At 37.2% G+C, this 68,023-nt stretch overlaps 1 protein-coding gene across 2 annotated transcripts; it reads left to right on the forward strand.

Annotated features, from left to right (window-relative positions):
• The first annotated feature begins 604 nt into the window (after positions 1-604).
• Positions 605-55,445, forward strand: CHD1 (chromodomain helicase DNA binding protein 1). 2 transcript variants are annotated; one of them, XM_032213071.1, is made up of 37 exons: positions 605-1,022; positions 3,318-3,509; positions 9,301-9,496; positions 12,222-12,326; positions 12,770-12,837; positions 17,795-17,944; positions 19,052-19,320; positions 20,584-20,809; positions 23,657-23,757; positions 25,566-25,744; positions 29,210-29,337; positions 30,793-31,009; positions 31,494-31,583; positions 32,140-32,330; positions 33,287-33,475; positions 33,594-33,756; positions 35,779-35,931; positions 36,044-36,115; positions 37,600-37,749; positions 38,430-38,578; positions 40,628-40,724; positions 40,817-40,912; positions 42,033-42,209; positions 42,336-42,496; positions 43,027-43,068; positions 43,580-43,710; positions 45,262-45,400; positions 45,719-45,869; positions 47,385-47,507; positions 47,798-47,932; positions 49,195-49,449; positions 49,921-50,061; positions 50,627-50,805; positions 51,169-51,265; positions 51,488-51,545; positions 51,901-52,111; positions 54,093-55,445. In XM_032213071.1, exons 2-37 carry the CDS (start codon positions 3,457-3,459, stop codon positions 54,436-54,438), a joined length of 5,388 nt encoding a protein of 1,795 aa, XP_032068962.1. In that variant the 5' UTR covers positions 605-1,022; positions 3,318-3,456; the 3' UTR covers positions 54,439-55,445. The 2 variants fall into 2 exon arrangements, with proteins under 2 accessions (XP_032068962.1, XP_032068963.1); XM_032213072.1 differs by having other exon boundaries at positions 51,491-51,545; positions 54,093-54,438.
• The last annotated feature ends 12,578 nt before the right edge of the window (positions 55,446-68,023 follow it).

Here is a 68,023-nt window from a genome sequence, read left to right on the forward strand (position 1 = left end):
ACTGTGACAATTACTATATATAGATTTCCAGCTAGAAAAGTGAAAACGGGATTTTTTATTTATTGGTCAGCATCAACGCATAAATTTGATCCCTGCCCCCTCCCCTCACAATCCAATATACGCGTATGTGATGTGGATGTCACAAACGTACACCGGGGAAAAGAAGCATTTTAATTAATCTTAATTGTATAGGAAGGCAAAGTAGTCCGTTGTCCCCGCGGACACGGCTCGTACGTTTACCAAATCCTCTTATGCATCAAGCGATCCCATCAGATTCAATGGAATAATACTTCGACTAAAGATCTGCGTACCCGGAAGAAGGGAGATAATTTTTTTTACCAACACGGGATTCAGACCGGATCGAAACTTGAGCCCAGTTAGGAGCGGCCCGAATTGGGGAAGTAACCATCCCATCCGCAATCCCTCACGTGAGATCCCGACCCTTTTTTGGTGGAGACCGAAAGGGAAAACTCTCCAAGCGCGCGCGCTCATCCCTTCCCCCCGCCCTCCCGCATGCCTCTTCCCCCGCGCGCCCTCAGATTCCTAGCCCGTCGCGCGCGAGCCTCTCCGCCAGCTTCCTTTCCGCGGTGGCTCCTCCCTCCGCTTCCCGCTCTGTCCCACGGCTGACATCACGCCCGGGGTTTCCATCGGATGAGGGAGGGGGAGGAGGCTGCGCTGAACTGCTACGGCGGCAGCGTGATGGCGGCTGGGACCGGGAGGACTTAAAGCAACGGCGACGCACGCCTGCTTACCTCAGGCATTTTTTTTAACCCATTCCTTCCTCTCCTCCCCTCGCCTCTTTTGGAAGGAGTCGCGCTCCCTCCCCCTTCTTTTGGGGGCAAACCAAGCGAAAGGGCCGGGAAGAGGCAAGGAGAGGGTGAGGAGATCCAGGCCGGCCCGGGAGCGCCTCTTTCTCCGCCGCCTCAGCCCTTTTTTTTAAAGGGCCCGGCTGCAGCGCTCTCCGCCGCTTCTTCGCCACGCTGTTCTTCCAGACAGGCCCAGGCAGGCCTGGCGACGCTCAGGTAAGAGCGGCCCACTGAAGGAACACGCAGGAGACTGCGCAGCCTTGGGCTGACCGGTAGGAAGGGAAGATCGCAGGCCGACTTACTCGACTGGGCGCCTGGAGGTTGGGAAAGGGAAATGCGAGAGGAGGAAAAAGGACCAGGGAGGGCGGCAATAAGGCTCCGGCCTGAGTGAGTTGGGAGCCGATTTGCGGCCTTCGGCCTGGAATGGACGAGAGAGAGGAGGGACTGGGCCCAATGGTGCTTTCGGGAGAAGGCCGGCCTTCAGGTGAGCATTCGGGGAGGCGCCTGCAGGGGGCCAGCGCTGGACAGAAAATTGTCACTTTTATTAGCCCCCTGCTAGATGCGGCACCGCGGCTCTCGCTTTGTCCCTCTCTCCCACCCACCCACCCACCCACCCACAGCGTCTTGGACGAAGCGACCACGCTGCTTGCCCTGGCCTTGAGTCCGGCTTTTTTCATCTTCCCCCGCCATCTCCCTTTGTTTACTCCGCGGCTGTGAGAAAGTCAAAAGAGGCTTTCGCAAGCGGGCCAGGGAATGGCGGGCGGGCGGGCCGCGGACAGCTTTGAGAGAAGAAGGTGGGGGGGGGACCTGGTGATGGTCATAGTAAAAAGAGAAGATAGTAAAAAGAAGGCGCCGTGTGCGAAGTCGTGAGAGACACCCACGACGCTCCGGGGAAACCGGAGGGAGGGGGGAAAGCCCATTTGTTTTGGCACCCACTAAATCCACGAGGCCCGCTCCTCATTGGCTGACAGGCTGGCGGTGAGGGTGTCTATGCGCTGCCTTCCTACTGCTCTAAACGGTGGCCCCGCCTTTGCCTAGGTTTCCTAAAAAGAGGAGAGCGCGGGAGAAGGGGAGAGAGCACCGCACAAAACGCAGCTGGACAGATGCGTGCCGATAATGGGCTTTGGGCTCTGGTCTTAGTTTGCGTCGGTTCCAACGATATAGCCACTTTCTCTCGCTGTAGTTGCGCAGGAGCTTTGGAACTTTTAATTAAAACGGGCCTTACACACACACACACACACAAAACACGTTTTTTATTATCCTAAAACTGTCTTCATCTCATGTATGAGTGAGTTAAAAAGATGTGACACCCCCCTCTCTATTCTATATTCAAGTGTCAATTTATCAAATAAATGAATAAATACATGCATACATACATACATACATATATAACATACATATAACATATAATTGTATTGTGAACTCTCATACACACACCGTGTGTGTGTGTGTGTGTGTGTGTGTGTGTGTGTGTGTAAGAGAGAGAGGGGGGGGAGCATAATACAATTCTATGTATGTAATTTTTGTCATGTTGTGACATACCAGCATGTATATAGTGGTAAATTTATTTTGGACTACAGGTAGTCGTTAACTTAAGACCACAATAGAGCCAAAATTTCTTTTGCTAAGTAAAATGGTTGTTAAGTGAATTTGGCCTCATTTTATGACTTTTCTTGCCAGTTTTAAGCCAATCATTGCAATTGTTTAGTTGATAAAGTTAAGTGAATCTGGATTACCCTTTGGCTTTGTTTGTCAAAAGGTCGCAAAAGGTGATCACATACCTCCGGGACACTGCACTTCTCATAAATATGAACTAGTTGCTAAGTGTCTGAATTTTAATCACATGACCCTGGGCTGTATGGCTGTAAGTGTGAAAAATGGCCATGTCACTTTTTCAGTGCCATTGAAACTTTGAACAGTCACTAAATCTGCCTGTGTAGTATTTTAGATACATATGTATATAGCTTTTGTAGAAACTGGTGAAGGAAAAAATAATGTTCTTTTTCCTGTATCATAGTTACTTGAATCAAATCTAATTTTCAGGTAAACAGAAGTGCTATAGAATTAGATTATCAAAAGATACTTTATCTCTGCACAGTATTGATGATACTTTTGTGGGTTTTTAAAAAAATTATTGAGGTACTTATTTTTTTTAAATACAGCTTGTAATTGTAAGACACAGTGTATTTTGTATAAACTCAACCTATGTTCATAATATTGTGGGAACACAGCGAATTGTGATGAGCAAAATAGAATTCTGTTATATGAACGTGACTCTATTGTCAGATTGGGATTGGGTTATGTGAATTAACTAATTGATGGATTAAAATCCTATTTCTGAAAATTGTTGAAACCATCAAACCAGTTTGGTCTTTTTACATAATTAATGTCATAGGACTTACAGAATAGGAAGGAGTGTATGTTCAGTTTGTTAAATAAATAGATAATGCTACTACAATATCTACAAAATTAATTATATAAACATTTAAAATAGTTCTTTATTTTTTAAAGGTAACTTATGCAAGAATCATGAACTGCTGAACACAGTGAAATATCTGAAGCACAAAGAGAGACTTCTAAAAACAATTTATATCCTGGTTACAGCCTGGGATAACTTTTATTTATATTTTTATTTTGGTGAATATTTACAATGAATGGACACAGTGATGAAGAAAGCACAAGGAACACTAGCGGAGAATCAAGGTACGCACTGGGATTTAGTTTGATATAATCTTAATATTTTTGTATAACTAAGCTTTGAAAATCTACATAGTTGTTTTGAGATTTAAAGCTTTATGTATAGCTGGTAAAACTATTTGAAAGTACTAATAAGACTGTCTTTACATTCCCTATATACATACTCCAGATAGACTGTTTGTCCAAGCACAGTATATGCAAAATTATACATCTGGTTGTGCAAGACAAAGTAATAAATATGGGAGATATTTTGAGTCCTACTATATAAAACTGTATCTATGTCATGTGTTTCTGACAGTGTGTTCTGTTTCAGTAACATTTCAGTAGTGTATATGTTATAATCCTGATTAAGAATGGGAACAAATTGTATTTCACTCAAATATACAAGGAGCAAGAAATAGTTGAATGCTAAGAAAACTTTCAGTTATGATCATGATTCTGGACACTAGATAAAAAATCTGAACCATCCTATGTTTTAGACTTGTTAAACAGATAGTAAGTTCACAAATAAGAGTCTATTTTAGGTAGTTGGACTTTTTTTACTGTATCTTTTCAAAAATATATGCAAGAGAAAATGAGAATGAACATTAAGAGATATCTTTATTAATATAATACTTGCAATGTTTTTATAAGTACAATTATAAATATGAAATGTTATGTAATAAATTAGGAACAATTTATATAAGTAGATTATTGGGTCTTGAGCAAAAGTCAAATTTAAGCGATTGTTTTATGCCTTCTAGTCTACAGATAAATCCAGTTTTAACTCAAGTGTGTTTACATATTATCAGAAAACAAACATGTTTTGATTTTAACCTAACATATTAAACTATAGATTTCAAGTGTGATTAAAAGCTAGGTGAATCTCTGAACACAATCATTTGTAATTTATTCAACAACCAATGATTAAAGAATTCTAGACTTAGTACATTGTACTGTATGAACCCAGCTGTTAGATTTATTACTCAATAAAATGCATAAGATTTATTGTACTAGATGCCTCACATAATTTTACTGACCTTTGCACTAGCCAGTGATATGGATTACTTTGAGCAGGAATCTTAAAAACTAGACATAAGCAGTTCCATCTTTGTATTGGCTGTCCAGTTATTTGTATAGAATATAAAGTATAGTCGTACCTTGGTACTCATGGCTCGATGAGTACCAGTTTTCTCATAAGGAGTAATGTTGCCAAGACAGTCACAAGACAGCTGACACCAACAAGCTTGTGCATTGTGTACCAAACAATCTGAGTATGGGACAAAGTTTTCACAACAAAAATGCATTGAGTACCAAATTTGATAAGTTTCAAAGGAGTTGAGTACCAAGGTACTACTGTATTAGAATATCATACAATTGGAGATGATGTTGTTTGCATAGGTTACTTGTTGGTCATTTCAGTCATTCATACATTTTGCGGCTATTAGCTATGTATCTTGCAGTAAAAAATTAACTGAATCAAAATTTATGTTATGTGTTGTTTTTAAGAATTTGACAGTAAAAATACATGATTTTTATTTGAAACACTTCCAAGAGCAATTGTGATTTGATTCTTCGCTGTTCAGACATACATACCTATGTCATAATTGTGGTAGGGAGCGTGTGAATGTTGTCTAGGTTCCTTCCCCTTTCTTAGTCTTGCTCTTCTGAAGCTTTAAGGGCCATATATCATGAGATGTGACAGCAGATTGATCACCTATAACAATTAAGAACTTTCAGATGTGTTACTGGAAATCACTTAATTATCAATGTGAATTCTTAGGAGGTGGGGACAATAAATTTGCTTAAATAGAGTTGAGGCTATAAAGAATATAGATGGTCTTAAAATTTTGCGAGTACGCACGCAAGAGGTACACATGTGCCCGAAACCATCCCCTCTCTATCTCCAAGGCCACAATAGGTAGTCCACTGAGCCAGAAAGGTTGGGGGCTGACGAGTTAAAGGATATACCATATTTTTTTGAGTATAAGATGCACCGGAGTATAAGATGCAGCAAGATTTGAAGAGGCAAATTAAAAAAAAAAAGTTTTTGCACTCTGCAGACTCTGCACTCTGCCAGAAAATGGCATGTTTTTTGTGAAAATGGGCCCTTTATTTGTCAAAAAAGGGCATGCATAACCTTTAGGAGGCTTGTAGAGTGCTCCTGGGGGCTGCCAGGGGCACAAAATGGCCCGTTTTTCAATCATTTTTGCCCTTCCCAGCCCCCAGGAGCGCTCTAGAAGCCTCCTAAAGGCTATGCACAGCCATTTTTTCAAAGGGGGCAGGGTTTCAGCGGGGCAAAAATGTTGTATTCAGTGTATAAGACGCACCCAGATTTTCAATCTCTTTTTTGAGGGAAAAAGGTGTGTCTTACACTCCTAAAAATATGGTAATTTGCAGCTATGCATATGACAAGGTAATTCATAAACATGACTATATGTGCTATAGAATTCTGAATAGGTCCTGTTTGTTGAAAGTACAATAAATCTTTGATTTAGCAGGCCATGATACAATGCACTTTGTATAGAATAGATCAATTTTTAGGCTGATTGATTTCGTTTGTATAATAATGTTACACAAATGATAGACATTTTATATTATTAGTATAATATAACTATAATAATAGAAATTACTACTGGGGATCAGTTTTCTAAATTTGCAAGCATTTGTGAATAATTGAAACTTCTTCCTCCAATTATGTGTTCAAAATAGAATTTTATTGTATCAGAATTTTAACTCTAGATTATGACAAATTTCTGAAGTTAGTCAGTACATCTTAGTCTGTATATCTGTTAATATATTTGTATATCTATTAAGTCTGACTGTTTAATTGATTTATCTCAGTTGCTTTGCTGGTTTAAACAGAAAAGGCAGAAAGTTGGCAGGAAATTGAATGAAGGCATTGCTTATGGCATCTCTGATTTCCCATCTGTCTATTATGTCTTACCTGCTAGAGTAGGGGTGTCAAACTGGCGGTCTGCGGGCCAGATGGTCATGTGCAGACACATCCACCCCAGCTCCCATTCTCGAATGTAGAAAATGTTGTGAAATGTCATGTGACGGCAATGTGACACAGTGAGTTTGACACCCGTATGCTAGAGAGAGTACTTTTGAAAACATCCCATTTTCCAACATAATTAAGATGAAATCAGTATATAGAATGAAGAGGAAGAAAATATTTGGAGCACAATGAAATAATTATCTTATAAAGGAATTTACAGATTCCTTTGGTGTTATGTTAAATAAAAATAAAAAGGATGCTTGAGAAATGATGGAATGAAATAAATTGTGGATGAAGAAAAAAAATGATTGCTGGAAAAATGACAAAAGAAATTTGTGTGTGTATAGGTAAGTAGTCCTCAACTTAAGTGATGCTTCAGAGTTACAACCTACCTGGAAAAAGGGAATTATGATTCAGGTTGTCCGCTAGTCATGTGACTGCACTAAAAAGTTGGCTTTTCCAGCAAGCCAGCCTGGCCTGAATAGAATAAAATATAGGATTAATTTGGTTGTTAATTTTAATTTAATTTTTAAATTTTTATTGTAAATATCAATTGGAGGGGTTTTTTTTTGGATACTTTATTTAATGTCCCTTTTAATTTTTGTAATATGTGTTTTATGTTTTATGTTGTACGCCGCCCTGAGTCCTTGGGAGAAGGGCGGCATATAAATCCAATAAACCTAAACCTAACCTAAATTGCACTTCAGGTATTCATGTGATTTTGTATTACAATGATTTTGCTGAAAGGTGGACATTACTTCTAGTAAAAACATGCTATGGGGTCGCTTAACTACTGCTGCAGAAGTCCTAAAATGGATTGGTCACATGACCAAACTGATTCATGACTATAATGGACAGGCTGCATTACAGTCACATATTGAGGTTGATTTTTAGTCAAAGAGGGAATGATTAAATGAAAAGATATAAAATGGGATAGAAATAATTTTGGAGGTGGGAATCAGAGAAGAGAGCTAGAGAAATTTGCATTTGTGAGAATGGAATTAAATGGGATAAAATGATTTAGAATTAAATTTCAGCAAGAAATGCTGGAAGGAGTATTTGAAAGATTTGTATAGGAATTATAGTGATATATTGTACTCAACACTAGAATTGATACAAATGTGATTATTGGTGATATCCAGGAGAAATGGTTGAAAATAAAGTTATAAAATCAGTGAGAATATTGAAAAGAGGTAAACCAGGTTGACGTAGTGTAACTAAAGAAATATTGAAACATAATTTCTGACAGCATTTTGCAGCAGGTTCAAAGTGTGAAGGCTACATCTGCCTGATGTTGGGAAGAATTCCATTATTGTTCATTTTACACAAATAAAAAAAAATGGGTGAATGCATAATATAGCTTAAAGAGTGTTAAGGAAGGTCTTTAGCAAAATTCTGATCAAAAGAGCATCAGTTTGTAATCAGAACTCAGTTTCTGCCATTCGTCTGGCTAAAGAAGCCTCTAATATTTATATCTGTGAAATAACCTCATCAGAACCTTCTGCAGGTGGAAGTAAGAGGAAAGGATTTTTGTTAATTTAGGCATCTGTAAGTTTTGACTTTCCTATATTTCTGGTTTGAATGCAAGCTTAAAATCTAATATGTATCATCACAGAATGTAAGCTGTTCCAAGTAAAGCTGTCTTGATTGATGGTGCTTTTGTCAGTGCTGATGGTGTTCAAGTGATGCTCCAGTTTTTTGCACCCAAGGCAGTTTATTACTATTGGTATTATCTTTGCTTTCTTTTGTCATAATAATTCTATTTCTATTTGCAACTTTTTTGTACTTTGCTATTTTTTCCAGTTCTTTCTCTTCTATTATGACTCTTTGGGTTCTTCTCTATTATACCAGTATGAGGGTATGAGAGCCAAACACATTCATGCAAATGAATATTGAAATTAGATGCTAATACTTTATTTTATAACATTCTAACATCATGTTTAATGTTTATTTTTTGTAAGTTTAATAAGATAAGGAGAATGATTAGCATCAATAAAAGTGCTTAGGGACATAGTGTGCTGCCGTTGAGCATCATGTTGCTTATTTCTGCTTTACTATTTTTTTCATGGGGATGAATGGACAGAAAAATCTCCCTTATATATGAGCATACATTCTGTTGAACATTCTGAATATGTCTGCTTTATATTGGAAAGATGATAGTGCATTTTTGCAAAATAATGTTTTAGTTGCTATGTTGTGAAAATTTCTTGGGACAGATTTGATCAAACTTGGCACAAATCAGTACAGCCATTCAGTCAGTTGCTTTTATTTATGTTTGTGTTACAAAGCTGCATATAAGAAACTGAAAAATAAAGCAACCTATAAATAAGCTTCCCCAAATTACTGGCTTGCAAAAGTACTTTAACCTCCCAATTATTACCATAAAAACAAGCTTCAAATGAAGTCTGGCAGAGGATCACTGTGCTTCCATGCTAATTGTAGAGGAAGAGAATTATTTCATGAGTAGCATGGTAACCAGATTATGGGAGGAAAAATTAAGGCAGTGTTCCCTTTGCTGCTATTAATATTACTAAGTTCAGAATGAAGTGCTCAGTTGCTTAGCAACATGATGCCTGATATCATTCAGTGTTGTGTTTTCTCCATTTTCTAAGAACAACTATTCAAACACTTAATTTATTATTTTAATTGAGTGGAATGTTTGAATACATTGACATAGATTTTGTGGAAGTCCCAGTCTAAGATGTAACCCACTTAAGATCTATATGGTCTGCTTTATTTGAGAAGTTTTAAAAGTACAAATGAACATTTGTTTATTGCCTTTTCCTAGCTTTCCTAATTCTAAACTTATAATTGCAGCCAATCAGATGATGATTCTGGGTCTGGATCTGGATCTGGTTCAAGTTCTGGAAGCAGTAGCAATGGAAGTAGCAGCCAGTCGGGAAGCAGTGATTCAGATTCTGGTTCAGAGTCTGGCAGTCAATCAGAATCAGAGTCTGACACATCCAAGGAAAAGAAAGTCCAAGCTAAACATCCAAAGGTTGATGGAGCTGAGGTAAAATGAATGAATAATTTATAATTGACTATTTTAAATTGATACTGTATTAACTGAGAATATGAAACCGGGAAATTAATGGTTACTTTGCTTTAAAATATACTGCAATGCTGGAAAAAATAATTTATAAAAGCATTGCAGAACATGTATTTATTTATATTTAAGTACATAATTCTAGTGGTGAACAGTATATATAAAAGCAATATAACAACCCAGAATCAATTTAAATAATATAGTATGAGGGGGGAGAAACCTCAGATTTACTGACCCTGTAGCATCTGGTGAAATGAGTATAAACCCTCAGAGATGAACAGTCCCACAAGCAACCTGGCTGTGCCAAATAGGCCTTTAAAGATAATAATCAGCAAATTGAATTATACCCAAAAGCGTACTGGAAGCAAATGCAGATCACACATTGGTGCTTTTACTGGCAAATTTTGCAGCTTCCAAGTGTCCATGTATTACTGCATTCTACACTAGTTGAAGCTTCTGAGTGCTCTTCAAGAACAAACCTATGGTAAAATGAATTTCAGTATTCAACCGTGAAGTGATTAATGTGTGAATGACAGTGAGCAGAGCCTCCAGTCTAGTAAAGGGTGAAATATATCAGTGGTGGGTTCCGGATCCCGGTGCAACCGGTACGGTGCAACGGGGCCAGGCATCCACCACATGCATGCACGCTTGCATGATTAACAGTTTCTGTTGGAAATAGCTTTTGTGAAATTTTGTTTAAAAGATAGACATACTAAGTATGGCACAAGAAAGGTGGCCCATTGAAAGTATTTTTAACAGTAATTTGATTTTGTTTCAATGCTTAGTAGCTGTTGAAATCACAGCATTAAGCTTTATTTGCTTTTAAACAAACACAGCATCAATTTTAGCATTCATTATGAGCTTCAAAAATCTTACCTAGATTTTTTTGTATATGGATTACTAACAAAAGTAATAAAAATTAAGCTTTGGGAATTATTTTGCAATAGACACTTTACTTGAGCATACTTGATACTATGGGAGGTTGTTTTTTTTAAGTAGATAACTGTTTAAAATAAATATTGAATAAAGATTTGAACCAGGTGACTGTTGTTATGTAATTGTTTAATACAATAAGATTTCGGTTTGCTTTCATTCAGAAGCTCATATGTTGCTGTCTTACTGAATTTATTCTTATATTCCTTTTTCCCAAATGAATTCATACAAAACAAGTTCAAATGTTGTTTGTTTATATTAAAGTTCTATATAATAAAATAGTGGGAATGAAAGAATATAAAAGCAATCTGGTTCTAGAGCAGATTTACTCAGTAAATGTCCAGTTAAATAATTATATCTTAAACAAGATAATGTAAAGATCACAGGAGTGATCCTTAGGAGACCATTTTGATAAAAGAATTCATTTGCTAAAAAGATCCTAATCCTAATTACTAAACTATGAATTGGGACCAGGAGTAGGATATTTCCATATAAATTTAGCATGCAATTTTGTGTGCCCCCGAGGATGGGTGGTTGGATATTGATAATAGAAAGTAGACTAAGGGAGACATGATAGCAGTGTTCCAATATCTCAGGGGTTGCCACAAAGAAGAGGGAGTCAAATTATTTTCCAAGGCACCTGAGAGTAGAACAAGAAGCAATGGGTAAAAACTAATCAAGGAGAGAAGCAACTTAGAATTGAGGAGAAATTTCCTGACAGTTAGAACAATTAATCAGTGGAACAGCTTGCCTCCAGAAGTTGTGAATGCCCCAAAGTCTTTAAGTCTTTAAGAAGATGTTGGGATAGCCATTTGTCTAAAACGGTATAGAGTTTCCTGCCTAGGCAGGGTATTGGACTAGAAGACCTCCAAGGTCCCTTCCAACTCTGCTACTGTTATGTATTGTAATGTATTGATAATTGTAATAATAATTCATATGTAATCATTTATATGTAACACTTTCTAGTGCAAAATTATTAGTTATAGCAGCTACAAATGTTTCATTGCTGCATCTAGGCTGAAGTCAGATTGACATTGATCGTAGATAAATATAATTCTATAAGCATTCTTATAGTTGCTGGCTACCACTCATTTGTCTAAAAAAAGGATAGTAATTTGAAAATGGCATCTTTCAAAGAAGTAGAAATATTTTTCTTCCATAAAAAGGTATTAAACACTCCCTTGAACCATTTGGTTAAACACACTTAGATTTATATATTGCAATAGGTCACTACCTGTTCTTAATTTAAATATTTTCCCAGTTCTGCAGATTGTAGTAACTTAAATAGATTCCATAAACTCTGATTAGATAATGCCCCTTTAAATTCAGTAGATCTCCTCTAATTTTGGTATACAATTTGGAGTAGATGCAAGTAACATTTTACAATAACAATTAATTTGTGGGTCAGCCTAAATTTTAGGATTAGCCCCAGGGTCAGCCTAAATTTTAGGATTAGCCCCAAAGCAGCTCACTGGCTACTTAGAAAGCACTGTTTATTGAAGATAGTGGAGAAATGGGCTCTCCTTCTGGTAAGCATGTTTGTCCTTTATTATATCCATTAGATTATTTTCACTGTAGGAATGACACTGCTGCCTACATTCTAACTATTTGCTGATTTATTTCATTGCTTACTGCTCTCCAGTAAAGTAAGAAATAATATGGGCTCTTATCTAACCAGAAAATTCATTAAGAAATAATATTAGAAACTGCTGCCATTGTTTTACCATTCTGTAATGTTTTTATATGTATTCCACTTCAGTTTTGGAAATCAAATCCAAGCATTCTCGCTGTTCAGAGATCTGCAATGCTCAGGAAACAGCAACAGCAGTCAAAAGCAGCATCCATAAATAGTGGATCAGAAGAGGTAAATAATCATGACCAATTTTCATTTTTTAAAACAGTTCAATATATTAGAGAAAAAAATGGAATGATTCTTGTCAGAGAAAAGTTACATTTCAGATTTATGATTAGAAGCTGTTTAGATAATAATTGTTTCCTTAACTTGGAATGGCATTGCATCTTTAAAATTGCTTAGCAAATCTATTTCTTCATGATTATGATTAATATGCTTTAATCATTGTATAAAAGAGAGTTAAAATCATTGACAGCACAGTTTTTAGGGGCTTTGATCCAGGTACCTTTTAATGAAACTTTATAGTTGGTTTTCTTAATTTCTGATTGCAGCCTACAGTTCCTTTGTAGTTGCAGTAACTATTTATAAATTTGTCAGGCAGAATATACATTTAATGAATTATTATTAAATTAATAAGGTGATAATAAAGTTCATACATATTTCTTACTGTTTAGGAATCATCAAGTAGTGACGATTCTGGAGATGACTCATCCAATGAAATCAAGAGGAAGAAACATAAAGAGTAGGAAATTTAAAAAAAAAAAAGCTTCATAAAAGTTACTTCATTTACTCCATGCCTACTAGCGCAAGTTTATTTTCAGAGATATTTTGTTTCTTATCCAAGGAATCATATTCTTATATTTCTTCATTGGTATTGTATCTTATATAATCATGTCCGGATTTGTATAGAAACATTCTAACGAGAAGTTCAGGCAACTACAGCAGAACTAAAGTTTATATTCCTTTTCAATAAGTTAGAACAATGTTTCCCAAAGTGGGTGGTACCGCCCCCTGGGGGGGTGGGATGATTTAGGGGGCCGCTAGGGGGCACTAAGAGACAAGCGGGGACCGCAGGGAAGGTGCTATGAGAGCGAGGAAATAAAGATTGTGTATTGTGTTGGCTGCAGAGACCGTCGCCCCTAGGTTGGTAGCTTCCCCTTAGCTAATTCTCAGATGGAAACGGTCGGTGAGCGGGGAGATCGTGCACAGTGTTGTTAGGGGGGGGGGAAACCCCACCAATCGAATTCTAGTTGCCACTGGTTTAAAAAACGGCCACATATTTCGTGCCATCCTTTTCCATTGCATGGAGACGCTGCTGGGTAAAAGTAACTGGGGAGAGGGGGTGATGAGCGGAAGTGCGGTCGCTCTCTTTTGGTGGTGTGGATTTTGGTTAGGGAGGTTTGGATTCCCAGCAGGAGGGAATCTTGATTGCAATCTTCCGTTTCTAGCTTTGGAAATACGGGTGTTGTTAAACTCACAGGAGCTTTCTTTGATATAGTATACCATATGTATATACTACAGGGCGGGGCATAACCTTTTCCTAGGGGGTCACAGCAAGATCGACAGCAGTTTACAACTTCCGCGACACCTCATTTTAAAGCCCATAAAAAACTGAATTGAATGAGCTATTAAATGTTAAATTTGCTTTAAGAATGGCTGGAAAATTCGATTCGGAAGAACAAAGGATCATTGACAGAATAAAATGCATTGCCTTTCGAGAGGCTCGCGATGCTGGAGCAACAACAATGTCGAATTTTGGGGCAATGACGTCTGGCCGGGAAATTCGCCAGATCTCAATCCGGCAGAGAACATTGGGGCCATAATTAAGGATGAAGTGGAAGCTCTGATGATTCAGGAGCAAGGTCAAAATCGATATTCGGTTGAAACTTTGAGAATGAATTTGGAAACTGTGTTGAAAATCTGGAAAATCGAACGGAACTGTTTGAAGATTTGTTGTGTTCTTATCTACCTCGTTTGAATGCTGTTCGAAGGGCTAATGGTGGTCATACTGACTATTAAATCGTGTCAATAAACTCAGTTTTTGATGGGCTTTCGAATGGTGTATGAATTATTTGTGTTGTTATTACAAGTGTTGCTGTGACCCCCTAGGAAAAGGTTATGCCCCGCCCTGTACTATAGTATAGGTCAGGAGTCCCCAAACTTGACAACTTTACGACTTGTGGACGTCAATTCCCACAATTCTCCAGCCAGCATAGCTGGACGTTGAAGTCCATAGCTGTCTGGAGAATTCTGGGAGTTGAAGTCCACAAGTCTTAAAATTGCCAAGTTTGAAGACCTCTGGTATAGGTTCTCCTGCTTGTGCAGGGGGCTGGACCAGAAGACCTCCAGCTCATTTATTCTAAAGCTTATAAAAGCTCCACTCAATGCTGGTCGCGGGTGGATTTTCTTTTGGTAGGGATTCACTTAGCAAAGCCTTAAGCCAGATGTGAACACACACATATTGTAAGTATTCTGATTTTCAGAGCAGAAATGGCAGAAGCAGAAAAATCAAAGAAGAAATGTAGACAATATAGTGTGGAATATCTGAAGTATGGATTTATACCAGCACCATCAAACCAGCAGCTGCCACGGTGCCTACTATGTGAAAAAATATTTTCTAATGAGGCAATAAAGCCTTCCAGACTGAATGAACATTTGAAGAAGGCACATCCTGACAAGGCAGACAAGAACCTAACTTTTTTTCAATTACTTTGTGACAACTTGCAAAAGCACCCAACACGGTCACGCATGTTTTACAATACTTCCCAGCAAAACACTGATGGTTTGCGTGCATCATACAACATTTCATTGCTGATTGCTAAGTCTGGAAAGCCACATAACTATTGGTGAAGAACTCATCCTACCAGCCGTTAGTGAGGTTCTGAGTACTGTTTGCATAAGTCACCACATGATATAATTAAGACAATTCCTCTCAGCAACAATTCAGTGCAAAGACACATAGATGAAATGGCTGAGAATGTGGAAGATGTATTGTGCAGCATACTACAGACAACAGACTTTGCATTACAGCTGGATGAATCAACTTTGCCAGGCAATGAATCTTTGCTTCTTGCTTATGTGCGCTTTATTAAAGATGAAAGTTTGACTCAAGAGTTGTTATTTGCAAGGCAACTAAAAACAGATACTAAAGGGGAGTCAATATTTCATGTTGTTGTGCAGTTTTTCAAAGACAAGGAAATTCCACTTACCAGCATATTAGCTCGTGCAACTGATGGAGCACCATCAATGACTGGTCGCTACTGTGGGCGCATTGCTTACTTGAAAAAAGCTGTGCCAAATGTCTACCATTCACTGTGTCATTCATTGCCAACATCTGGTTGCAAAAACCCTCAGTGATCGCTTGCACAAGTCATTACACACTGTCATTACTGCAGTTAACAAAATTAAAGTACATGGTCTCAACGAATCAGAGAGCTCTGTGTTGAGAATGATGAAGATTTTAATCGTTTGCTGCTTCATACAGAAGTTCATTGGGTATCAAAAGGCAACCGTGTGAGACGCTTTTACAATCTTTTTGACACTTGTGGAGTTTTTTGAAGACAAGACTGCTTTGCTCAATGGTGAACTCAAGAGATCAGGCATGACATTGCTTATTTATCAGAACTATTTGCAAAGTTCAATGAAGTGAATTTGCAGTTGCAAGGAAATGAGGTCAATCTTATTAAGGCCAAATCTGTCATCTCTACGTTTGTTGCAAAGTTAACTCTATTCAAGCGCAATATAGGCCGTCGGAAACTATACCAATTTCTGAGCTTGTCTGAGCTAGAAGAGAAAGGTGGGATACAAGATGATGATCTTCAAGTTTTTTGTGACCATTTGGACATGCTGCATAAAGATATGTCTGAGCGATATCAGGATCTTCTTTTGATGGAAATTCAAGATTGAGTGATAAATCCATTTTCAGATACTGAGGAAGATGGGGTAGTGGAGGAACAACTCATAGAGCTGCAAAATGACATTGAGCTGAAGCCAAAGTTTAAGAAATCATACCAAGAGTTTTGGTTACAGAAAGAAATTTCTGATCGCTATCCTGCAATATGGAAAGTGGTTAAGAAGCTCCTTGTTGCATTTCCATCATCATATTTGGTGGAATATGGCTTCAGTGTGGTCAATCCAACTTCCCTCCAAGCAAGACATTGGGAAACTGGTATCACTTCATCAAGCCCATCCATCACATTAGGAATTTACTGAACAGTGAAGTGGTTACTAAATTTTACTGTTTACTAAGTTACTAGTTACTAAGATTCTTGATAAATGACTATCAGACTTTGAAAACCTGGTATCACTGGATCATGTTCAGCAATTTTGTTGAATTAACATTAACTAAAAAGGTTTTTAAATTGGATTTTGAATAAATGTGCAATTGTTACAGTTTTGAATTTTACTTTGACTATCTTCCTTCTGTCGTGCAAACCGCCCAGTCACGTACCCCCCCAGCCACACCCACCAAGCCACTCCCACAGAACCGGTAGTAACAAAAATTGAATTCCACCACTGGGTGGGGGGGGCAGTGAGGATCAGTTTGTAGCACCAAGGGGGCGGTAGATTGAAAAAGTTTGGGAACCACTAAGTTAGAGCAGTCCCTTCCACCTCTTGATTTTAAATCTAGGAAGTGTAGATTTTTCTTACTGTCATATTTAAGAAATGTTGAGAAATACTTGATGGATAAGGCAATATGGAGGAGCTCTGCCTCTCTCAGTTTGAAGGCCCTTAGTATAAGAAATACATTTTAAATTATACCAAAACTGTTTTATTTATGACATATAATAGTAGAATAGTAATAGTAGAAACCATTATAAATGCAGGAATGAACAGGTTCAAATTCAGGACAAATGCTGTCTTTTGGGTTTTATTTTTTAAAAATCTACTTTATCTTTAATTTATCATTAAAGTAAGGGAGAGAGCTTGAAAAGAAACTTTTTTCAATTTTATTTTTTTATATTTTCTTTTTTCCTTTTTCCTCATCCATACACCATAATCGCAAAAATATAAATTAACAACCTCTTAACAGTATGCATTATGTAAATGCCACTTTTCCCTAGACTTAACATTGTTAATATGGCAGTTATCAATGTAAACAATTAATTAATGTTTATATTAATGATTATAAGTTATTCATGATTAAATATTGTCATGTGAAAATTTGTTCAGTTATATGAAGCTGAAATACCCACAAAGCTATTTTAATTGTTCATTTCAGTTTAATAAATTCAAAAGAAAGATTTTGTTATTTAAAACTTTTTGCATACTTTCCCTGTACATCTTTTATTTTCTGCTAGGTTCATTATTTCTACAAAATGTGGATATTAATATTATTTTTGTGAAACACGATACTGATATGTTTTTATTAAATTTTGAACAGAATGAGAATATATGCCATGTTTCCCCTAAAATAAGACAGGGTCTTATTTCTCAGTATTTTCTTTTGACCCCCGAAATAAGCACTTGACCTTATTTTCTGGGAGGTCTTATTATTTTTGAGATGCAGGAGGCGGTCAACATGGTCACCTCATGGCTGTTGTTGTTTTGCAATATTTTCAGGGAGGGCTTATTTTCAGGGGAGGGCTTATTTTTAGTGCATGCGTTCAAAAACCCAATTGGGCTTATTATCTGGGGAGGGTTTATTTTCAGGGAAACAGCGTACTTAAACATTTTTTCTGTAATTTTAATCTGAATAGTGAAGATTGGCAAATGTCTGGATCAGGATCTATTTCGGGAACAGCTTCAGAATCTGAAATAGAAGGAAGCAGAGAAAAAAGTAGTTGTGAAGAGAGTGAATCTGATTATGAACCAAAAAATAAAGTCAAAAGCAGGAAGCCTCCAAGCAGGTAGGTAATACCACTTTAGAAAATAAAAGTTAATATGCATATCTTTCCTTTAAAAAATCTTTTGAGGTACAAATTTGATAAATTGCCTTGTAAATATTCATTCAGTAAATTATCTCTCCATGTGTTAGGAAGCTGAATTTTGAATAGAAACATTTAATTGATGGCCTTAGATCAGCAAAGCTGTAATATCACATGAAAATCTCAGTTTTCAGAAGAACCAAAGTACAATTTTGGGTTGATAACAACTTGAACCGAACATGTGTTCTAATAGAAATGAGTGAATATTGCCACAAGTCCTCACTGAGTTTGATATGAACTGCTTTAGTCAAATTGCCAACTGGTTACCTCAAATGGATATCTCAAAGATTTTATGGATAGTTTAATCTGTGTTAGAGGGAATTAACTTTTGTGCTCATTGCTAAATCAGAAGAACATGAGTTGTTACTTCATCCTACTCATCTGTCATAAAAGGAGACACAAGTCTCCTTGTGTTTCCTTAGTTTTCATAACCTAGTAATGCTAAGAATCTAGGCTTTTGCTTAATGAACTTTTGGGCATGGAATTCTGATAATTTTCTAGGTGCTACCACTGAGTAGCCAGCCAAATTGCTTATATGACATTTTCATAATTGAATTTGCTTTTGTACATCATAGTGTATTTTTTTTAAAGTCAGGATAATGTTTTTGGTTCCAAATGATAGTTGATATATTAATCTAACATTCCATGAAGCACATGGAACATCATAGTTGAGATTCCAGCTGCTTTTTTTCATAATAGGATCACTTTAATAGGTAGGCTGTCCATTATTCAGCATTCAAACTACATTCCTCATTTATTTCAGTAGTGTACTATGTCCTGTTCCATATGCAAAAGAACGGACTGAAATTATTGTACAAGAATAAAAAAATTTAATGAGCAGATACTAAAGCAGTGAAGTTGCTTTGTTTTAATACTTTACAGTTTTCAATCTTTCATTCAAGAAGTTTACAAAAAATCTTAGTATTTGAATAGCCCACAGTTTTCTAAGTATACTCATCAATCATTTTTTCCAGGCATTGATACAATAATGTTTTGAAAGACTTATTTTTCTATTATTTATTATTTAAGAATAAAACAAAAAAGTGGAAAGAAAACTGCAGTGCAGAAAAAACGACAACTTGACTCATCCTCATCCTCATCCTCAGATGATGATGATTATGATAAAAGAGGTTCTCGCCGCCAGGCAACAGTAAATGTTAGTTATAAAGAAGCTGAAGAAGCAAAGACGGATTCAGATGATCTCCTAGAAGTTTGTGGAGAGGATGTTCCACAGCCTGAAGAAGATGAATTTGAAACAATTGAAAAATTTATGGATAGTCGCATTGGAAGAAAAGGAGGTAATCTTTAATTTACATTAGAAAAATAGATTCATAATTGCTATAGTTTTGTTTTTGTTGCAGTGTACATTGAATAGCTATAGGCTAACGGGGCTATATGGCTTGAGGTATCTTAAAATATCATTAAATATTCTATGTAAAATAACAGAAATATGTTCATATAAAAGATTCTGATGGTTTACTAATTTTATCGATAAAAGAACTTACTCTCTTAAGTTCACTTAGACATTATTTGTATACTATATGGTATACAGGTAGTCCTCAATTTTCAACTATTTGTTTAGTGGTCTTCAAAGTTACAATGGCACTAAAAAAAACCTTATTGTTTTCACACTTACGATTAAGGGTCATACGATCAAATTTGGATGCTTGGCAACTGGCAAGTATTTATGACAATTACAGTGTCCCAGGGTCATTTGATCACCTTCCTGACAAGCAAAGTCAAAATCTTTGTTTTTACCTTTCCACTCTTGGGAGAGGACAGGGAGGATGAAAAAAACAACCAGGCTAGGTACAGATTACTTGCTTCTCCCCCACCCCCTTGTTTAAGCATTTTCTCCTCTCTCCAAGGGAGGAAAAGAAGATCCCAAATGATTTCTAAGAAATCTCTCCTGGTTTGTTTGTTTTTAAACCCCCACCCCCCCCGCCCGGCAAAGTGGAGAGATTTGAGAAGAAGGGATCACACACAAGTAAGCAGGCATGCAATGAGGAGTACAATTGGCAGTTGGAGTAGTGCGCTTGTAGTTCTCAGCCCTGAGCCTACTCATGGTTACTGCCTTTCAGTATGTATTTTTTTGTTATGTGGCTGTTTACTTTCTTGTACTTCTTCATCTACAATCATTCAGTTCTGAAAGGGGGGGATAAAAATAATAGGCACAGATATTGTGTATTAACTGTAATAGTGATCATGTGACTTGGACAGTGCAAAGGGTGTAAACTTGGGCATTAGTCATAAAATTATTTTTCTCAGCAGTATTATAACTGAACAGTTGCTGAACAAGACAGTCAGTAAGCGACATCTACCCCTATGCTAGTAATTGCCCAGCATCAAGAGGAAACTTTGTTTTAGATTGGTTGAAATCACACTAGTCAATTCTTTGGCAGAATATTATTTCCGTGAAACTTTTAATTTGACAAAACTGCATCACATTATTGCATTAAATGCCTACAGAAGTTTTTATCTTAAAACCATCTGCTATTTTATATTCCATATAAGAATTGTATACGGTTGAAGTTTTTTTAAACTATGACTATTTTTTTCAGTAACTGGTGCTACAACCACTATCTATGCAGTTGAAGCTGATGGAGATCCAAATGAAGGATATGATAAATCAAAAGAATCTGGTGATACGCAGTATTTGATTAAATGGAAAGGTTGGTCCCATATTCATAATACCTGGGAAACTGAAGAAACTCTAAAGCAGCAGAATGTTAGAGGAATGAAGAAACTGGACAACTATAAGAAAAAGGATCAGGAAACTAAGCGCTGGTGAGTGTTTGCAAATTATAATAACATTGTTAATGTTATGTGTAATATTTGTATGATATATAAAGCAAGTGTCATTAAATAATTTATATTTTCGAATTCAAGTTATGTTAGTACTCCTGATCGACAAATTCAGGTTATCTTCAATGGTTTAGCAGAATGAATAGATTTTATTTGAATGTAAAATCTTTAATAATACAGGTAGTTAAAATTATGAAACCATAATTTTTGTTATTAAACAAGGCAGTTATTAAATGAGTTGCACCTGAATTTATGATTTTTTGCCAATTTGCTAAGTGAATTATGCAGTCATTAACTGAATCTTGTTTCCCCCATTGATTTTGTCTTTTGAAAGCCAACTAGGCCATATATATAATCACTTCCTAAACAATGCTTATATATATGGACATGATACACTGCAACTGTTGTAAATGCTGATGGCCAATTTTTTGTCATCTGTGACGATTCTAAGTGAAAGGACCAGTCATGTCATTTTCTCAGTGCCATTGTAACTTCAAATAGTTGCTAAATAAATGGTTGTAAATCAAGGAATCCTTGTAAATCCAGGGATTTACTATGCAGGATACAGGATACAGCTTTACTAGATTTTTAAAAAACTGGATGAAAATAAATACCCATAATCATTGCTAAACACTTAGGAAGATGTTTTTATTCTAAAAAGCTATCTAATTTTTGTCTTTAAACGAATGTGATTTAAAATTGAAGCTTCAGTTTAAAAGAATACAATTCAGCTGAAGTTATGAACATATAGGGGTACACAGTATATCTCCTGCCATAGTCTGCATTAGGAAATAATAAGAGAATTATTCTTTACATTGATTAATGTTGCACAGAATGTGTAAACATCCATATTGAAAATTTTATACTCAGAAATGTACAGATCAAATATTAGCTATGCAATATTATTCAAAAATGCATTGTTGATTTTTTTTAGCCACAGTAAACTTTACTATTTTACTACTATTTACTAAATTTTGTTGGCTAAGTTAGATGTTGGTTAAAAGATTAATTTTATAAAAATGAGATGACTTCAGTGTATAGCAAGATGATGCCTTGTTTTTAATTGTACAAAAAAGGATATTCAATATAACTTAGTTCTGGTTCAGTTATGTATAAATCATTAAAATCTGACTAAAGTTCCAATTATCGGTGTACATAAAATAGAAAATCCTTTTTTAAAACACTGACAGTAAACCATGGATTCCAGAAATTCTGCTTGAAGCATTGTTGGGTCAGCCTGAATTCAGCAGAAACAAAACTCCAGGCATTTTAGTTGTTTTAGGGGTTTTTAGATTTTTTTTTAAATCCCAGCTTCATTTGTTTTATAAATAACTCAGGGTGATGAATACTCCTTCCTTCTCCTATTTACTCTACAACAAACCTGTGAGATGATTTGGGCTGTTAGTGACTAGTCCAAAATCACCAGCCAGCTTTCATTCCTGAGATTGGAGTAGAACTCAAAGGCTCCTGGTTTATAGCTTGGTGCCAAATAAGTCAGGACTTGTGCATGTCACCCCATCTTCTTCCAAGTGGAGCCAACCCAACCTATCTTCCCAGCACCTGCTCTCTCCTTTCACCCACTGTCAATCCATATTTGACAAGTCTGACCACCCATTTTCAGAGAAATTTGCCTCTTGCTTTTCCCCTGCCCCAACTTTACTACCACTGCCAGTATATTAGACTGTGTGCCTAATTACGAAACTGATTACTAGCGATAAGTGACAGGTACTCAGCATGCCTATTCCACCGTCTTCTGTTCTATAATCTTATTAGCCTATCCTTTCTCATAGTCATGGTTGCTAATCTCCATACATGCTGTTTTCAAAGAAATTATTTAGCTGTGATATTTCCATATTCTTTTCCACACATTGTGCTTGATATATTGGGGTGTTTTAGGCCATATCTAGGCTCATACAGTCCTATTTCATTCTCATTACAAACAAGGTATAGAATAGCTGTTCCATGCACAGAACAATTTGTGTAGGGACTCTTTTCTATGTTGCTACTTCTAGTCTTTTTCATACCCCTAGCTAGGATCTAAATACCTTGGTATCAACAGACAGTTCTTCATTTTCCTGAAACTAAGGTTCATGTGATATAAGGAAAACCTTAGATTTTAGGCCATGAAATACATGTCAACAGGTCCTGAAGTGACTGTTAGCTAGCCGTCTCTTTTTCTTGTTATTCTTTTTTATAATACTTGTTTCTTTTATTATTTATATCTAATAATATAATTGATTATTTAATATAATCTTCATTTATACTTCATAGTTAATGAATTTTCATAGCTAATGCAAACCAAATGTTCCTGGTGGGTTATATGATAACATGTAAAAGATACAGTGAAAATATTTTTTTAAATAGTAGCAATCAACAAGTAAAAAAAAAGAAATAATACATCAACCCTCCCTGAAAATGGATACTGAGGTGTCAAACTAGGTTTGAAGATTTGTGTAATGAAACTTTCTTTCAAGATTTTCTTAAAATCATGTGTGAGGGTTTTACACACCTCCTGTATAATTATAAACCATTTTTAGTATCTTGTCAGAAAGATAATACCTAAATGCATTGGATAATCTTCTGTATCATCTCGAATCTTTGTCTAAATATTTAAGAAAGAGTTTTTGGGGTTGTGCAGGATAGCATTGGGAAGTCCAGAAGCCACACTATTCATATTACCCTTTAGGATCCAACCATTGTAAGTCACAACTTTGCAAAAGTCATATGTGGGGTGGTTGTCATCTTGTTAGATAGAGTATTTTCGTACCTTGAAATCGTATCAATGTTTTTTTAATGATGTCACTAACATTATGTATATTTTCTTTCCAGGCTGAAAAATGCTTCTCCAGAAGACGTAGAATATTACAACTGTCAGCAAGAGCTTACAGATGACTTGCATAAGCAGTATCAAATTGTAGAGAGAATTATTGGTAGGTGATATAACTTGAAACTTGAAATATACATGATTCAAATATATTTAAATTCATAATATTTATATAAAACATTATTTTAAATGCATTTTATTTATTTGCTTAGGCTTAAAGCCATTGTAATCACGGTGACTGTTAAAAATTACTTACAGCCTGGGTTTTGATGAAAATAAATTAAGTTTAAACAATGCTGTTGAATTTGTAAATGCAGTAATAGTAGAGAAATATAATTACTTTACTCTTTCTATTATAGCGTAAGCTTAAACTTAAGTTTTTATCCATTTTGGCAACCAGTATTTGATTGCACTCATCTTTAGCTTTTGTCAAATCAAAAACTTACTGGATTGGTGACCAGGCAGAGGCAATGCAGGAACAATCCTGTCAATTGCCAATATCAATCATTTATTCCAAGGCAAATCAAGTATCCTACAGAATGTACATCAAGGCTTTGGGAAAATCTTCAAGAAGTGCCCTATGAAATTAGTTGTTTAGGATAGTGATTTTAATAGTCCTATCCTCACATTATCTATGGAAGACTATTTCTGATCATATGTAGTCTTCTAGACAATTACTACTACTACTACTCCCTATTATGTGTTGCCTCTAATGTTTGAAATGTACAGGATTTCCTGTTTAAGCAGGGGAATGGACTAGAAGACCCCCAAGGTCCCTTCCAGCTCTCTTCTGATTCTAATGCATCATTGATATCCAGATGGGCATATCTCCAAAAGTAACTCATTCCATTTCTCTTCTATATGTATCTCAGTAATACTTGCCTAATCAATCTGCTGATCGAAGATCAGAATTTGAATGAGAAAGGTTATATTATGGAGAAACCTGGCATTCAGTAGCAACAGTTTGAGCCTATAGTATAGCAATGTTCCACTACTCGATTACCAAGATGAGGTGGAGAGAGGAGGAATTAAAGTAGGGCAGCTCATCCGCTACCTCCTTTCATATTACTATTTTGATACTATCCTTTCCTCACTACTCCCTTCACTCCCCATTCTGTAATTAATGGAGTTGACCAATTTATTTCCTACCTTATATCCTTCCAGCTTTAGTCAACCCTTTCTCCCTGTGGCTTTCTCTTCTCCTTTCCAAATGGAGTTGCGCCCCTTTGTGAAGAGCATTCCAACATCCTTGTCACACTACCACCACCACCTCTTGGGATAGTAATTTGCACTGTATTGTTTCTACAACTGACATAAGTCTGGTCACCCAATTTCTTCCCACTTCTGGATTAATTCAAACTATTCAGATGGGTTTTTTTTAACCTTTCCTTTACCCTACATGCACTTCACTTTTGGTGTTGATTTGGGGGAGAAGAGGACACTCTGTAGACCCCTTTTTTGTGAGCTACTATAGGGTTGAACTCTCTCCCCACCTATTTAGCATCCACATGAAACCACTGGGTGAGATCATCCAACAATTTCCTTTCCCATGTACCTTCCACTAAAGTTGTCTCTGGCTTTCACAGGCTTAATCCTCTGGCTGCCTCCTCAGTTTGAATTCTTGCTTTGTTCCTTTTTCATTCAGTCCAATTTCTACTGTGATGCTATTTCAGCTTTTTAACTCCCATTCACAGATCTCCAATCAATTAACTATTCTCTCAAAACATTTGCCACTTTTTTCATTTTCATTTTCTTTTTTTGCAAATCTTTCCTTGTTAAACAATTACATCCACTCAAACTCAGACATTATTAACAAATATTGTATTTTAATCAGGTTTTGTGTACAATCTGTTCTTCATGATTCATTATTTAAGTGAAAATGTTGGTTTTCATTTTTATACTTATTGTCTATAGCCCATTCTAATCAGAAGTCAGCAGCTGGTTATCCAGATTACTATTGTAAATGGCAAGGTCTTCCTTACTCGGAGTGTAGCTGGGAAGATGGAGCTCTTATTGCAAAAAAGTTCCAGTCACGCATTGATGAGTATTTTAGTAGAAATCAGTCGAAGACTACGCCATTTAAAGATTGTAAGGTAGGTAAAGTTTAACTTCTTTTAGTAAATGTATCATATTCAGCATTTAAAATATAGGCGTTTTCATTGTGCAGATGGGAATCCATAAATAAAAGTAGATATAAATCAAATAAATATGAGTTGAGTGGTAAATGTTTGTTTATTCCATTTGTATGCCGCCCTATTCCCAAGGGACTCAGGGCGGCTAACAAAACAACGGTGGTGGTGGGGAATACAAACAACAAAACAAAAAGACAAAACAAGTTAAAAACAAAGCAACAGTCGCAACAATTCAAGTGGGGCTGGGAACTCCTCAGCCCCAGGCCTGCCGGAACAGCCAGGTCTTAATGGCTTTGCGGAAAGCCTGAAGGGTGGTGAGGGTCCGGATCTCCATGGGGAGATCGTTCCAGAGGGCCGGAGCAGCCACAGAGAAGGCCCTCCCCCGAGGGGTCGACAGTCGACATTGGCTAGCAGATGGTATTTGGAGGAGGCCTAATCTGTGGGATCTAATTGGTCGTAGGGAGGTAATTGGCAGGAGGCGGTCTCTCAAGTACCCAGGTCCAATACCATGGTCCTGAGGATAAACTAATATATCACATCATAAGTGGTGATTCAATCAAGGTTGTCTTTCTCTGAAACATCTAGGCATATGCCAATACAGAAACTGCCTTTTATTTCAAGTATGAAAAAACTTTCCTCAACCAGCGCCTGGAGCTTTGTTGTCAGTCATGGACCACAAGATTGGCATTCCATGATCACAGCCCCTGGTTAATCAATTTATGCAAAAACTAACAAGAGAGAGGCTGTTTAAAATGGTTTTTTTAATCATAAGTAATAATGGGATCATTTAAATTATGTGAGGAAAACTTGAAAAATGACATGTTTCATCAATATTATCATTGTTTGTACCTTCTATAGGCAGGCTAATTTATTTATTTAACCAAGCAATCAATTAAATAGGAAAATAAATAATAGAGAAAAATAATAGAGAAAAAATATTAGATATTAGCATTAAATTGCTTTAGCTACTGAGTCTCCATTCTCTTTATAGACCAGCTCAGCATTCAATACCATGATTCCAGATATTCTTCTAACTAAACTAAATCAGATAGCTGTATCTGATCACACTTTTAAATGGATCATAAGCTTCCTAACAGACAGGAAGCAGCAGGTGAAGCTAGGCAAAATCACATCAGATACATGTACAATTAGCACAGGAGCCCCCTAGGGCTGTGTGCTCTCGCCCCTTCCACTGCCTTGTGGTGCAACCGGAACAATCTTGAACTAAACACACTCAAAACAGAAATGGTGGTAGATTTACGAGAAACTATATGACCACCTCTTACAATTCTAGACAACACAGTATCAACAGTAGAGACCTTCAAGTTTCTAAGTTCTGTTATATCTCAAGAGTTAAAATGGTCACCTAACATCAAAAAAGCACAACAAAGAATGTTCTTTCTGCACCAACTCAAAAAGCTCAAATTGCCCAAGGAGTCGAGGTGGCGCAGTGGTTAAATGCAGCACTGCAGGATACTTCAGCTAACTGCAGTTCGGCTGTTCAAATCTCACTGGCTCAGGGTTGACTCAGCCTTCCATCCTTCCGAGGTGGGTAAAATGAGGACCCGGATTGTTGTTGGGGGCAATATGCTGACTCTGTAAACCGCTTAGAGAGGGCTGAAAGCCCTATGAAGCGGTATATAAGTCTAACTGCTATTGCTATTGCTATTGATTCAGTTCTATAGAGGAATTATTTAGTCTGTCATCTGTACCTCTATAACTGTCTGGTTTGGCTCTGCAACCAAACAAGACAGACAGACTTCAGTGGATAATTAGAACTGCAGAAAAAATAATTGCTACCAACCTACCTTCCATTGAGGACCTGTATACTGCACTACTCAAAAAGAGGGCTGAAAATATCTGTAGACCCCCTCACATCCTGGACATAAATGGCTTCAACTTCTACCTTCAAAACCACACTATATGGCACTGCACACCAGAACAACTAGACACAAGGACAGTTGTTTCCAGAATGCCATCACTCTGCTAAATAATTAATTCCCATAACGCTGTCAAATTATTTACTAAGACTATTACTATTATTCCTATCTCCTCCCACTTATGGCTATAATCTTGTTGCTTGTATCTATATGATTTATATTGTTTTATTTGTTTCCTAGTATGATTTGTTTGCTTATTTAATAAGTATCTTTTGACTATCACTAAGTGTTGTATCTTATGATTCTTGAAGAATGTTTTTTTTAATGTAAACTGAGAGCATATGCACCAAAGACAAATTCCTTGTGTGTCCAATCACACGGCCAATAAATAATTACATTCTATTCCATTAGAGTGTCTCACAATATAGTCACATGGGATGTTGTGTCATAAGCAGTCAGCTGCTATTTTTTCAGCCATATGAAGAGCAGCTACTGTAAATTCACTCAGTTAAATAGATTATTTCCGAAGTGTAAGCTGTAACAATAGGGGTGGGTTGATTTAACATTGAATTGTGCCTCCTTCATACATGTGGAAATGATTATAACAATTTTAAGGTATAAACCGGCTATGTAATCTAGGCTGTGACCTAGAATTCAGGAATAGGAAATTGCTCTCTCTGGCAATCTTTAGCCTCAGCCAATGGGTTTCTGGCATGGAAAGGGACTTTACTCTGATAGCGGAAGAACCTTTGGCTGGGGCCAGAGGCTCCCAACGCTGTCATGTATTTGTACAATTACTGCTAGATAGTGAGATGTTTTAAAAAAATCTTTGTTTTACATTAGTCATTCTTCATGTCCTATAACCATTAGAACTTGATTTAATTCACTGTCTCATTATCTTTCATCCTCTTAACTGCTTTATTATTTCTCACACTCATAGGTGTCTTTAAATTGGCATTTATATTGGGGAAATAGAGTACATTGACTGTATCAGCCCTACATTAATGTGGGGGAGTTACCTTGCATTTAAAAGAAAAACCTGAATTATGTCCATGGTATGCAGCAATAAACACAGCAGTCCTATCACCTATGTGCAACTTCTAATTCCACAAACCAAGAAGTAGTCTTCCTGGGGAGAGGGCCTGAAGAGATAGGTCCTAAAGAGGTTAACTTGAAAAGCAAAATAATAGGAGGATGAGGTTTGTCTTCCTTTAACTTTGTGCTCATTACATTGATTGAAAATTAAAAAAGAAAACTGAAGAGCTGCAGATCTGTTGTAGCAGTCCTGGTCCTAATTTCTCAGCAAAGTGTATCAGATCTAAGATGTTTTTTCATTGTGTTATGTGTTTAAAAAGCTGCCTGTTATTTTCCTCCAGTACTCTGGTCCATAGATCACATCGCATCACCTCTCCGTCTCCACCCCCCACCCCCAATCATTTGTATTTTATCTCTGTTGTCTTTGAATGTCAGATAGTATAAAATTTAGGTTTTCAATTGAAAGTGAAATAAGGAATAAAAATAACATTTCTTTTTTTAACTTTGGTAGGTTTTGAAGCAAAGACCAAGATTTGTGGCTTTAAAGAAGCAACCTAATTACATTGGAGGTCATGAGAACCTAGAATTAAGAGATTATCAATTAAATGGACTAAATTGGTTGGCCCATTCATGGTGCAAGTATGTACATATTTAAAAACTTATAACTGTCTATTAAAGTGCATATATGTGTGTGTGTGTGTAGAAAATAAGCATCATATACATTTTAATTTAGCTAACTATTTGTTTACTTTGGCCTTCAACTGGCTGGACTTCTTGCTGCAGAGTTTTGGAACTCTTTTGCCATTGCCTAGGACTGAGAGAATGACTTGCCCAAGGTCACCCAGCTGGTTGTGTGCTTAAAGCAGGGCTAGAATTCAGAGTCGTATAGTTTCTAGTCCAGTGACCTACCCACTATACTAAACAGGTTTTCTTATCTGCATAAATGTGGTCCATTCATACTTGAAGGTACAAAAATAATAATTATATTATAAAGATATTTGAGGTTTAACATCGGTACTTTGCAAAATTGAAGCATATTGCAGCCTTAGTACATTTAGAAGTAGGAATCTTGCTTTCTGTACATGTTTAATCCCAAGAAGTTTTAGGATCAGATAAAATCTGTTCTTTCTTTGCTCCTTGGAATTTTAAAATGTATTTAATAATCTAATTTAGCAAAGTGGAAGAAAAGTACTGTTGTCTTATTAAACCATGAAGATCCAAATCTTGCCAGCCAGTTATATAGCAACAAACTACACCAAAGGGGAAAATGTATCACATATGGTGGCTACGCAGAAAAACTCAAAAATATTAGAAGGAAATACATCAAGCATTCAGAAAATGTGAAACTCAACATTGAACTAAAGTCAAAATTATTTTTATTAGGAATAATTCTAGAAAACATAAAAGTATCACAATTTATTAAGCATCTGTGTATGCAAAACCATCTCCTTGGGAGTCATAGAGTTAATATATGTTAATAGCTGTAAGAAAATCAGCTATAATGTATGTTTGTATATATAAATATATTTGTCTGTCTCTGTGTTTGTGAATGACACATTATGTCTGACACATTATATAGCAAAGGTAAATTCAGATATTTTGAATAACTTTTAGAAAAAGAGTAAAGTGATTAATCAAAAATAATAACAGATACTAGGGATAACATCCAATGATTAATATTCAAAGTATACCATAGATATTTAGGTAGTGGTTAGCAGTTGGGAAATAAATGAATGGGAAGAATGTGGCTACCAAAAGGTGTAGGGAGGGGTTGAAGAGAAGGTAAATTAGTAATTCTATAATTTCTACTTTGCTTTTTGTATCTTTATTCTTGTTTCATTTTTTAATAATCTGTCAAACCTTATGCAATTAAATAATAATGTAAACAAATCTTTTCAGACCTTTATCATGTCCTTGATTCATTGTGAATTGCAATATGAATACGTATTGTAAAAATAAGTAAAATGTTAATATTTAAATGACTATTAGTAAAATTTAGAAAGTAATTCTATCATAATAATTTAATTTCTAATAAGTAGAAATTAATGAATCGTTATGTGATGTTTAACTTATTTTGTTCATACAACTTTGCAGGGGAAACAGCTGTATTCTTGCTGATGAAATGGGTTTGGGCAAAACGATACAAACCATCTCCTTTTTGAATTACTTATTTCATGAGCATCAGTTGTATGGCCCTTTCCTGCTCGTAGTACCTCTTTCCACCCTGACATCTTGGCAAAGAGAAATCCAGACATGGGCTCCCCAGATGAATGCTGTAGTTTATTTGGGAGATATTACCAGTAGAAATGTGGTAAGTGGAATTGTAGGTTAATGAGAAACAGAGATCTGGAATGTATGCCATCTTTTGAAGAAAAGGGATGGATAGAGATTTTCAAAACTAATTACAATGTATTTTATCACTTTTTATAGTGAAACCAGTTTTGGTTTATTTTCATTAGCGTTTATTAATTTCAGATCAACTTTTGACTTGATCAGTTATTTAAGATAATGAGAAAAGTTTTAAATGAAACTGCTGCTTTTTAAGTTGGATAGATGGATAATAGGTTATCAAGGATCTTTTCTACCCTTGTTTCTCATAGAGAAGTTAAACAGCTATTTATTAATCCCATTTCTATTTTGTGCTCCTTTCCTCTTCTTCCATATATTATAATGTATTTATATATGCAATTTGGTTTGGATTAGTGTGTTTTAAGATTAATTAAATAGTTTATATTAGCCGTTTCATAGATTTAAAAAAAACCTGTGGCCTTGTATTTCACTGAATTTTTCTATAGATAAGAACTCATGAATGGATGCATCTACAGACTAAACGATTAAAATTTAACATCTTATTGACAACTTATGAAATTCTGCTGAAAGATAAGGTTAGTAATTAGACTGATTGATTTAATAATTTCTAAAGATTAAAACTGAATATTCAAAACACGTTACTTTTTCAATTAAAAATAAGAAATTAGATTGATTGTTATGATACACATCAATAAATACCAAATATATCTTAGATGTTTTAGATATTTCTCTTCTAAGATGAAAAAAGTATCATCAAAAAAAAAGAATGAACCTTTCAGAATGCCTTTTATAACTACCTCCTCCTTAAGCAAACTGAAAGGGGACATTCTTAACAAGATTTAAAGAAAATGTCCACCTATGGATCAATTCTTTCTTTTCCATCAGAATTGTGTGAAAATGTATGACTTTTCTAAGGCTGGTAGAAATAATTTCCATCCTGTTGGGAAAAAGAAAACTCATCAGCACTATCCCTACAGGGCTTTGGATAAAATGGTTTCTCTGCCTTCTTATATTATTATTTACCTGTGTAATTTTTACTGTCCATAATTTAGTTTAAATTGCTATGTTAATTATATTTTTTTCTTTTAAAAGAAAGCATATTTATTGTGGGTATTTTTTCCTTCTAAAAAGTCATTCCTTGGAGGCTTAAATTGGGCCTTTATAGGAGTAGATGAAGCTCATCGATTAAAAAATGATGACTCCCTCTTATATAAGACATTAATAGACTTCAAATCTAACCATCGCCTTCTTATCACTGGAACACCTCTACAAAATTCCCTGAAAGAGCTGTGGTCCCTGCTTCAATTCATCATGCCAGAAAAGTAGGTAATCATATTGCATGGCCTTATTGACAAACATATATAGTAAGGTTGCAATTTGGTTTATATTTATGGTTTGATGCATAAATCAAACCTATTGATTTATATTTGGTTTTGATGGCTAAAAATGTATCTTTCTGAACATCCCTGTTTCAGTTCTGGGCATTTTGGGTGCTGTTACTACTCAGATAAAAGTAGATAAATTTGCTACTTTATTATATTTAGACTTTAACTTTTAAGAAAATCAGTAACTATTACAAGAAATTTAAACTGGGTGGTTTGGAGGTCAATTACAAATTCTCACAAAGGCGACCTATTATATACATGGCTGTATGGAAGAATCTTTTCAGAATTAATTTTCACTGACTGGAAATTCACTGAAGGAAAATAAAATATCTGAAATGCTGTAGACCAGGGATGTCAAACTTGTGGCATCATGGCAGCGTCACATGATGTATCGCAACTTTTTCCCCTTCGCTAAACCGGGTGTGGCAAGCACGTGACGCTTCCAGGCTGCGAATTTGACAGCCCTTCTGTAGACTGTAAAATCCAGTATCTGAACTGATTTAGGGTTACTTTTTAACATAAATAGAGTAAATCTCAGTGCTCATTTTCTTCCTTACTATCAATTAAGAATATATGAATGGTTTATTTTCATTAGCTGATTGGTTAGTCCAAATACCTACTTGTGTCTTTGATGATCAACTAGATGCTTATAAAAAAAACCTACAATTATATCAATGTAAATGTCATTTTATCCCTTCCTTAACTCATAATTATTTAAAGATGTTCTGTTTGTAATACTTAAGGTAACACATAGCCACAATTGAATGATCATTACAGAAGGACCACATGTATTATTTTGTATTCTGAATATATAATAGTGAAACTAATATTTGAATTAATTTAATATCTTTGAATGTATTGCAATGAACAATTGGGGGATTTTTTTATTGAAGATTCTCTTCTTGGGAAGATTTTGAAGAAGAACATGGGAAAGGAAGAGAATTTGGTTATGCAAGTCTTCACAAAGAACTTGAACCATTTCTGTTGAGGAGAGTTAAGAAAGATGTAGAAAAATCTCTACCTGCCAAGGTGGAACAAATTTTAAGAATGGAAATGAGTGCATTGCAAAAACAGTATTACAAGTAAGTAATTTATTATGTTTATTAGAATGATATAAAATATATGCAAATTGCCATGTATCTTTTGTTTTATGCTTTGTTTTCTACAGTCTTGTTATTAACAATGTTTTTAATGCCATAGGTGGATTTTAACAAGGAATTACAAAGCCCTAAGTAAAGGATCAAAAGGCAGTACCTCAGGCTTTCTGAATGTCATGATGGAACTCAAAAAGTGTTGTAATCATTGCTACCTCATTAAGCCACCAGATGATAATGAATTCTATAACAAACAGGAGGCCTTACAGGTAAATATCCATTAAATTGTTGTATTATATACTCCAAGAGTCAGACATTATTTTGATAGAGATTTAGTAATTTGTCACTCAAGATGATGGTTTTATTATACTTTGATTTATATTATGTACCGTGTTTCCCCAAAAATACGACATGTCCTGATAATAACGCCATGCCACATTTTTCGGGTGGGCAAAAAAGTAAGCCCTCCCCCCAAAATAAGCCCACTGGACAAACCCTCCTTCCAGCCAGGCAGAGCACCACTCACTGACCTAGCGGTATCCTGAAGGCGCCAAGCCACAGGAACGGTGTGGGGGGCAAAGACTCACATTGCTTAGCGCCTTTGGAATAGCGCTAGATTGGTGAGCGGTGCTGTGCCCAGCTGAAGGGGAGTTGCCGGGTGGTTGCTCTCTTGTGAGCGGGCTCCCGAAGAGCTGGGCACAGCGTCAGAGTCGAACGGCTGAGTTGCGCTGTCTCAGCACTACACAGCAGCCATGAGGTGACCATGCTCACAAGCAGCCGTCCGGCAACCACCCCTTTCCAGCTGGGCACAGCGCTATTCACTGATCTAGAGGTATTGCCAAGCAGGGTGAGCACCTTCGGTATGCCCCTAGATCAGTGAATGGAGCGCTGCATGGCTGAAGAGGGGGTTGCGCGAGTGGCTTTTCCGCTCCCCACTAGCGTACCTTCCAGCCTCACAATGCCCTTGCCTAATTCTCCCTGCAGAGCCAGGGTATCTCCGCTGCCACCGCCACCTGCTCCTATCGCATGTTTTCCAAAACACAGAGGTAGGGTGCCGAGTCTTCCAGATGTTGCCACTCTGGGAATATGCTGTATGGTTGTACGCTCTGGGAGTACACTCTGCCACAGCCAGCCCACAACCATAGAGCATACTCCCAGAGTGACCACTGCCGAAAGACTCGGCTGCGGATCTCTGGAGTTTGGAAGCCGGAGAATAGGTTATGATTGGAGTGCTGTGGCACCCTAACCCTGCAGGGAGAGCTGGGCCAGGGCATGGTGAGGTTGGAAGGCACACCAGCTGGGGATGGAACAGGTGCTCGCGCAACCTCCCTTTCCAACCAGGCAGAGCGCCATGCACTGACCTAAGGGTATCCCGAATGTGCCAAGCCGCGGATGCTGGGGGAGAGGGCAGAGCACCACGCGGCTTAGCGCCTTTGGGATATCACGGGGTCGGTGAGTGGTGCTCTGCCCGGCTAGAAAGGGGGGTTGCCAGGTGGCTGCTCGTGAGCGTGGTCACCTCATGGCTGGTGTGTTGCGCTGCTGCGTGTGTTGCGCTGCGACAGCGCAATACAGCCGTTTGCCCCTGAGGCTGTGCCTGGCTCTTCGGGTGCCCGCTTGCAAGAGAGCAGCCACCCAGCAACCCCAAAACAATAAGCCCCCCCTCCCCGATAATGACCCAATCAAATATTTTGGGGATCAAAAGAAAAGAAGTCCCTTTCTTATTTTGGGGGAAACACAGTATATCTTTCAGTTATACAGTTTATAAAACAGAAAAATAAACACAAGAATCAAACCTCATTGCATTCTTTGACAAAGTGACCAAATTAGTGGATCAAGGAAATACTGTGAATATAGTTTACTTAGATTTCAGTAAGGCATGGTCCTTTCCAATTCTGTTATTCTATGTTCTAAGTGAAGGAAAATAAGTGGATTAATGATATCCATTTCACTTAAGCTGAACTCTAGGAAGAATGAGTGGCTCTGGGATTTGGGTATTGCCAATTTCTTTGGTGCTGGAGGGAGATTTATGTGCCCAGACAGATCCACTGTGCAATCTGGAAGTCCTTCTTGACTCAAAAAGCAGGGGGTATTTGTAGCTAAAAGGCTGTTTGCACAGCTTTATGTCTTGCACCAGTTGTGCCTATTCCTGGATGGAGTGCTCTTCTCACAGTCACCCATCTAGTCATTTCCCAATTGGATTACTGTAATGCATTCTCTATGGGGTTGCTTTTAAAAATATTTGCCTGCAAAGTCTTACATTTTGATCACACAAGTTTGTTTTCCATTTAAAGAACTTGATCCGGAGTAGTGGGAAGCTAATTCTTTTAGACAAGCTGCTGATTCGCTTACGAGAGCGTGGCAGTAGAGTACTTATATTCTCTCAGATGGTGCGGATGCTGGACATCTTAGCTGAATATTTGAAATATCGTCAGTTTCCCTTTCAAGTAAGAATGTTATTCTTTAGCTACATGACTGAGTGCATTTGTTTCCATTATTGAATTATTCATTATTCATGCTTGTTTCACAATTGTTTTCTTTCTCCACCCTCTCCCACAGAGACTAGATGGGTCAATAAAAGGAGAACTGAGGAAACAAGCACTGGATCATTTTAATGCAGAAGCCTCTGAGGTAGGCAGTTAATTGTCTTTTTCTTTTTTTTAAGATAAGTGTTCTGTCTCAGGATAAATATGCACAAATAGACACAAGCAAGAAGTAAGTTTCAAAAATCAAGCAAGCCTGCTTTAAATTTCCAAGGGCAAAGCAGACAAAAAAAAAGACTAGGACCCAAGAGTCAAGAGTGTAATAGAAGGTTTGTCAGCAAATTGGAGGTCTAAAATCAAAGTCATGAGATTCCAAAGTCAAGATTCAAAGTATACAGAGTTAGTAGAATGGTTGTGTCCAATAGAGAGGCTTGGCTTTGCTGCTTTTCTTAAATAGAGTCTGTTGATACTGCTCATTATGGGAGGGCACATGCAGCCTTACGAAGCAGACCTAACAGTAAACATGACCAGATGAATTAATTCTATTTTATTGTAATGTTACATTAACAGAATTTTGCAAGTCTGAAAGTACTCCCCCTCCATGCCATTTATACTACAAACTAGGAAGCCTTTTGTCCCATCCACATTCTGATTGTGGGCTAAACTATCTTTTATTTGATTGTTCCTGTTTGTATCTCGTTGCCCTGCCTCCCAAAGTCATTTCCGCATACCATTACAGCACAGATCCTGTTTTAACAAAGAGCTTTGTAGAGCATCTTTACTCTTTTCTCTTTGTGGTGTACCCTTGCATTAGGGGGAAATGGCAACTCAAAGTCCTATCTCTGGAGGGCAGTGGTAATGTTCCTGTTGATTAGTAGAAATCCCATCATAACTTCCTGCAGGTTCATAGACAGTGAGTCATCTATTAACTGGAACAGGCTGCTGCTGATCTCCTTGTTCAAGTCTGAATTTGCCATAACAAGTATAAGACTAATAAAAAAATAATCTTAATATGCTGTGTTTTTTTCTTGTACATATGAAGAAACAAATGTTGGTGTGTTTAGAAATTCACCAAACACAACAGAGTTAAAAAATTGTCATGATGGTAAACCCCTGATTTAACAGGCTGATTGAGAAAGGAGTACCTGTTAAAGATTAATGTCTTTCAAATCAACAATTTCTTGTAATCGTAAAAACAATCAATAGGCAAAGCAGGTAAACAGAACAAAGCTTTCATACATCATCCGGTCTCTCCTCTTTTCTCTTTAGTGGCTGCCAGCGTTGTACATCTTATCTGCCCCAATCTTCTTAGCACCTTTCTTTCCTCAACCACCTCTGCCTCTGACCCATTGCAGCCTATATTATTTATTTGCGTTTTGTCAAAATCCACTAAACACAGATTAGTAAATTAACTTAGGAGTTTATTGTACTAAAATATGGCATTGATGTAAGTGATCACTTACAGTTACTGTATCAGTTACAGCTGCAAAAATACAGAAACCTATGAGGTTGAAGCAAAAAGATGCAGAAGACTCTTAAATTTTTCCTTCTGTTTAACTTGGACAGCTTGGCTCACAAATATGTATGGTATTATATGCATTTCCCACTATTAAATTCTTCTCTTAATTTCAGGATTTTTGCTTTTTACTGTCTACAAGAGCTGGAGGTCTAGGTATAAATTTGGCATCTGCTGATACTGTTGTTATATTTGATTCTGACTGGAACCCTCAAAATGATCTGCAAGCTCAGGCTAGAGCACACAGAATCGGACAAAAAAAACAGGTTTGAAATTTAAATTCTAATTTAATGTTTGGTATAGCAGAGCACAAACATTTAAATTTTCCTGCATTTTATCTCTCTTCTTTTTGGATTCACTGAATGGTTAATCAGGGTAGTTAAAGATGTTCTATTCCTGTGGTTCATTGTTGCAGAATTTTACTCCTTGAAAATAGATATGTCATATGGTTCATTTAAGTACATACACTATATTGCCAAAAGTATTTGCTCACCCATCCACATAATCAGAAGCAGTTGTGAGCGAATACTTTTGGCAATATAGTGTATATTGAACAGTTTAGAGACAAGTAATCTACTACTAACAATCCCCATTGGTACCTGAATGTCACCATGAGACCAGACCTGATTTTTCAACCATTTTTACAGTGATCATTAAGTAAATTATGTGGTTGTAAGTCTAAATCATGGGATCATTACGTGATTCCATTCTCCTGTGTGGACAGTTTTAGCTAGAAACCAGCTAAAAAAAGTTCCAAATTGTCAATGGTTGCCAGATACCTAAAATACGAGGTGGGGGAGAAGGGTGACATTTTATGAGAGCCAGAAGTTCTGCCTATATGATTCAAATATAACTCCTGTTTGCAAATAATAAAATGTATATTGTTCCAAATAGTAACTTCTGTTTTGATATGTAACTTTTAAATCTTTCTTTCTTTTACCCATAGGTTAACATTTATCGTTTAGTGACCAAAGGATCAGTAGAGGAAGATATTTTGGAGAGAGCCAAGAAGAAAATGGTTTTAGATCATTTAGTCATTCAGAGAATGGACACTACAGGAAAAACTGTGTTACATACAGGCTCTGCACCTTCTAGGTGTGTGTGTGTTATAGACCTTCCTAAAGTACAAAAGTAATATATTAACTAGTCAGGTGTTGTTCTTTTGACAAGTGTGTGTGTGTGTGGTGTATGTATGTGTGTGTATATATGTGTGTATATATGTGTGTGTATGTGTGTGTGTATCTATCATATATATATATGAAAGATGGTGATGGGGAGGGTCAAAAAAGTAGAGATAGGTATAGAAGAAAAGGTTGTGAACAAAATAAGAGTTTTGTTTTGTTTTGTTATAGACTATTGAGACAAGAATCCAGAGCAGCAGTCCCCAGCCTTTCCAGCTTGGTGGACAGGTGTGGGGAAGGGAGGATGGTTCCATGTGAGCATCAGGAACGTGTATGAGCTTTGCAGTTCATACATGTGCCTGATACTCACATGGAACCATCCTCCCTTGCAAGCCGCTTGTGTGTCCCGGTTCTGAGCAGGCAATGGCCTGGTAGTGGGCTGCAGCCTAGGGGTTAGGGACCCCTGATCCAGAGGATCATACACTCGATTATATCTGAATATATTTTTTAATCTTTAGTTGTTATGATTATTTAAACACTGCCCAACTCCAGACAGCTCTGGGCAGCTTACACATTAAAATCTATAAATTACAGAAGGAGACTATGAAACATAAATATGCATGCAGAAAAAAAAATACATAAAAACAAGTTAGAAACTATATGGGCTCAACAACCACTCTGTCCCAAGGTCTAGGGTAGTAGCCAGAATTTTAGTGACTTTTTGAATGTGGGAGGAGGAGCAATATGGATCTCTAGTATATCAGAATTTAGGTACTCTGACTGAAAAAGCAGGCTTCCTAGGTCCCAAGAGGTGACATTGTTTATTTGAGAAGTCCTAGATCTCACCTAATTTTCCTGAACTTTTTAAGCAGGCAGAAATAAACCAATCTTTGAGCTATGAAGGGTTGTATGAATGGTAGTCAACATTTGGAATTATACTGGCACCAAATGATAAATCAGTGCAGCTTTCAGAGCAGTGACATTACAATTGTTATAGTGAAAAACTTTTTTCCCCCTCCTTTCGGAAAGCTGTTTAGTTAGAGTAGTTGATGAGAATTACATTGATCAAGTGCTGTTCCAGCAGAAACAAAGTTTTAGGTGCTACAGATTGTCAGCTGTTTCCTTCTCCAGCACATGGATAAATACACCTGGTAGCATCTACCTACCTACCTACCTACTCTCTCTCTCCCTCTCCCTCTCTCTATCTACCCACTGTATTTCTATTTCTCTCTCCCCCCCTCTATATACCTACCTACCTACTCTCTCACTCTCTCCCCTACCTATCTACTGTATTTCTCTCTCTCTATCTCTTTACCTACCAACCTACCTACCCTCTCTCTCTCTCCCTATCTATCTGTATTTCTCTCTCTCTATCCCTCTACCTACCTACCTATCTACACTCTCTACCTACCTACCTACCTACCTACCTACCTACTGCATTTCTCTCTCTCCCCCCCTCCCTCCCTCCTCCCCTTCTCCCTCTATTTACCTACCTACTTTTTAAAAAAAATGCTTCTTCAGAATCTGGGTGCATGTTATATTCTGAAAAATACGGTAGTTATTACTGCGTGTGCTGCCATGCCTGTGATACCAGCACTATGGAATGGCTTCAGGATCAGCTCCATGTAGACTGATCTAGGAGGCTGTTTGTGAAATGACTATGGTATGAATTACCATCTGAATGGCATTCTGATCCAGAATGGACATAATGGCTGCAACAAATATATATGAAGTCTGGACCACCATCACCACCACCTGGTTTTTGAGGAGAACCTATAAGTCCAAGGTGGCCCCCAGATTGCTGCCCTAGGCAAAACTAAGGATGAAATATCCACAGAGCCAAGAGGCTCAAATTATAAAACCACTCAGTTTTGTCAGAATTGAGCCTGAATCTGTTCCTCATTCATTCTTGCACACTCTCCAGATACCAAGATGCAACATCAACATCACATGAATGACCCAGATTGAAATATACAGTTGAGTATCCTCAACATTCCTTAAAACTGTTATTCTTCATTTTCAGCTCTGCTCCTTTTAACAAAGAGGAACTGTCAGCTATTCTAAAGTTTGGTGCTGAGGAACTTTTCAAAGAACCAGAAGGGGAAGAACAGGAACCGCAGGTACAAGCAAATTAACTTCCTTGCATTTTACTTACCGTATCTGTAATTCAAAACCAAAATTCAATTTCTATAATTTTATTTCATATTCTTAGGAAATGGATATAGATGAAATATTGAAGAGAGCCGAAACACGGGAAAATGAAACTGGACCATTAAGTGTGGGAGATGAATTGCTCTCTCAGTTTAAGGTATTAACATGCATATTTACTTGTAAATGAGCATTTCTAAATTTCATGGTATTCATTTCTACATAACCATACATAGAGCTATAGTTTAAATTACTTTAACCTTATTTCCATTACAACAGAGCTTTTAATGCAGAGGAATAGAAATAATTGAAGCATGCTTGGTCAAATGTGCAAATATTACAATTAAATGAATTGGTTTCTTTTCAGTATTTTATTGGCTTGGGCTTTGTACAACACAGATACAGTTCTGTGTTCTTACTGTTACAGTGGCGCTGAAAAAAGGTTCATGACCTCTCCTTGAATTTACAATCATGTGATTGTGAATCTAGTGTGCATTTACAGTGGTCACATGATCACTATTTACAACCTTCACATCTGGCTTCTAGCAAGCAAAGTCAATGGTGAAGCTGGCAGGAAGTCATAAGCTGAAATCACGTCATGCTATGCTTAACAACCATGGGTGTTCACTTAATGACTGCACAGAACTAATGTCATAAATGGTCACATATTTCATTTTATGACCTTGTTACTTAGTGACAACTAGGTAACTGCTGGTCCCAGTTGTAGTTGGTAAGTGAGGATATCTATACTAGCCATATAAACATTTTCATTCTTTAGAATTGTCAATCCAAATTATTGACATGAAAAATCCAGATGTTTCCTCTGCCCATAATTATCCCAATATACATATAATCTATTTTATATAGCTCCTACAGCTTTATAGATTTTGAAGTTACATGGAACATGCAACAAAATAAAAATATTTTTTTCCTTTCTGTTCTTCCAATTCTTTCTTAACTTACAAATGAAGATATTTGGCCATTGGGGCAAAAGAAAAAACTACGGCAGACTTAGATTAACTTTGATCATGAATTACTTGTGTCCTTGCTAATTCTGGTTTTGGGGATTTGGAACAAAAGCATTGATTTGTCATCTATAAAGATCTAGATAATATTTTAAGCAAGAGTTTCATAATTTATATATTTTGTCACAATATGTACACTATATAATGTGTGCATTTGTATTGTGTCTGATAAAATAAATGTCAGGGTTACAAATAGCATCTCAATAAACTGTAAAAGATGGCTTCCAAGCCTGACAATAATATATTTACATACAGGTGGCCAACTTTTCCAATATGGATGAAGATGATATTGAATTGGACCATGAACAAAATTCAAGAAATTGGGAAGAAATAATTCCAGAGGTCCATAGACGAAGATTAGAAGAAGAAGAAAGACAAAAGGAATTGGAAGAAATTTATATGCTTCCAAGAATGAGAAACTGTGCAAAACAAGTAAGCTTGACCTTTGTAAAGGGTCACATCTTAATTGTCTTTTGCTTTAGAACAATTGTTTATTTGAAATGCTAAATGTTAAGATTGAATTTGAGCACTTCTGCACTCTTTTTGATGAAAAAATAGATAAGTTTTAATGGAAATGAAGGAAGACGTTGTAGAAACAGAAGATATTCTGGATCAGACAGTGACTCTGTCTCAGATAGAAAACGACCAAAAAAACGTGGAAGACCACGGACCATTCCTCGGGAAAACATTAAAGGATTTAGTGATGCAGAGATTCGGAGGTAAGGAATACATCATTAATATGCATATTATCCTAATCTATTTCAATTTATAAAGTAAAAATGCTCCCATAGTAAGTATGTTTTATATATGTGTCAAAATGGAGGGTTTTTTTTAATTTGTGAAGGTCAGAATTCTGATATATTAAAATAGGTTTTTATTAAGTTGGAAGTTAAAAGGCATAGTTGAATGCTTCTGTAAATTCAAATAGCAGCACAAATTAATTAGATTTGGGTTATAGTTTAAGTAAATATCTAACATTCTTCAAATTGATAAATCAAGAAATGATCATATGTTTCTTGTTAATTTGTACTGTTATACAATGTAGGTAATATAAAGTAACTGATATTTTTATGTATGCACGTCAGCTTTTCTAATAGCCTTTACATGAACTCTTTCTGTGAGACAATCATTTCTAATTTATCATTATTCACTAAGATTGATAAATATTTTTTTTCTTTTCTCTGCTTATAGTAGGTTATTTTAAAATGAGAATAATTTTCCACTTAATTTATCCAACTGTTTTTCTTAGGTTTATCAAGAGTTACAAGAAATTTGGGGGGCCTCTTGAAAGGTAAATAACTAATAACTGGAATTTCTCTCTTAACTGTATATATTGAAGTATCCCACTGCTACTTTAAAAGACAAACAAAAAGAAAATATATGCAGTTCTGTTCATGAAAATCAGAACTCTAGTAGCACTTACTCCTGCAACAAGCATTTTTTTTCTATTTTAAATTCAGTAAATAGAACTGTCAAGTTCAGATTATAAGAAAATAATAAGGGGGAAAAGGCAAATTAAAAAACTAGATCTTATAAAACAATAAATCACCCTCTCTCACACAAAAAATAGAGATATTATTCCTATTCTTCCCCTTTAATGAAAACCTTTATAAATAAGAAAAAAATCTGTCAAATGAATTACTGAAAATATCAATTACTATTTCAAAGAGATGGATTGATTGCCTTTCCTTCCTTATTAAAAACTTTATTGAAATATCTAGCATTAATGGTTTTCTTGTTTTTTTATGATGTAAAAGGTTTTGTACTATTGAAACCAGAATTGTAATGTTAACCTGTTGCAGATTAGATGCCATAGCTAGAGATGCTGAATTGGTGGATAAATCTGAGATAGATCTCCGGCGGCTTGGAGACCTTGTACATAATGGATGCTTCAAAGCTTTGAAAGACAACTCATCTGGACAAGAAAGAGCAGGTACAGAGTGCTTAACAGCAGCTATGTGGTATGAACCCAAGCAAAAAGTTCACATTATACCTCTTTGCTCCATAAAAATCATAACATTCCTTGGTCGTGCCCTTGACTTTATGAACAAGTTATTACTGATATGGCTGACAGCAGTTTCCTGTTTGTTGATGTGTTTTCTTCTCCTGTTTCCAGATAAATCCAGTATTGCATGTTTGTTACCTTAGAACATTACTGGCAACAATCACGAAAATTAAAAAATTTTTAAAAATACTTGTAAAGTGAATAGGAGACACAATAGATTATTTTCAGTAATTCCCATTTCTTTGCCCATTTTGACTATTGCTAAATATGCCCATTGATGTATTTTGTCAATGCTATATTAACTATTCTTATCTATTGGGCTAATTTTTCATCCTGTAAAACCTTGCTATTTTAAGAACCTAAGAATGGATCTGCCTCTATTAAACTTGAAGAACAAGAAAAATAGTATAATACCAGGGACGTGCAGTCAGGGGAGGCAGGGCCTCACCACTATCATCATGAAAAGAAAAAAAAATTAAAAGGAAAAAGGCTAAGGTAGTTGCTGCCAGAGTCCCAGTGGATCACTCTGCTTAGTGCTTAACTGCAGGAGGAGGCGAGAGAACCACGTGCCTCCTTCTCTCTCTCTCTCTCTCTCTCTCTCTCTCTCTCTCTCTCTCTCACACACACACACACACACACACACACACACACACACACACCTGGATAAAAGTATATAAGCCCAGCTTCACTGATTACAAGTTTGAAAAGGCAATGTGGCTCCACCTGCAATCAAAGGTTCGGATTGGAAGGCAGCAGGGGAAAGGGGGGGGGGGGTATGGCAGAGGAGCTGCTTTCAAGCCATTGGAAAATATATCCAATCCAATTTCTTTGTTTGTGTTTGTTTGAGAGTGAGAGAGGGATCCAATTTCTCTATGTGCGTGTGTCTGTTTGAGGGAGGGGGAAGGGAGAAGAAAAAGAATGAAGGAAAACGTATTTTGTAAGGAGGGAAAATGCTGTCGCTTGAAATCAGAACTGAGCATGCCTGGCTGTGGAATTCTGGGAGTTGAAGTCCACAAGTCTAAAAAACTTGCTGCCTCACCAGCCATAAAGCTCACCGCACATCACTGTGTAATACAGGTAGTTAACAAGTTACACTAGCAATTGGAATCAGAATTTTTGTCACTAAGCAATATGGTCATAAAGTGTGACTGACCCTTTAGGTAATAAAATGCAGTAAAACTTAATAACTTCCTTAGCAACAGAAATGTTCGGCTCAATTGTCATAGGTCAAGAACTATCTTTATTCATAATTACTGTTTCAATTGTTTTACCTCATATTTTCAAAAGTCAGCATTTCTAGTCACTTTGTTTACATCTTATGCATTATTTGTTTTTGATACATAATTTTGTTTAATTGGCTGTATACCTTTGGGTGGTTTTGTATTGTAGAGCCTTTTGGTTTTTTTAACATTTTGGAGTGTTTATATAAAGAGAGTAAGAAAGTCTAATACTTTTCCTTCGTTGCATTCTAAATTTAAGGAAGTAGACTTGGAAAAGTTAAAGGCCCAACATTCCGAATATCAGGGGTACAAGTAAATGCAAAATTGGTTATCTCACACGAAGAAGAGTTGGAACCTTTGCATAAATCCATTCCTTCAGATCCAGAGGAAAGAAAGAGGTTTGTATCTCCATATTTGTTTTCTTAAGTAGAAACGCTGACAATTGTAATCACACTGTAGTCACTATTAAAGTGACTGTGGTGTAATGATCAGTGTACATCATTGCACCCAAAGAACCTCGTGTTATACATTTTAATGATCCCCAAATAATCAGATCATTCATCTTCTAACAGTTTTCACAGAAATGTTAATATACAGTGGAGAAACAATTTTATAATGCTAACAAATATTTCTTTAAACATGTATTCTTTCTGTTTTTTATTGCTTACGTTCTACTCTTAGACATTACTTCTGAAGCATACTCACTTTTTATTTAGATACACCATTCCTTGTCACACTAAGGCTGCTCATTTTGATATGGATTGGGGTAAGGAAGATGATTCCAACCTTCTAATAGGCATTTATGAGTATGGATATGGTAGCTGGGAAATGATAAAAATGGATCCAGATCTCAACTTGACACACAAAGTAAGTCCTTTTCTATTCATTGAATATAATGTTGCTTGAAAGATTAAAGTTGTCTCTTAGGGAAGTGTTCATAGTGACTTTTTTTGGAACTCTGCAGTGAGAGATTAGCTGGTGCCATACTATCTTAGTTAATTCATTTGGGATTTTATATTTTTACTATGATGTCTTCAGAAAAATAAGAAAAATATTTTTATATGGATTCCCCTTACTTTTTCATTGCATTTTAATCAGCAAAGTATTTCAAAACTATCAAAATGTAAATATCATGTCCTCAATAATGCCATCTATTCGATTCAGTATATGTCTATAAGAGAAAGTGACACAAATTGAACATACATTTTGCTGTATAGTAGCAGGGTAATATATTACAAGAATGAATACGAACTTAACATTTTATTCCATATTGTTCTATTTCATCTGTATATGTAAGTTTTCTTCCTTGGTCACCTGGAGTATTCATTTGTCTATTGTTCATTTTATCCCATATTTATTACTTTATAACAAAGTGATGAACATACATAAAGTTCCTTCCTCCTCCTATTTTCCCACAACAAAAATTGTGTCTCAGTGTTTCTATACATTACACTATACAGATAGATATAGGGATCGTAGGCAGATAAATAGATCAAATATTATACCTTAATGTGAACATTTACTGGTTAGGAGCATATTTGGATTGGATTTGGATTTTATTGGGTTTGTATGCCACCCTATTCCCGAGGGACTCAGGGCGGCTCACAATAGAAAAGGGGAAGGAATACAAAATAAAATAAAATAAAATAAACAACAATTTAAAATTATACAACAGTCGTAACCTCGAATGGGGCTGGATGGCTCAACAGCCCCAGGCCTGCCGGAACAGCCAGGTCTTAACTGCTTTGCGGAAGGCCAGGAGGGTAGTAAGGGTCCAGATCTCCATGGGGAGATCGTTCCAGAGGGCCGGAGCAGCCACAGAGAAGGCCCTCCCCCGAGGAGTCGCCAGCCGACATTGGCCGGCAGATGGAATTCGGAGGAGGCCTAGTCTGTGGGATCTAATAGGTCTTTGGGAGGTGACTGGCAGGAGGCGGTCTCTCAAGTACCCAGGTCCGATACCATGTAGGGCTTTAAAAGTAACGACTAGCACCTTGAAGCGTGTCCGGAGACCAATAGGCAGCCAGTGCAGCTCGTGGAGGATAGGTGTAACGTGGGTGTACCGAGCTGCACCCACAATCGCTCGCGCGGCTGCATTCTGGACAAGCTGAAGTCTTCGAACACTCGAACACTCTTCAAGAGCAGCCCCATGTAGAGCGCGTTACAGTAGTCCAGTCTTGGGGTGACGAGGGCGTTAGTGACTATCCGAAGCATATATTATATTGTGAGCTTCCCAGAATCAAAATGGAACGTGCAGCATTAGATTTGAGTCAAATGAATAAATATATAGATCTATAATATATTTTCCATTTTAGCTTGTCTGTCCCTATCCATTACATTGCTACTGATATATTCTGAATAAAATATTTTAAATTGTGCTTTCAGATTCTACCAGATGACCCAGATAAGAAACCCCAAGCCAAGCAGTTGCAGACCCGTGCAGACTACCTCATAAAATTATTGAATAAGGACATTGCACGAAAAGAAGCACAAAGACTTTCTGGAATAGTAAGTAACTTGTTGCAGCAAAAAGCAGGACACTGTACATTCATCTTATAGATATGTAATATCTGTTTACATTGTTTACATTTTGAAATTATTTCTATATCTGTCCGCATACAGATAGGTTAAATCAGGATTCTCCCTGAATAAATTGTTCGTGCTTGCTTACTAATTAGTTCTGGGTATGATTCTTGTTGTTTCTAAAACCTGCAATTCATTGATCTTTAGAAACAATAAGACCCTAAAAATAGGCCTTACTATCTTTCTGATACTCACAATTCTTTTCTGATATTTAGGGTTCAAAGAGAAGAAAGATAAGAATGAAAAAGAGCAAGATTATAAAAGCAATAAAAATGAAAGAGGAGTTAAAGAGTGACACATCACCACCACCTTCAGATAAGTCTGATGAAGAGGAAGAAGAAGATATCAAGGTGAATATATTGAAAATGTTATCTGCTTTTTTATTACCAGTTTATTCAGTCTTCACACTGGGAAAAACGGTATAAAACTGATATCAAAATCACAGGTTCAGGATCTAAATGAAATTTCTAACGTGATTTCTGGTTGTATTTGTGTTTTAGATCCCATGCTAAACTAGCTCTCTAATTTAAAGCAACAACTTGAAGAATATAGTAAGCATAAAAGTGAAATAAGATTTTTTTTCTTAAACCTGTTTTATTGTATTAAACAATAAATGTCTCTTATTTAAAGTCATTGCTGAGTGGCAGTTGAAGATTGCATATATTTAGGATATTTAATTCCTGTGTTTTTGAAAGTGGTTATGAACCTCAAATTAAAATCATTTAAAATATAGATTTTAAGAAGGTATTTTCTTTATTCAAGGAAGAGCAAAGAACAGTAGGTAGGCTTTTAAAATGACTTTTTACCTCAACAATGTAACATTCTTTAAAGGTTTCCTAAGCTAAGAATCAGAAATTGCAATCTCCAGTTTCCTGCTTGTTTTCATTCCTAATTACATGACTTTTTTAGCAAACTGCAAAATAAGATTGACATTTATTTGTTTCTTAAAGTCTTAAAAATATGGCTAGGATTTTGACTGAAGACGGGCCTCTTAACATGGTCTAGAATACAACATTCTAAATAAAAATATTAAAACATTAAAAGAATGGAAGAAAAAACTTAATTATAGTATTAAGACAAAAAGTAGAATGAAAAACTAGGCAGATTACTAGCTGTCTTTGTTTTATGTTTATTTTTAGATTACGCTTAGGATTTTTCCTGTAATTGCTAGGCTGAAGAAAAAATAAGTAGTGTTTAAACAATTGTTTAAAATTGTAAAATCAACTGTTGCTTGAAAATATTTTTGTTTTAATGAAATACATTAATGGGAAATAATACAAGAAAAGGGGAAATGGTAGATACATTAAGCATTGTTTCCTTCATACTATTATAAATAGAAACAATTTGAAAATTAGATTTAAATATCAAAGAATGTCCAGTCATTTTAACTCTCCAAAGCCAATCTACCTGTGTTTCACTGAGTAATAAAAGATACAAAAAACCCCCAATAATTGACAACTGGAATAAAATAGAAAAATGTGTCAGAACAAATGACAAAATTTCCAAACATTATCACTGTTTCCTGTTGTTTCTGATGCATATCACTTGTGTGTTTATATGCCAATCAAATGTTTAGATTTTTCATTTCAGCAGATATGTTTATATGTTATAGGATGAAATGGTTTCATTGAAAAATTCAAGTAAGATAAAAATGGAAAAAGAAAATGAAGAAAATCCTGATGCAGCTATTACTTTGAAAAAGCAGGCTGATGAAAGGAGAGAAACTAAGGAAAATAAAAAGGAATTAAAAAGGGAGAAAAAAGAAAAAGAGGACAAGAAGGAGCTAAAAGAAAAAGATATGAAAGAAAAGAGGGAAAGCAAAGGAAAAGAATACACCCACAAAGAAAAAGAAGTTAAAGAAGAAAAGGTAATTAAGCCCTGTTAGATTGCTTGATCTCTTTTATATGCAGGGCTGTATTCTAGTACTCAAGAGCTGGCCAATATTTTCCAGGCATTCACATATATGTCAGGAACTTCACTCCAAATGTATACGGGGCACAAAAAACAGCAAAATTTAATCAAAATTAAATAATGCTAAATTTTGTGTTTTTTTTTCTTTTCCTTGCATAAAATATTGTAATTCAGTTACAGCTTTTGAAACCTATTGGCAAACCTATCCCATGTTGAGGAGTGAGTGGAACACTCAAATCTGCGACTGAGATTCTGTGCCTTCATTCTATAATATGCTTTGGGGGGGGGCAGGGTTCTTCAATTCACTCTTTGAATGAAATCTAGGCAGTTCGGGTTGCTATGGAATAACAAAGGATATGTAAAATGTTGTCTGTCCAATATATTTCATTGTTGGCAGCATTTTAGACTTTTATTTTTTTATTTGTAGACAAATGATTATAAATCTGACAGCAAAGACAAAATAAAGAAACCCCCTTCAGCAGACACACCTGTTCATATAACAGCAAGTGGTGAACCTGTTCCTATATCAGAAGATTCAGAGGAGTTGGATCAGAAAACGTTCAGTATAGTAAGATTATCTTCAGTACTAGCAAATGCATTGTTATTAGATCAGTTGCAATAGGCAACTTAGAGATACCTCTGAAATTTGTTTCCTTTTTTCATTTCAGTACAGTGTTTCCCCCAAAATAAGACAGGGTCCTATTTTCTTTAGACCCCCCAAAATAAACACTTGTCCTTTTTGGGGGGCAGATATTATTATTTTTGAAGTGCAGGAGGCGGCGAGCATGGTCACCTCATGGCTGCTGCTGTGTTCGCGATATTTTCGGTGGAGGGCTTATTTTAGCACATGCGTTCAAAAGCCCAATTGGGCTTATTATCCGAGAAGGTCTTATTTTCAGGGAAACAGCTGGTCTACTTGTGCATAAAGTTAGTTTTAAATATTGATTATTTTAATCTGATGTTTAATATAAAGTTGAAAGTTAAATTAATGTGTAATAGAAAGCTTTCCATATAAGAGAGCAAGGGTAAGTGGAATCACTCCACTATAAATTTTAGTATGTATGTAAGTAACAATGTGTTTAGTAGAACTCTGAATATTGTTTATGAATATGTGAATATCATTTTTTTTACAGTGCAAAGAAAGAATGAGGCCTGTCAAAGCGGCATTGAAACAATTGGATAGACCAGAGAAAGGTCTTTCAGAAAGGGAACAACTAGAACATACTAGACAATGTCTCATAAAAATTGGTGACCATATAACTGAATGTCTAAAAGAATACACAAATCCTGAACAAATTAAACAGTGGAGAAAGTAAGTAAATACACAGATCTACCGAGCTTTTAGTTGCTTTTTCATTAAACAGTTTATAGGATAACCACTAGGTGGAAGTTGATCTCTATTACAGCTGCTACTCTGTTAAAGTAATACGTTGAAACCAAGTATTCTCTGCCCAGTTTAAGACTTGTATTTTTGTGCAAATTATTCCATAGTTAGCCACCTAATTCATTTTTTATCTGAAACATGGCCTAATTTGTCTTTGAATAAGAACATCCAATAAATAAGGCAGTGTTGAATCTTAGCAGTAATTTACTGGTAGTTGAGAAATGTAACCTGTTAAAGGGGTTTCATAAAATTAAGACTAAATCTTTTTGTTTCTTTCTTTTCCAATTTTAGGAATTTGTGGATTTTTGTTTCCAAATTTACTGAATTTGATGCCCGAAAACTACACAAGTTGTACAAACATGCAATTAAAAAGCGCCAGGAAACACAGGTGAGGGGGGAGGGTTATTAAATACTAGCAGATATGCTGCATGTTGTTTTGTTATGAAAACAAAATATAAAAAATATATCCTATGCATGGGGCTTTGCTTGTGCCTCCAGTTTCTGGCATGCCGCAGCCTGGTATCAGCCCACAAAACGCGTTTGGGGATCCCTGATCTAGTTGAAAGTTATCAAATGAAACCTAGATAATATTTTATTTAATTTTTTTCAGCAGTATAATGAACAGAATATCAATAGCAGTGTGAACACAAATTTGATTAGAAATCCAGGTAAGATATTAACTATTATGCTAATTGTTACACAACATTGTATTATAAAGACATACTCCCCATACTGTTTTCGGATTCTAATTTTAAATATCTCTATGAAATGGGAAATTATTTCCATTTCCAGTTTAGTATAAACCTATTTAATTTATACTTTCCACAAAGCAAATGGCATATCAATTAGTATATATACTGTCCTGAATTTCACAGTTCTCCAATTTTTTAAAAAAGTGCAATTTGCATAGAAAAGTGTGTATATTGGTAGAAATAATTTAAAATACCTTACATTAAAGATAATTGTTTGCAAGTATTTTCAAATATATAAATTGCTGATGCACCTCTACTTCCATTTAAGCAGATATGGAACGATTAAAAGAGACCACGAATCATGATGACAGTAGTAGGGACAGTTACTCCTCTGACAGATACTTATCACAGTATCATGATCATCACAAAGACAGACTTCATGGAGATTCTTACAAAAAAAGTGATTCAAGAAAAAGGCCTTATTCCACTTTCAGCAATGGAAAAGATCATAGAGATTGGGATCACTATAAACAGGATAATAGGTAAGTTCTTTGATGTTTCTTGACTCCAGTGCTTCCAGACATTTCATAGTTCTTATCATTAATGAGATAACTATGTAGAATTCAGAAAATAGATAATATTAATTGATATAATTTTAAATTTAGTAACAACACACTCAACACACCTTGAACAAAACCCATAATGTAGTAGGAAAGACAGTATGAAAAGGATCAGGACTATGCATCAGACTCCCAAGAATCTACATAAGAAGTTGATTCTCTTCTCACAGCACACACTCCCTGGGAGGAAAGCAGATCTTACTGATCTGTTGTGAGAAGAGAATCAACTTGAAGATAATATGTGGCAACTATTAGTTTCTGTTCTTATACTTGGCATGTATTCCTCAGTTAACAACCACTTGTTCAGCAATCATTCAGTTACAATTTCTGCTGAATGAGTGCTGTTTACAACCGGAACTTGAAGTTCCAACCATTCCAGCACCTGCCATGGTCATTTGATTGAGATCTAGACACTAGGCAGCCTGTTTGCAGTTATGACGGTCACAGTGTCCTGTCTTCTTGCGATTGCACTTATGACCTTCTCTACCAGCTTCCCACAAGCAAAATCAATGGGGAAGCCAGTAAAGAAGGTCACAAGTTGCTCAGATAAGCCTCTCCCATCTACACACCCTCCAACAGCCCCTTGGGCACCCGCACCTCGCCAGCCACCCATACTCTACATAATCAATCTCCCAACCAGAAGTAGTCACCCCAGTCCTTTCCACTTGCGCACCTTTTCCCATCCAGCAGAAGCTAGCCCATGCCTCACTGCACTTGTACCTTTCCTTCACAGCCATCTTCACATCCTCATTCCCCCTCCTACTCTCCCACCCAGAAATGGCTGCTTACCTGCTTGCCAGCCTGCTTGCAAGCCACCTAGGATGTGCAACTTCTTGCTGGCTTCCTCACTTTGCTTGTTGGAAGGTGGGAATGCAGGTATTGCCTTTGCTAAGCAATGCAGTCATGGTGTCTCTACTATTATATCACTTAGCAATGGAAATTATGGACCCAATTGCAGTGGAAACTTGAGGGCTACCTGCATAACAATAGACTTCCAGTGCTTATTTTATTCATGTATTTATTAAATTTAGATATTATCCAATTCCCAGTGTTACTGATAAGTGTAACAAAATTTAAAAAAACAGCAAAAATGCTAAAAAAAAAAAAAAAAAGGCAGGAATTAAAAAGAGGGAGAAACCCGCACAAAGTGAGGGAACTTCACTCACCAAAGTTCTAAAAGAAAATCTAGGTCCTCAAGTCCCTTCAAAACACCACAAGACATCCATATCTAGAGGGAGTCTCATTCCAGAGAAGGCACACTTCTAGAGTCCCAATAGAGACATTGTTTAGCTCAAATTGCTTCATCCCTAGCATTGAACAGGATTCAGAGACCAGAGCCTACATTTGATGCGTCATGTTTCACAATCTCTGACGGAACAGTTGGTGGAAATGAATATAGGAAAGTGGGCAAGCCAATCTACAAGTCGCTACTTTTTAACAAGTAAAAATTGGTTGTGGCCTCTGTATCAGTGGAAGCTTTGTGGTAGCTTCATAGGGACTACATCAAGTATATTGGTCATAAGCCAGCAGTATTGCCACCTCCATGTTCAAAAAACAATTCCAATAGTTTAGGTGGAAAAGAACAGAGGCTCATGAGTACTTGAGTACAGAGATTCTGTACCAGTGCCTGAAAGAAATGTATGTTGCACATTTCATCTGTTCCTGTAGAATCTGCCTTTTTTGTCCAAATTTATTTCCACATGTTCTGAGTAATTGACACTTAGTTTTCTCATTTTCTTTCTGTGATTTTTGTCAGTTTAGGTATGATATTAAATATATGCATATGATAATATTAAAGGCATCTGTTTTGAAAGGCTAATTATAAAAGGAATCAGCATTTAAAGAGAAAATTATATTCTTTTCTACTGCATTCATGAAATGGGCTATTTTTCTTGATTTTCAGATACTACAATGATAGTAAACACAGAAAGTTAGATGATCACAGAAACAGAGATCACAGATTGAATCTGGAAGGAAGTTTTAAAGACAGTCGATCACATTTAGATCACCGGATACATTTAGATCATCGATCCAGTTCAGACTACAGTCATCATAAATCTTCAAGAGATTATAGGTATCACTCAGACTGGCAAATGGACCACAGAGCTTCCAGTAGTGGACCCAGATCACCATTAGATCAACGGTCACCTTATGATTCTCGATCTCCTTTAGGACACAGATCTCCTTTTGACCATTCAACAGATCATAAAAGTACACCAGAACATATGTGGAGTAATCGGAAAACATAGCAAAGACTTAACATTTCATGGACTTCTTTTTAGCCATACACAATAAAACTAACACAGTAATTGCCTTACATGACTTGAAAGATGTGGACCGGATGTGCTCTGAGTAGCAGTATTGTTACTACTTTCCAGTATGCTAGTTATATTATCCCCACAGAAGAAGAAATATTTTTGTATTTAAAGTTTTAATGCTGCACTGTGCTACAAATGTTGTGGCACATTTTTTTAAAGAAATAGGAAATGTTTACTTTTTACAGGGACCTCAACACTGCCCAACTTAGACTGGATCTTAATCTGAATTCCTTGTCAATAGTTTTATCCTGAATACAGTTTAAATTATGCTTTTAGATGAGTATTCACATGATAACCTGTGATAGTATTTCAGGAAAGGGGATTTTTTCAAAGGATGTCATGACCTAGTTCACTTTCCAAAGCTACTTGTTTACGTTATACGCTGCGACCACCTTGCCGCTTTTTCATCACAAGCTTGAATATTTAAATTCTGTACCTATAATTGTAAAATAGTCAGGCGTTCTACAGTTTGATCAGTTGTAATGCCTTTTTACAAAATGACTGTAAATTATTGTAAATTAATTAAATGAGCTTCCCCTCCCCTGTCTTTTTCTTTCTAAATTGGTTTAGCTGATCATTTCCTTTTAAAAAATTTTTTTTTAAAAAATAAAAGTTCAGATGAAATAATTAGAATCTAAAAATAAAAATAAAAAACCTGTCTGCCTTTATAAGAAGAAAATTCAATTCTATAGATTGAATTACATGCAAATGAATTTTTATCCCCTGACATTTGACTCAGGTTGGACAATTACGTCCATTATCTCTTTTATGTTTATGTGCCCCCAAGATGGATTGTCTTAAAGCATATTCAAAGCTATTCTGAATCTAAAACACGCATGTTTATCAGAATAAATTTATTGATTCAATCATATTTATCTTATGTAATTTTGCATTTCAGCAAATAAAAGCTACACTCTAAAAGTGTAAAGTCCCTGTTACCGATTTGCTTGGGTAATTATTTAAAAAAATATTAGGTATAGGAATAAGCTGTTTGGTTCTAATATTGGCTCTCAGAACTTATATTTATATCCTCAATTATTAGCTTGGCAAAAGGATGGATTTGGCTGCTTCAATCCACAGTTGTTTATTTGTAAGGAAGAGCTGGATTTAAAATACATATAAAAGTTGTTACCAAGATTCTTTTGGGAACTTATAATCTTTATTTTAGTTTAACAAAGTCATTGTTTAAACTCCATAGAACTGTTTCTATACTACAGCAAAGTGATGACAGATTTTTTTCTTCTTAGTCCCAGTGCAACAAATAGCAACTGATGTTGACATTTTTAAATTGAGTGCCTTGCACAGCTACGTGGCTTTTACTCTCTTTTTTTTTATTCCTCCCAGCAGATCCCTAGGTAAATAGAAAACATTGCTTAAAAATTGTGTTTCAGCTTACACATGGTTATGTACAAAACTAAAGTGGTTGTTACATATTTTTAAGATACAGATTTTCTTGTTTATTGCAGAAAACACAAGTATTAGTTTATACACTTACCAAAGTATTTATTATGACATGAACTTTATCACATTACAGCAAATTTCATTAAGGTGTTTGGAGATTTCTTTACAGCTATGGGGGAGAAGAGGGACGTTTATAGAGTGCAAAGTTAATGTCTGCAAGTATTTTTACAACAGGGACAATACACAAATTTTCATATTCTTTGAATTTGTGACACTAAAAAAATAAGTTCTTCACTCATCTGAAAAACTTGCAAACATGTATTGAGAGATAACGTATTTTTCCTTACCATAATATCCATTATTTGGAGGTGATACATTGTCTATTTATGTCTGTGGAAGGCCAATTTACAGGCCTTAGGACATATGGATATAACTTCTGATTACTCTTGTAAAATCTCCTTGCCATGAAACCAGGCATAATATATAGGTGAAACTCGAGAAATTAGAATATTGTGCAAAAGTTCATTTATTTCAGTAATGCAACTTAAAAGGTGAAACTAATATATGAGATAACACTCATTACATGCAAAGCAAGATAGTTCAAGCCATGATTTGTCATAATTGTGATGATTATGGCGTACATCTCATGAAAACCCCAAATCCACCATCTCAGAAAATTAGAATATTACATGCAATCAATAAAACCAGGATTGTACATAGAACAATATCGGACCTCTGAAAAGTATTAGCATGCATATGTACTCAGTACTTGGTTTGGGCCCCTTTTGCAGCAATTACTGCCTCAATGCGGCGTAGCATGGAAGCTATCAGCCTTGGCTGAGGTGTTATGGAAGACCAGGATGCTTCAATAGCCAAAGTCCTGTTGCTCAGTGATCCAAAGTCCTCTTTTCTGATGAAAGCAACTTTTGCATCTCAATTGGAAACCAAGGACCTAGAGTATGGAGGAAGAATGGAGAGGCCAATCAAGCACAGTGCTTTTGGCAAAAGTTGCTCTCATCAGAAAAGAGGACTTTGGGCCAAGGAGCAACAGGATTTTGGACCACTGTGCTTCATTAAGACGAGGGTCAACGCAGCCGTCTACCAGGAGATTTTGGAACACTTCATGCTTCTTTCCACAGACGAGTTTTATGGGGATGCTGACTTCATTTTCCAGCTGCCCACACTGCCAAAAGCACCAAAACCTGGTTCAATGACTGTGGGATTACTGTGCTTGATTGGCCAGAAAACTCGCCTGACCTGAACCCCATAGAGAATCTATGGGGCATTGCCAAGAGAAAGATGAGAGACATGAGACTGAACAATGCAGAAGAGCTGAAGGCCGCTATTGAAGCATCCTGGTCTTCCATAACACCTCAGCAGTGCCACAGGCTGTTATAGCTTCCATGCCACACAGGATTGAGGCAGTAATTGCTGCAAAAGGGGCCCAAACCAAGTACTGAGTACATATGCATGCTTATACTTTTCAGAGGTCCGATATTGTTCTATGTACAATCCTTGTTTTATTGATTACATGTAATATTCTAATTTTCTGAGATGGTGGATTTGGGGTTTTCATGAGATGTACGCCATAATCATCACAATTATGACAAATCACGGCTTAAACTATCTTGCTTTGCATGTAATGAGTCTTCTCTCATATATTAGTTTCACCTTTTAAATTGCATTACTGAAATAAAGGAACTTTTGCACGATATTCTAATTTTTCGAGTTTGACCTGTTATGTTGTGTGATGGCAACACTCTTGTGCTAGAGTATCATCAAGCACAGTAAACCTATTCTCACTAGTTTCTGCATTCTTTCAGCTGCTTTGTATGTTCATAAAGAAGTCCTCAAAGGAACTGGAATTCAAAAAATGCTGTTTTCCTCCTTTCTTCACAAAGAAGAATTTTTGAACAATACTTCTGAACAAATAACTTTCCACAAAAGATACAATAGGAATAATGTAAATATTTTTTATAGAAGATATAATTATAGACTAGGTCTAGCAGATTTAAGGAAACTGAATAAATTAATTTATTCTCAATGCATTCTCATAATACCTTGTTATTGAACAGTTATTTTAAAATGCTATGCATATTAATTTTTGCTATAAAATATTGTAAATTATAAACAGCTTTCATTTGTATTTCGGTTATGTGGTAACCTATATTAAAATACAGGGCTCTAGGTATTAAATTTCAATATATGTGGAGCAAAAAGTGAAAACATGAGAGGCTAATGAATAAAATTTAAATAATGTTGAAACCAGGGAAGAATACTGTGGATGGGAGTCATAATCTCTATATGCATAAATATCGTAAAATTTTCCAAGGTGTGCTACTTGGTTCTGCAATTTATAAAGCACCCAAAGTGATGACCAACAGAATCGGGTAATTTACAGAATGAATCCAAAGTGTTGCTGGGCTGCTTTAATCATTGCTGGGCTGTTTAAATGTAATTTTGGTTAATGTTGCCAGACATAGGCATTGAAGATACTCTATTTTTAGAAAACAGATAATGCATGAGTCTTTATGCATCCTACCAGTCATTAAACACCAGGGCAGCTTGCAGAAGATTCACAAGAGATGGCAAAGACTTCTTTTAAATAGCTTGCATAATACTGCAATATTTTTATGAATTAAACTTAGAAAAATGTGGCCTTATAATAGATACAGTATATCAAAGCAGACCTACAACATAATGGGCAAAGAACATTGTATTGCATATACGTGCTTTAGAGTCAAAGATTATAACATAATTTCTAACGTTAACACCTTGATCCCATCATTTATCACAATAGATAAACATTGGAAGTAACTCATGCAAGATCACAGCAACTATTTCATGGGGCAACTGTTGGTCTTGGACACAACAGTGTTTTGATTCAGAAGATGGCCATCAACCCCAGCTTTGGTGTTGACAATACATAATCAGTCACTATTGAGTTTTGTAATGGCAAAGGTAACTTGATCCACAAAGTCAAAGATCTTCACAGAATCTGGGGCCACCTGCAAATTTTCTTAAGTTGAGGAAAGGGCCTTCAAAAAGCAACTCTTCATTGCTGCATTACAGCCCATGCATGGACCCACACATCTCTGTAGAATATTCTCCTCTATTGATAGGAAATTATTGGGGGATTTTTGAGTTTAATGCATCTGATGATCCTGTAAGATGAGACAAATAGTAGGCAATCAGACATCATGGTATTGATTTTCCTAAAAGGAGCTACAACCACAGAATTATACCCCCTAGTTCTTGCTTTGATCTTTCCAAATCATACTTGATTTTAATCAATTAAGGAATGCTAATAGAAGAGTGTAGTGCCTTCCATTTTCTTTTGAAGCAGTGCTCTCTAGGCAAAGCTCAAAAAAGTCAGGCAGAATTCTAGCCTTGGAGAAGGAAGATTTCTTTCAGAGAAGATTGTTTTTTAATCAATATTAACAGTGTGTGTGTGTGTGTGTGTATAGATGTATAGATGTGTGTGTGTGTATGTGTGTGTGTGTGTGTGTGTGTGTGTGTATATATGTTTTATTTATTTTTTATTTGTGCTGATAAATAAATAAAGATAAATAAATAAATAAACAAATAAAAAAACACAAATATAACAAAGGCAACAGTAAAAATATTGGGTTTCTGTCGTGATGGACTCTTGTGACGAGCCGATTGACAGATGATGGAAGCAGTTAGCTTCCTCCCATAATTGGGGCTTACCAGGGGTTTTGACAAGTTCAGACTCGTCATCTTCAGCATAATCAAGAATGATTATGTTGTCTTTCCTCAAGTTGGTGAGTGCTTTTTGTTTTTCTTTATGTAAGTTGCTTCTGGGTGGATTGCTGGAGCAGAGGACGTTGGTGACTTCAAGTCTCATTTTATTGGCTTTATCTGGGTTGATATTGGTTAGGGTAGCTTCAACTCCGCATGTGATGTTTTCAGTGGGGATGCATTTGGGGGTGACTGGAAAGGACATTGGTTTCTGCTATGGTGAAGACAACAACATAATCATTCTCCCAGCAGACAAAGGTAATGCCACTGTGGTGATGAACACATCTGACTACCAAGCCAAACTATCCAACCTACTCTAAGACCCCACTTACAAACCTCTAAAAACAGACTCCACCACCTACCTGGAAAAAAAACCCACCAAATCCAAAATAAAAGCCTCTCCCATCAGTGAAGAGATCCAGCAAAGAATCATCCCCAAAGAAAAATCATCCAGATGCCCCAAGCTCTATGGCCACCCCAAGATACACAAAGAAGAAACACCACTCAGACCCATAGTCAGCTCCATAAGCTCACCTCTAGAATCTTGCCAAATTTCTTGCTAAACAACTTCAGCCCTACACAGAATCCATCACCTCACACGTACAAAACTCAACCCACTTCATAGAAACAATAAAGAAACAAAGCCTACAACCCAGAGATCTACTCGTGAGCTTCGATGTCATATCCCTCTTCACCCAAATGTCTATTAAAGAGGCCTTGACAGCTATCCCCAAAAAATACCACCACCACCACCCAAGCACATCCTAGATCTGACCAACCACTGCCTAACCAACGCATACTTCATCCACAATGGACAAAGATACAAACAGATAGAAGGAGCACCTATGGGATCACCCCTCTCACCCGTCATCCCATACCTATACATGGAACACTTTGAAACCAATGCCTTAGATAAATCTGAACACAAACCCAAACTCTGGCTTAGATATGTAGATGACACTTTCATAATTTGGCCACATGGGATAGGAAAACTGGACAACTTTCTCACACATCTCAACAGCCTACACCCCAAAATACAATTTACTATGGAAATAGAAGCTAACAACCAACTTCCCTTTCTGGACGTCCTAATCTACAAAAAACTCAATGGCTCCCTAGGACACACCATCTACCAGAAAAACACACACACCAACCGCTACTTAAACACACAATCCCATCACCAACCTGCACAGATCACCTCCGTAGACAAGACCCTCAGCTCCAGAATCAAATGCTTAGCTGACAAAGACCACCTGAAAACTGAATTACACACCCTCACAAACGTATTAATTTCCAAGATTCAAAAAAAAAAAAAAACCCCACAATTACCAATCTAATCCTGGTTATCACCTTTAAAGCCCTACATGGCCTAGGACCCAGATAACTGCGAGACCGCCTCCTGCCAAATACCTCCCAATGGCCGATAAGATCTCACAGGCTGGGCCTTCTCCGGGTGCCGTCGACCAGATAATGCCGGTTGATGACCCCCCGGGGGAGGGCCTTCTCTGTAGCTGCTCCGGCCCTGTGGAACGATCTACCCGCAGAGATCTGGACCCTTCCCACTCTCTCGGCCTTCCGAAAAGCCACTAAAACCTGGCTGTTCCGACAGGCCTGGGGCTGTTGACCCCATGAATGAGGTCCAGCCCCACCTAGATTGAGTGTATGGTGTGTTGCTTTTAAATCTGTTTTCTCTTTCCCTATATTTTAACTTTTTATTTTTACTCTTGTACTTTGTAAGCCGCCCAGAGTCCTACGGGATTGGGCGGCATATAAATTTATTAAATTACAATTACAATTACAATTAATCCAAAGTGAGATACTCCCCAAGAAACACAGGACAGGACAGCAGCACCACCATCCTCCCTTACATCAAAGGCACCACAGATAAAATCAGCAAAATTCTCCACAAACACAATATCAAGACACCCTTCAACACTGACCAAAAAATAGTGAACATCTTAAGAAACCCCCAAAGACAAGATCCAACTAGAAAACCAAGGAGTCTATGAAATACCATGCAAAATCTGTCCAACCACATACATTGGACAAACTAATAGGAGAATAAATGCACGCATCGCAGAACACAAGAACGCAGTCAGAAAAGAAGAAAAAACTTCCTCCCTTTTCCAGCACCTTAAAGCAACAAGACATGAAATTGATTTTGAAGGAACCAAATTACTCTCCAAAACTGAACACTTAAACAAGATAATAATTATAGAAGCTGTTGTGGCCCAGCAGGAGCCGTTGGCGCTGCCAACAGACTCCAATAGTGAGGGATCCTATGAGTCGGCTCTGGAAGATGTGGAGGACCCTGGGCAGGGTTCAGACTCTGAGCAGAGACCAAAGAGGCTGGTTGGCCAGCAGGAGGCACCTGAGGCATGGAGCAGCGATGAAAGTCAAAGGGAGTTTGTCCCTCATGTCAGGCACTGGAGAGGAGCAAGGGGAGTTGGTCCCTGACGCCAGGCAGAGAAGCAAAGGCAGCAATTACGGAGACAGACTCATAGGAGATAATCAGGCCCAGGTGGTTGTGATTTGGCTCTTTCCAAGAGAGTATATAAGACGAGACTTTGGGAGGAGACCTTTTGCAGGACACAACCGTTATACTAAGCTGAAGAAGCTCTTGTGTGTATCTCTTATCTGTGGGAGTCTGGGTTGCTGCCAAAGTCTTTGTGAGTAATTACTGTGAATAAAGCATGGCTAACAGTAAGCTTGTGTCGGCGTGACTCACTGGACGGAGGGGGATCAGAACAGGAAGCTATCGAAATAGAGAAACACCCCCACAACATGAATAAACGTGATGACACCTCCCGCCTACCAGACATCTGGAAACCAGCTCTAGTCAACAAACGAGTCCCAGCCACAAAACCCAACACAGGACCCAGAACAACACAGGATACTATAACCAATCACCCTCACCAAACATCAATTCCATCAATGAATCAAAATGTGTCAACAGAGCCAACCAATCCATTTAAAGCAACAAAGCCAACATTCCACACCCACCCACCTATATTTATAGAAAAACAGCAGCTCTGATCATGCTTTGCTCGCACAAGCACGAAGCCAAAAGCATCAGCCTGAAGATGACAAGTGTAACCTCGTCGAAACATTGCCAAGATACTGCCAATCTTATACGGGAAAAGACCATGTTTCCCCAAAAATATGACAGGGTCTTATATTTTTTGGACCCATGAAATATGGCCTTGGGCTTATTAGAGGGGGAGGGCTTATTGTTTTGGGGTTGCCAGGCAGCTGCTCCCTTGCGACCGGGCTCCCGAAGCGACTTGCACAGGCTCAGGGGTAAAGCAGCCAAGAAGAGGTGACCATGCTCATGAGCAACCACCTGGCAAACCCCCTCTCCAGCCAGGCAGAGCACCATTCACTGATCTAGGAAGTGTCCCTAAGGTGCCAAGCCATGTGGCACTCTGCCTGCCCACCAGCTCCCGTGGCTTGGCACATTCGGGATACCCCCTAGGTCAGTGCATGGAGCTCTGCCTGGCTGGAGAGGAGGGTTGCGCAAGCGCCTGCTCCACCCCTAGCTCGCATGCTTCCCAGCCTGACCATGACCTGGGCCAGCTGTCCTTGCAGCTGCTGCCGAGCTCCAAGTAAAACTTCTTCTCCAGCTTCCAAACTCTGGAACTTGGCTTCCGATTCTTCCAGCAGCAGCCGCTCTAGGAATGTGCTCTATGGTTATGGGCAGGCTGCTGGAAGACTTTGTCTTGGCGCCTTAGGGATACCCTCTAGGTAATTGAATGGTGTTCTGCCTGGCTGGAGAGGGGGTTTGCCGGGTGGCTGCTCGTGAGAATGGTCACCTCATGGCTGCTTTGCCCCTGAGGCTGCGCCCGGCTTTCGGGAATTCACTCGGAAGGGAGCAGCCGCCCGGCAACTGCCTGGCCGGAGGGGGCTTATTTTCAGGGGGGCTTATATTTTTGCCCACCCGAAAAATGTGGCAAGGCTTTAGTTTCAAGATGTTGTATTTTTGGGGAAACACAGTATACACAGAGAGAGAGAGAGAGAGAGAGAGAGAGAGAGAGAGAGAGAGAGAGAGAGAGAGAGAGAGAGAGAGAGACGCACACACACATATATACAGTACTGTGCAAGTTTTAGGCAGGTGTGAAAAATGCTGTAAACAAAGAATGCTTTCAAAAATGGAAGTGTTAAACATTTATGTTCATAAATGAACAAAATGCAGTGAATGAACAAAAGAGAAATCTAAATCAAATCAATATTTGTCATGACCACTATTTGCCTTCAAAACAGCAGCAATTCTTCTAGGTACACTTGCACACAGTTTTTGAAGGAACTCAGCTGGTAGGTTGTTCCAAACATCTTGGAGAACCACAGATCTTCTGTGGATGTAGGCTTTCTCACATCCTTCTGTCTCTCCATGTAATCCCAGACACACTCGATAATGTTGAGATCAGGACTCTGTGGGAGTCATGCCATCACTTCCAATACGTCTTGTTCTTCTTTACACTGAAGATAGTTCTTAATGACTGGCTGTATGTTTGGGATCGTTGCTGCAAAACTCATAGGGTTATCAGTGCATGTAACATAGATGTTTGTGCGGGTAAGATTATCACTCCTGCTGTCAAGCAAAACCAAGCATTTAATATTGAGTGCCATACCATGTGCATGAATTATACTAGTGGCAAGAAAATAGGGTCAGTCAGGCATAACACAGGTTATGTAGACAGTAAACACAGTGTCAATCAAAATGGGCTCAAATGTCTCTATACACCAATGCACAGAGTATGAGGAATAAACAGGGTGAATTAGAAATTCAAGTAAATGAGGGCAGATATAATATTGTTGCCATTAAAGAAACTTGGTGGGATGAAACCCACAAATGGAACATACAGCTAGAAGGATTTAAATTATTTAAAAGAAATAGACCAAATAAAAGAGGTGGAGTTGAACTATATATAAGAAATAACTACATCTCTACAGAAATAGAGCACAACAATGATTAGAACTAACTTGAATGCATTTGGGTCAATATTAAAGGTTGGGGAGGAAATGACATTGCCATAGTCTATACTACAGGCCACCTAACTAATGTATATAGGAAGCACACCACAATAGTAATGGGGGATTTTAACTACTCTGACATCAACTGGAAAACAAACTGAGCACCAAGTGGAAGATCCAACAGGTTCCTAACAAACCTAGCAGACAACTTTGTTTCCCAAAAAGTAGAGAAGGGAACAAGGGGATTAGCCATACTGGACTTAATTCTCATCAACAGAGAGGAAAATGATATAAGGTGTTGAAGCCATAGGAACCCTAGGTGCAAGTGACCATGCAATATTGGAATTCAACATTATGCAAACACAAGTAGTAGAATAAAGTCAAACTAGAGTCTTGGGTTTTAAGAGAGCTAATTTCAATAAACTTAGAGTTTGGGAAGAATTCCATGGATGAGAATCCTCAAGGGGCAAACAACTCAAGAAGCTTGGGAAATTTTGAAAAATGAGATTACAAAAGCTCAGTCTAGCACAATACCAATGAAGAAGAAAAATAACAGCTCCCAAAAGAAACCAGCATGGCTGCATAAATAACTCTCTGACAAATTGAAAGACAAAAAGTTTAAGTATAAAAAGTGGAAAGAGGGGGACATAACTAAGGCAGAATATCAGCAAATAGCCGGAGCCTGTAAATATGAAGTAAGAAAGCTAAGGCTCACAATGAAGAAAGGCTTGCCACAAAAGTAAAAAATAACAAAAAAAGCTTCTTGTAACATGTTCAAAACAAGAAAAAGTTTAAGGAAACAATTGGTCCATTGCTGGGAGAAAGTGGCAAGAAAGTGACAAGCACTGGAAAAGAGCTGATGTAGTTCCCATCTTCAAAAAAGGGGAAAAAATAGATTCAGGAAGCTATAGACCTATCAGCCTGACCTCTATACAAGGAAAGGTTCTGGAAAAGATAATCAAGCAATGAATTAGTGAACACCTAGAAGCAAACAAAGTAATAGCCAAAAGTAAACATGGGTTTGTCAAAAACAGATCAAGCCAGACTAATCTTACTGCATTCATTGACAAAGTGATAAAATTAGTGGACCAGAGGAATGCCGTCGATATAGTTTACTTGGACTTCAGTAAGGCATTTGATAAGGTAGACCATAACCTGTACTACTAGATAAAGTAGAAGAATGTGGGTTGGATAGCATCACCACCAAATGGATTCGTAACTGACTGACCAACCACGCTCAGTGTGTAGTCCTCAATGGAACTGCATCTACACGGAGGGAAGTATGCAGTGGAGTACCACAAGGCTGTTTTAGGCCCAGTACTCTTCAACATCTTTATCAATGACTTGGATGGGGGAATAAACGGGGAACTCAACAAATTTGCAGATGACACCAAGCTGGCAGGAATAGCCAACACTCCAGAAGACAGGCTTAAGATACAGAAGGATCTTGACAAACTTGAACATTGGGCACTATCTAATAAAATGAAATTCAATTGTGAAAAGAGTAAGGTTCTACATTTAGACAAGAAAAACGGAATGCACAGGTACAGTGTAGGTGGTACCTTGCTCAATAGTAGTAACTGTGAAAGGGATCTTGGAGCCCTAGTGGACAACCATTTAAATGAGCCAGCAGTGTGCAGCAGCTGCCAAAAAAGCCAACACAGTTCTAGGCTACATAAACAGATGGATAGAATCAAGATCACATGAAGTGTTAATACCAGTTTATAATGCCTTGGTAAGGCCACACTTGGAATACTGCATTCAGTTTTGGTCGCCATGATGTAGAAAAGATGTGGAGATTCTAGAAAGAGTGCAGAGAAGAGCAACAAAGATGGTTAGGGGGCTGGAGACTAAAACATATGAAGAACGGTTGCAGGAACTGGGTATGTCTAGTTTAATGAAAAGAAGGACTAGGGGAGACATGATAGCAGTGTCCAGTATCTCAGTGGTTGCCACAAAGGAGTCAAAATATTCTCCAAGGCACCTGAGGGTAGAACAAGAAGCAATGGGTGGAAACTAATCAAGCAGAGAAACAATTTAGTACTGAGGAGAAATTTCCTGACCGTTAGAACAATTAATCAGTGGAACAGCTTGTTTCCAGAAGTTGTGAATGCCCCGACACTGGAAGTCTTTAAGATGTTGGATAGCCATTTATCTGGAACGATATAGGGTTACTTGCTTAGGCAGGGGGTTGGACTAGAAGACCTTCAAGGTCCCTTCCAACTCTGCTATTACTGTATATACTCGAGTATAAGCCTAGTTTTTCAGCCCACTTTTTGGGCTGAAAAAAGCCGCCTCGGCTTATACTCGAGTCAGTGAAAAATTTGCCCGAAATGGAGGAGAAAAAGGGGCGGGGCCATGCCGCTGGGTGACACTCATGAATGGCCCAGTGCCCCTGTGAGTTTCCCCACCCTCTGTGTCAGTTTGCCGCACAGCGCGCACCGCACCATCCCCCCTCCTCACGTTCTAATGTAATGCAGGGCTGTCTTACGATTCCCCTTCCTCCCCCTCCTGCCGCTCTGCAACGATGTCCCACCTCCTCCTTGTTATGGCAAGCAGCCACATAGCGATGTCCCACCTCCTCTGGTACAGTGATCCAATGATAGGAATCACTGTGCCGTGTGTCATAGGAGGCGGGACATCGCTCCCGCGGCTGCACGGGACATCATCATCACAGCGGGACATCAGCATCATGAGGTGAGTGAAGTATTTCATTGAATACACCGCTAGTTTACTGTTTTTCTTTGAAATAAATATTCAAAAACATTATTGGTATCTATTTTTATTTTTGAAATTTACCGGTAGCTGCTGCATTTCCCACCCTAGGCTTATACTCGAGTCAATAACTTTTCCAGTTTTTTGTGGTAAAATTAGGTGCCTCGGCTTATATTCGGGTCGGCCTATACTCGAGTATATACGGTATATTGTATTGTATTAGGACAAAACCAACAGTAGAATATTTTAACATGCTACAAGAAAGTGATATCCTTTAACACTTGCACAATTCAAGCAAATATTTTGAGGAGTTTCTATAAGCATCATTCAGCTAAAGTTCATCAATGGTTAAAGTTTGTCCTAAGACAGACAGTAATCCCCTAAAGCCCCTTGGAAAGAACTAGTTGATCGCAATGGGCACTTCTCACCATTTTTGCCTAAGACCCCAGACAGTTTATTTCTCCAAAGGAATCAAGTGTAATTTTGATTAGACCTCCACCATCCATCCTCCAAACACCTTCTACAGAACTCCTTCAACATTGGCATTAATCCTGCAATTAGTAAATGGACTTGTCAATCACAGTTAAATCCATGCCTCTCCCACTCCCATCCTTATTTTTATGGAAGGTAGTTGATATTTGCAGACACAGCGTCTGGCTGTCTGCAG

Source organism: Thamnophis elegans, chromosome 3 (genome assembly GCF_009769535.1).
Source record: "Thamnophis elegans isolate rThaEle1 chromosome 3, rThaEle1.pri, whole genome shotgun sequence".
Lineage (NCBI taxonomy): Eukaryota > Metazoa > Chordata > Lepidosauria > Squamata > Colubridae > Thamnophis > Thamnophis elegans.

Excerpts from the sequence above, each read along its gene's own strand:
- CHD1 (XM_032213071.1), top strand. The coding sequence starts at position 3,457 with ATGAATGGACACAGTGATGAAGAAAGCACAAGGAACACTAGCGGAGAA. Across the intron at positions 25,745-29,209 it reads CGCCATTTAAAGATTGTAAG|GTTTTGAAGCAAAGACCAAG; the intron begins GTAGGTAAAGTT and ends TAACTTTGGTAG. Across the intron at positions 43,069-43,579 it reads TTTGGGGGGCCTCTTGAAAG|ATTAGATGCCATAGCTAGAG; the intron begins GTAAATAACTAA and ends AACCTGTTGCAG.